Genomic DNA, 72,089 nt, shown 5'->3' on the forward strand with positions numbered 1-72,089 from the left:
TGATGGCAGAGTAAATAAGCAGGAGTCTTGTTTGTAACCACAGTGCATTCTTTTTGTTAATGAAGTGCTAACGCTATATTTAGAGTTTACATTTCTTTTCCATTTATTGCAATACTCAATATTAGTATATAACATCAACATTTGTGTATCCTATGGAATAGTTACACATACAGTATAACAAAAATTCATCTTTAAGATTTGATTGAGAAACATGAATTCAGCCTGGACTGGAGTAGTTTAAAGACTATTGCATTATGTTAATTAATGAAGGATAATGAACTATTACTGTTTATGTAAACTTTACACATTTAAGCTTTACAGTGCCTTTAGTACTTTAGTACAGCTCCTGAACATTTTCTTGCTGAATTAACTTTCATTTTCTTAAACTCATCATCAGTTGAGGTTGCAAATCATCACTTTCTCTGGTGTGTTGAACCACGCAAGTGCTCAGGGGTCAGGGAATACCCCATATCCCACTTACACAGCATTCTTTGTCATCCGCTCAGCTTTTTACCCACTGTTTCCCTCAGCCTTTTCCTCTTACTCATCTCTTTATGAAAAATGGAGAACTCCAAAGAATCACATAACCTTCCCCATGTTTAAACTCTGGCTACGGTTATGATAATATATTGATATATGTATGATAGATAGCTTCTACTGGTTCATTAAATAGGATGACCAGCCAGATGCCTATTTATGCGATTTGAAAATAGAGAAGCAATATATCTGCAAGTAAAGTAGGCACGAGGTAACGTCCAGGATTAATAGGTTATGATGTTATCCTGTTTATCATTACATAATTTTTTAGTCGAGAAAAGTTTCTTTAAATCCACATAAATTAGGAAAGTTAACTCGGAAGATCCTGTGTAAAATGTTAACACTGCATAAAAGTTAAGTGAGTTTCTGATCAATGTTCATATGATTTTTCAGTTGTCTGTGCAATACATACACCAGCAGAGTCTTGCTTATGAGTTTCATGTAGACGTATTTGGTCATGTTTCTAATAAAGTATACTCCTCAACGGCTCTGATACAGTGATTTCACGTTTTTGTGGACAGATACATCAGTTTTACTTTCAAGATCTCTTATATCCTCCTTGCTTCACAGCAAGATGCTCCCACGTTTAAAGTTTCCACTAGGTTCTCCTTAACCACATCTGGTGTCTTTCACCCACTCTTCAGCTATTGTTGATCAGTTATTAGTCATAATGACCACAAACAAAACATTTCAATATCAGACTGTTTGTTTGAACACCCTGACAACAGAGTAAAACAATGCTGCATTTTAACAGAAGGGTCAAATGGGATAGGTCAAGTTAGAACAGCCCACTCAACAAATTACTGCTGGATCATAGTTGGTTAATGTGGGTTTGCATATTATATTTAATAGAAGGGGTTCTCTTGTATAATTTTTTAATGGCACATTAAGACTATTGCTCCTATTCTTGGATGTTGAAGGAATATATATATACAGCCAAACCAAAATGTATTCAGACACCTTCAACATTTTCTCACATTATCACAGTTTATTCGCTATAGAAAATGGTAACAAAATATAACAAGAACTCAGAGATAGACTGTGTCAGAACAAATTCCTCTTCACTGAAACAAGTCTAACATTGCTGTTATTCGTTTAATGTGTTTCTCGTTGAAATAGCTTAAAATGATTTGTTTTTTCATTTAAAGTAAACGTTTTAGATTATATTTATGGTTGAATCCATTTTTTTTACATGGATACAATATAAATTGGCAGCGGGACATTAAACTGAATTTTTTAATTTGATCAGAGTATTTGATCAAAGCATGATTTGAACTGACTTCAGCCACAGCCTTAGATGAAATCAACTGAAGATAAAAGAAGACATGAAATCTCTGAAGATCTCAGCGGAGGAGGATAAACAAATCTACAAACAGTATTACCAGCTTCACGCATTACTAACCAGACTGACAATATTTCTGTCATTTCTGTTTTAATTAAAATAATAGTTTAATTTGAAGTCACCATGATGGAGATGAGTGTTTGCTTTAGTTGGGCTCTTGACCCTTAAATCGTTAACATTAGTTTTTTCTCTGCTGCTTTTACTGTGTGTTTATAAAACACTTTTGTTATGGCAAGAGAAAATGTGTTCATATGTTGTATGTTATTTGTAGTGACCAGAATCACTGATTCCATTCAGAGTTTAATGCTCTGGTTATAGAGGTAATGTGTTATTAATTTTATAGTATTTATAATTATAGCCATGTGATTCTACAGTACGACATCCAGGACAGTTAGGGTAATCAAATAACATGCAGATTAAAATATAAAAATAGTGCAAAAAAGCTTTCAATTGAAGCTTTACACAGACATCAAGAATCAGTGTATGAATCTCAACAATGGTGACAATAAAATTAAAAAAAAAATTTTTTCCAACCTAAAATAATAAGTTTGATCATCCTTTACAAAGTGGTTGCGTCGATTTAAAATGTTCAGGTTAAACTAATTTAAATGATTTACTTTGAGTCAATATCAAATATTTTGTGTGATTGATTACTTCCATTTTTTTAAGTTGATCCAAGGTTTTTATTTTTTCAGTGTTGATAATGTCAGATAACTTTGATAGAAAGGTATGTAATGGATTACAATCAACCAATCAGCTGTCAGTTGTTAAATTTAAGTACACAATTAGATAATACTAATTTAGTGGTTGTTGCAGTTTAAAAATAAATTATTTTTATCAACGTTTCAGCAACAAGCCTTTGTCAAAGTGTACCAAGGTGAATTCAGGTTGATTGGACACTTTTTACCATTGAGAACTGGGAATACTCTCAATTTTGTTTTCTCATGCAGGGCCGGAAGTTGGTGTTTTTGAATATTGCATAAAAGCACTTCATCTTCCAAAATGTGGCTTTGGGTTGTTCCTTTCACAAAAATGCCTGTGGTTACAGTGAAACTTAGCAAACTCATTCCTTTGGGAAATGGAGTTGGCTCAGTTGACAACATGACATCACTATTAGGACGGAATTAAAAGTAAAATGTTACTGTACACTTCAGTATTCTGTACTAATAAAATAGGCTTTTCCACACTACTTAGCAGAATTTTTATATAGGCCATTATGTTTATAGGAATGATGTGTAAATTCATAAGTCACCATATGTGTAAGTGTATAAATGAGTAAAAGAGGAGATATTACAATACATTTTACAATACAATACCATATATTTTACTATTTAGTGCTTGCATGCAAGTCATGAAAACACGGACATGTAAACACATCTGTGAGCTTAATTAAAACATGACATAATGTTTTCCAATGTTATGGCCTGTGAAGTTGTGTTTTGACACTTCATTGTCTGGTGCTTTCAAGGTTTCGCTCCCTTTGCAGTTAGTTGCTAAGGAGACAGATGTTGTATTCCAGTAAAACAGTTGGTAAGTACTTTAACATTACTCACAAGAAGGAGGCTACCTGGCTTGTGTTTTTCCTGTTTTATAGACATGCTTCTCTGCAGGCCTTGTTTTCGCATTCAGTCTGTGCCATATTCCATGTTTGGCCTTGATGATAAAGCTAATACCAGGGAGAATTAAATGTGACTTGAAACATAGCTCCAAGTTATTTGCATGTCTCATGTGCTTCTGTCCCTAGACACCAAACTATTCCTTATACTCTGAGAATGTAGCCTTCTTTATGAGCATGTGTGAAGGAATGTGTTTTTGGTGGAGCCAAATATGGTCATGTGATGTCTCATCGTTCCCAAAGGTGAGTCAATGGTTTAGTTTAATGTTCTTAATTGCTCCAGATGAAGAACCTATTTTTATACACGTTCTGGTTGCTGAGTGTTGGCGATGAATTAGGTCTAATTTGGTCTAAATATCTCCAGTTTTTGGCATGCTGCTCAATCTATCTATCTATCTATCTATCTATCTATCTATCTATCTATCTATCTATCTATCTATCTATCTATCTATCTATCTATCTATCTATCTATCTATCTATCTATCTATCTATCTATCTATCTATCTATCTATCTATCTATCTATCTATCTATCTATCTATCTATCTATCTATCATCTATTTATCTATCTCTTGTTTTGAATCATTTATTTACTCGGTTATATATTTAGTTTGGCAAAAAAAAAAAAAAACACAATAAAATCTATTAGTATACTGAAATAAATGTGTATTTGAGAGTTCTATTTAACAACGAAACACTATTAAAAACTGTTATGACTGAATGAGGAGCTGTAACTTCTGCCTTAGACTAAACGTATGACTTTGCTGTTTAACGGTCCAGTAAAAATGAAAAGAGACAGACATGGAAAGAGACTGGGTGGAAAAAGTATTTACGTTTGTCTGTGTGAAAAAAGGGGAGAGGGGGACTAAAAAGGCAGACAAGGATGACTTCATAACTTCCGCTAGTGTGTGTGCGCGACTGAAGGGGAGGTCTCAAGTCCTTTTTTTTTTTTTTTGGGTCTCAAGTCCTTTAAATAGCGCCAAGCGCTGCTCACAGACACTCAGTACAACTCTGGGCTTGCACTGCATTGGAGGATCACAATAATAAGCTAATTCTACCAAGAAACTACAAAAGCAAAGCGTCTTTCAGGTAATTGTATGCTCTTGTTCTGCCTCATAGCACAAATGGACAAACAAGCTTAGGCTATAATCGACGAGTAGGCTAATTATGATTTTAACTTTTTTCATTGTTACTAACGAGATTATGCTCACATGTTCTGGTGTGAACATCATGGGTAAAACAGATTTGGATTGTGAAATTTGATTATTAGGCTATCATTTTACACATTCTCGTTATGAGCCTTAGAGCTGTTGTACACAAACGCTCTCATATATTGATCTGTAGGTAAACACATGAGGCATGAAAAAGTGAGTCAAGATAGACAAACAGAAATAGCATGGTATTGCGTTTGAACAGTGGGTGGTGTGTCTTGCACATGAGGGAGAATTTTCACAAGGGAAAGTAAAGAAGCAGCTTGTTCTCTTTTTGGACGAGGTTGAAACAACATTTGTTTGTCTCCATGGTTTTGCCTAGTGAACACACCCATATTGTGACAAGAAACCTACTTAATCAGAAATGAAGAAGGGGGGGATTTTATCTATCATAAAATCTTTACTAAGCATTTACAACCCCCCCCCCCCCCCCCCCCCCCCCAAAAAAAAAAAAACCTGCTGACATCTCTCTCTCCTCTTCCTCACTTATTCAGAATGCAGAGCCTGAGTATACTGCTGATCTTTGCCCTTTGCGGGTCAAGCTTGTGCAACCTTATCCAGGATAAACAGACGGATTTTGGACTGCAGGTTTTCTCCAAAGCTGTCCAGTCTGCTCCGGACAGAAATCTGGCTCTCTCCCCCTATGGCATCTCCTCAGTGCTGGGCATGGCTCAGCTGGGTGCATATGGCAGCACACTTGAACTGCTCACCTCCATAATGGGCTACTCACTGCAAGGTAGATAAATAAGAGCAATAGATGTAATTCAGATGAACTGAAAATATGTTCTGGAACCGCTTAGAAGAAAATATAATTCAAAATGTAATAAATTATTAAATTTAATATTACATTTTAATAAAGTCGATATTTGTATAGAGTAGGCCTACATGTATCATTTATATTTAAAACATATCTTGCATTCCTAATGTAAAGATTTTCTTAACTCTATTCTTTCTTTCTCTTTGATAGTACGAGGAATGCCAAAGCAACAGAGGCTTCTTCAGAGAGATTTGGCCAGTGAGGGTGGAGTGGAAGTGGCCAGCGGGGTCATGGTCGACAGGAAGATCATCTTGGAAAAAGTCTTTCGGCGCGGCCTGACCAAAGCCTTCCAGAGCGTCCCACACCAAATAGACTTTAGCCACCCAGAGATGGCCAGGCAGGTGATCAACTCCTGGACATCTGACCACACTGATGGTAAGTAATTAAAGTTACTGCTTTTTTGAATACATTTCCAGTGATAATTCTCATTTGTACATGTCTTTTGGATTAAAAACATCTGAGTTATTAAGTGCAAATGTAACCTCACTCATCACACATTAAGACGCTTAACTTGACTCTTGTTTTAATTTCTTAGGAATGATTTCTGACTTCCTCCAATCTGGGGTGCTGAGTGAACAGACCCGTTTAGTCCTGTTAAATGCCCTCCACTTCCATGGGATCTGGAAGACACCCTTTGACCCTAAACTTACTACGGAACAGCTCTTCCACAGAGTCAACGGCAGCGCTGTATCTGTTCCCATGATGACAACGACTCAAAAATTATACTGTGGTGAGTGTCGGGATTCCTTTAAAGGAACTGATTGATGGATTGATTGCAGGGAAAAATAAATTTAAAATCTAAGGTTATTTACAACAGTTTTTTTTTTTTCTCTCCATCCAGGTGAGTTTGTGACTGAGGATGGTGTGGACTATGATGTCATTGAGGTGCCTTATGAGGGGGAGTCACTAAGTATGCTTCTGGTGATACCATTTGAGAGAGATGTGCCTCTGATGGCCTTGAACAAAGAGCTAAGCAGCAGCAGGATTCGCCAATGGAGAAAAGAGATGAGAAAGATTAGCAAACGACTGGCTATTCCAAGGTAACCAAGACTTTCTGCAGCTTTTAAAAAAAAAGTGTTTTAACATTTAAAACCGGAGGCCTAATGTATGTGTTATGATGATGATATTTTCAGGTTCTCTATGGATGCAGAAATTGATCTGAAGTCTACACTGACCAAGATGGGTCTTGGAGACATTTTCAGCCAGAGCAAAGCTGATTTTTCTCGCATTACCAGTGAGTATTAGAAATGATCAGATTTAATTTGAGCTTTTTTGTTGTGTAATAAATGTTAATTGATTATCTTTATGATTAATCTAACATAGTTGTCTCGCTCTCTCTGTTCCATCCACTTAGCTGAGGAACCTTTATGTGTATCCAAGGTCCTTCAGAAAGTAAAACTTGAGGTGAATGAAGAAGGAACCAAAGGTTCATCTGCCACAGGTACAGACACTGAATTGCTACCTACCACAACAAAGATTTAATAGCATTAACAATCATTATAGTGATACCAAAATGCATCTTTTACATTATTCTGTGATTCCACAGCGGCTGTCATCTACTCTCGCATGGCTGTAGAGGATATCACACTGGATAGACCGTTCTACTTCTTCATTCAACACACATCCACTGGTCAGTTGTGCTTTCACTTCATTACATTACATTGTGATGGATTTTTATCTAAATAAATGTCAGTGTAATTTTTTACTTTGTTTGTTGGCAGTCCTTCGATATTAATATCTCCTGCTTAACTTCACAGGTGCGTTGTTGTTCAGCGGTCACGTTAACCAGCCTCAGGAATACTAACAGACTGAAGGAACCGTACAAGCAGAAGGACCAAAGAAACCACCAAAAAGTCTGCACACAACATACTACTGAAGACATGAGATTTTAAAATGAAGTTGGGGAAAATGCTAAACATTCTATATCTGCCATTTGAGCATAGCTTGGAGTGCCAAACTTTAATAAGAAATGTATAAACGAGGTTATTCAGTATGTTTCTCTGCTATGGTGGAGGAAAGCTCTAGACTATGAAAAGAGAACATTACTGTTCAAAGCATACGTCTGAAACACCAAGGACATAGTTTAAAGCCTCAGCAAACAGAAGTTCTACATGCACTAACAATTTGAAGATTTAATTAATTTCTATGCTTGTATCATCTGTTTAATGTGCTTTTATATTTTTTTAAAAGTTGTATTTTACTGTATTTATATTAATTTATTGTCGAAGGTCATATTTTCTTGAACTGTTTTTGTTTCCTTTTATAATAAAAGTGGCAATATGCGACCATAAAACACGTTTGCATTCTTTTTTAAATTACTGTGGAGCTGGCGACACCTTGTGTTCAAAGTTTGACAACAACAAAAAGACAGATATTGCAGCATTTTTTCAGGAAAAATGAAATGCATAGGTAAGTTAGGCAATTGGAATAAATAAACTTTCAGATAAATGTATGATTAGCACGAGCTGAACTGTGTTCTTCATTTGCAGTACAAATGTCATTACGATGATTGTGGCAATGAATGGTCAAACTGCAGCAGCAATCTTATGCTAGCCTATATAATGAACAGATTCAAGTTCTTTGACTCACCCTATCTCCGTTACCATGGTAACCTGAATCAGCCCCTGTTTTGTCATGGCAACAGCATCTGAACATCTTTCCCTAATGTCCGAGGCAAAGCTGTTAATCTTCACAAATAGACAAGAAATTTTTTTTTTTGAAACACAAACGTTTAAAACGTTCGCTATTTTCTACTGAATATTTAAGCAGGAATTAATTTCTTATGAAGGCAGCAAATGGACTTTCTGCAAGAGATCTTGTGGAGACATGAATGGGCAGAGCGCATGCGCGCTGGTGGTGATGACGTTATACCTTTCTCATCTCTTGTGACGGGAAGTCCGGCTCAATTCTGCGAATCGGTTCTTTCAAACAGTTCGTTTCAATGAACCGATTCAACAGTTATTTTACGTCATGATTAAACGTGGTCCCTGACATCTCGGCCTGGCATATTAAATACTCTAAAATGTTGTCGACACACATTGCTGTTTATTACGTGAAGTTTCATTACTACGGCCGTTTACAGTAAGTCATCAGTCCAATTCGTGAACGAATCTGTTCAAACGATGCATTGAAAAGATCCGACTCAATATAACAATTGGTTCACGAATCGGACAGCGCAACTCCAGGCAGCTTCAATGGGGCTCTGAAACTACGAGTAGTCAATCAGACATGTATTGATATTATCTTACGGTATTTACCAAAAAGCGGGTTGCTGTTCACTGAAATTACCTGACTGGTCTTATTAAGCCGTCAGAATGGTAAGTTATACTCTTATAGTGCCATTAATCTGCACTTTTCGGGCAGAGCTAGCTAGCTAAAGCTAAGTTAGTACCTGGACACCTCAACCTGTTTAAAGATTCACATCTCACCTGTCGGGCCCTAGGTGGTCTGTTCAGAGTGGACGCTTTGTGTGGTTTACATCTCACAATTAAATCGTGAAATTCTCAAGATGTCATAGATTAAAAAGCGTTTGTTCACTACCCTGTCAGTTTGACAGCTGGATTTGATGTGTTAAGTTGATAATAATAATGAATCAGCTAAATGCTATTGACTGCTTGGTGCTCAAGCGGAGTATTTCCGGAATATCCGAGGTGTCGTTGACTGAACCCGAGCTTTCAAATTAAATCATTTTCTGAAATCAATTGAAATCAGTTTTTTTAAAAGTTGTCTTTTGTTTCTACCCGGAAACTGTTCTCTAACTTGCTGCAGTGTGTGATTAATGTGAGATTCAGATTAACTGTGAGTCAGAATGCCATCCCACAGGACATTTAAATGCGGGGTTTAGCGTCATATAACAGTGTGTTCTCTCAACTTTTCCGATATAGAAGTATTTCACAACGTATTTCCTTTGTTTAATCAGTTAAGCATGAAAGGAAGTGCTGCTCTGAGAGATAATATCCAACACATCATAAAACAGTGTTTTTCAACTGAAGAAAGCACTCGTGCTCATAACAGAGGGAAGCAAAATGTGATGTCTTTACTCTGTACTGTTCCCTGTTTGCCATATTCACTAAACTGGCTTACCTGAACTTGCTTATGCTTGGATCTATAAACAGATCAAACAAACCATACAAGTCTAAAGAGAGCATTTTTCTCCATATAAGACCTTTTGTTTTCCCCTCTTTCTATGTTGCTAGAAAAACAGCAGAAAACGTTCATCGCTGTAAGTAAAGATGTGTAGTTTAGCAGTAGACGGTGATCTGATTGTCTGTTCTGTAGATTTTAATGTTCTTTATTAACAGTAGATTTTCATGAATGTGTGAGTTTAATATCCAATATCTGTGTGTTTAAACTACTAACTAATATTGCATTGATCAAGTAAAAACAATGCATGGTTTTAACAAACTTGTCTATATATGTGGAGGCTAAATTTTCACTTGATTTGTCTGCTAAATATGGACACCTTTTTATAGCATTGAAGCATTTATTGCATTTATAGCACGAAGATAGTCTCTTTCCCTTAGGATGTTATTATTCTCGTCTTTGGCCTCAATAAAAAAAAATGTCCCACATCTCTCCCGTCTTTTTTATGTCTTCTTTTTTTGGATATTAAGCGGCTGTTGTACATCAGAGCCTTTCACTGCCAAGTGCAGTGCACCATTTTTAGACTATTTCAAGGGCTGATGTAGGCTGACAAATTCTGGCACAAAGTATATGTCCTCAATTTAGCAAGCTGGTAAGAAATCCTCCACAATTAAACTAATGTGTGCTTAGAGTAGTATTCCATGTGACAGTCTTGTGGTTTTTAATCATAGTGTGTTGTATACTAGTTCTGTAATCAGAAAATGAGATGGTTATTGATAGCCTTTGGAGTGGATTGAGCTGAATGCACAGTGTTGGATATGTGGGCCATGTCTGTTGGGAGCAGATGCAGTGCTCTTCAGCTCTCCTCTTAAATATTTAACACATCTGAAATGTATAGGCCAGCTTGCTTTCTAATTTTATAATGATGGATGACGCTGAAGCTCTTTTAGGGCAAAAAAAGCAACAATTTTGCGCATTTTTTCTATTACGCCTTCATCCTTTCTGATAAGTCAGATGCTGGTGGTTTTATTGAATCATCATCATCATCATCTTTTGTATGTGGGTAGTTGACAAATTACATGGACATTAACCATTTTTTCAACATCAGGATTTTAGGTTGGAAATTTATTTGAATTAGTATACTTTAGGTCACAATTTTTTTAAATGTCTTTCACCAGTTTAGTGACTTTTGGCCTTTTTATCAAGCCTTCGTTTACAATTGAACTTTTAAAACATGTACAAATATTCCATGCAGTTTCCATCTGAATGTGAAATCTTAAACTGCATGTAAAATAAATGTGAATAAATAGCCTACTTCATTTTAAATGTTCTACTCAGTTTTTTTTGTATTATCCAATTCAGTGTTGTTTTTGCAAACTAAAACAATTTTTTTCAATAATTAAAATTAATTTAAAATTAAATTAAAATATAAATATTAGATGGAAAAACTTAAACAAGATTTAAAAAAAAATCTGAATTAAGTATGTTGGAATGCTAAAATCACTAAACCTAAATCTGAAATACAAATAAATGAATGTCAAATAGACAAAAAGCTAATAAAAATGTCAAAGCCCATAACAAAATTGCTCAAATTTAAACAAAAATATAAAATAATAATAATAAATGTTGATAAAATACCTAGTATAAATGATACTAAAATAACACTGCTCCTATTTTTTATTTAGTGTCTGGTTGAGGAACTAACTATTTTTCTTTATGCGATCCTCTCCTGTCTTTCTCTCTCTCTCTGTTTTTATGTAGATGCGCTTTATGCTTCTGTTCAGCCGGCAGGGGAAGCTACGACTCCAGAAATGGTACACGGCTACGGCTGAGCGTGACAAAAAAAAGATGGTCAGAGAGCTCATGCAGGTGGTGCTGGCCAGAAAGCCCAAAATGTGCAGCTTCCTGGAATGGAGAGATCTGAAGATAGTCTACAAGAGGTAGAAAACCACACATGCATTTGATGACTTTCTGAGACAGAAATGTCTGTTGCAAATGTGTCACTTTTCTCTGCTTTTCACATGCATACAACAGGTTTTCTAAAATAAAAGCCACATTTTAAAAATGTAGGCCTGGTACACAGACTATGCACCTTTTTTCCCTTTGGCCTGTTGTTTTGGTTTTTTTTTTAATAAGTGTCTTGTGAAGCATACATAAAATTGTTGTGAACAATGACTATTGAGGAGTGGAATTGTTTGAAACATCAAAAAACATTTTATATCTAGTTGCCTACACACATGCACTGGCTTGATTCATTAGTACCCTCTTGTGAACTCTCACAAGAGTGCGCTTTTTCATTATGTAATAAAATGACCTTTTTAATACTGTCACTGCACTAGGCAATAGAAAGTTGTAGTGGGGTGGTCATTGTTTTTTGCCACAAGGGGGCACTAAAAGTAAAGTAGACTTGTTCTGTTGTGTATGATGCTTGTTTTTGTTTTTCACTTTAGCACTGCATCTGATGATATGTTCTTGATTTGCCAGCTACTTAATATAATTGAGGTTTGGTTAAAGTGCCCCTATTATGCTATTTTAGAGGTCTCCTACAATAGGTTTACATGCATCCAAGATAAAAAAAAACACTTTAATTTTCCCATTATACACATTGCACACCACCTAATTTCTTAAAGGCCTTGTTTACACCAGGTATTAAGATGCTTTTTGGTCGATCGGATCACAAGTAGACAAGAGTGACACAGTCCCATTTACACCTGGTGTTTTAATCCGTCTCTTTTGTCCACTTTCAACCACCTGATTTCTTTGAGGGAAGGGTGAAAGGAGAAGTGAAGGGAAATCTATGGGCTTTTTCAGATCTTTCAGATCTAATGGACGAAATAAGCTTGCGCAATTCATATCAGCTTTTGTTTGTGCACTGATAGCCACAAGACAACGGCGAGCGCTGAGTGCGTGTTAGAAATTTTTCATCTTCAAATCAAACTTGGGTCTTCAGCCGGTTAAATCGCCTTCTGGCTAGCCCGCTTCCTATAATGTTTACACATTAGGTTAGTAGGCGGTCTTTTATGGCTGTTCGAACATTCAAGGAGAGTCTACACTACAAAGCAATCAGATCAAATGCTTTTTCGACTACCTCTGGTAGTGGTCTAAAGTGGACAAGCTCAAAACATTATACCTGTATTTAGATTTGTTCACTTTTGATTGGATTGACGAAAACACATCTTAATACCAGGTGTAAACAGGGCCAAAGAGTCTGAAGATGTTCATTTGAAGATTCAGTCTTTCTAAATCCCTCATTTCCTAGGGCTACTCTGCTCTGATTGGTCAGACTTGGCTCAGTCATTTGTGATTGGTCTACTGTTATAGCCTGTTTCGGAAACGGAAACTTTGAGGGCGGGTCAAAAGTAGACATTGTTCGCAGGCAGCCAATCAAGACCATAGGCATGCATTATGCAAATATGTTACGTTGTTACGTAGGTATGTAACGGGAAGTTAGTGGAATTGGTCATGACTCATTTCAGCAGTTCAGAATCTTTTCTGACAATGCACTTTGTCATGCACTTTGATCTCAAAAACTTTGCAGACCTTTTAACTTCACAAACAGCTATATTCAGGAATGTGTTTTTTGTGTATTTCTTAATTTTCTGAGTTGAAAAGCGTGACCCATGTGAATTGGTTGGTTGGGGGGTGGGGTGTATGAATGGCGAAAAGACCTTAAACGATTACTAAATAAATTGCGAAACGTTATGTTTTATGATTTATTTCATGCACGAATTGCTTCTGACAGCTCTGCACATGCTCGCGGTGCCATCTGCAGGACACCGTTAGCATGTTAGCCAGGATTCAAAGGGCCAATGGATAGTAAAAATCGGCGTTGAAATGTTGTTACTCACCAGTTCCCTGGAAACTTTTTTTTTTATTGAATTTTGACAATGCATGGTTGTGGTTGTGAGAATGTGAAATGGCATAGCGTGATCATCAAATCACAAATCAGCTTAAAGAAGAGAAAAGGGCTTTACATTAACACCCGCCAACCTGCCAAATTTTAGCAGTGGCGTGTATTGTCGTCCCTCCTACTAGCCACTTTGGTGGGTTTAATTTTATAGGCTATATAATGTATACTGTGGCGAGGTGGACGAGCGAGAGACATAGGAGGAGTGAGTGAGATCGGTGTGCGTGATTGAGAATGAGCGTCACCTGCGAGGCACACCGGTCTCGAGTCCTCTCATGAGGGAGCACGGAGGCATATAAGGACGAGCGACACGAGGGAAGGACGAGAGAAGGAGGTGGGAACCGGCGAACATTCAACAGACTTTAATCAAATAAATGAACACAAAATGAAAGTAAAAGCGGCAGCCCCTCATGGACGACTGCCGCGCACACACATAACAAAACACAACTTAAAATCCAGGCCTGGTCCTCCCTCGTGTCGCTCGTCCTTATATGCCTCCGTGCTCCCTCATGAGAGGACTCGAGACCGGTGTGCCTCGCAGGTGATGCTCATTCTCAATCACGCACAACGATCTCGCTCGCTCCTCCCATTTCTCTCGCTCGTCCACCTCGCCACATATACATTTTTCAATTTTTTTTTCTTTTAAACAGGCATCTGAAGTAATAAACTATGTGCAATGTAGTGTTGTCAAAAATAAAAAAAAATCTATATACTAAATTAGGGCTGAACGATATGGACAAAAGTTTCATATCTCGATTTTCATGCCAGATATCTCGATATCAATACAATACAATATGACTACGTGTTCGGTGAAAACCAGAATCTGAATTAAAATGTGTTTGATTTAAGCCTACATTTCAAAAATTTGTGTCAGGAAAATGTATTGTTTTTAAGCCTTTCGCACGTACGATCACACAGGTGTAATCAGTCTAGGCTGGCCCTGGAGCGCATGATCAAGTTCATCACATGATCAAATGTTGAATTTAGCCAGAGACAGGTGCGCTCAGAGCTGTCATATGTCACAACTTTTCAGTGTTTTCAACCACATACCACACGTTTATTTTAGGTTTCAAACATATAAATTCACATAAGTACTAAAAAACAATACATTTAGAGTTTGTAAAATACACACTGATGTCTATGGAAGAGGTAATAATAATCCTTTCCATTATAATTCGACACGTTTTATTCATATCAGATACACATTGTGTAAGTAACTTCAATGTTTACTCTATTCTATTCCCAGTTCACCAGCCACTTACTTTTAAGTATTTCGGGAGAAGTGGATGAATTCACGTGTTGTAAACATAGAGGTTGTAAATCCAACAGATCCAATTCTCTGAACTGCGTTTGCGGCACAAACTAACACGGCGGCGCCCATCGCGCATACAGCTCAACTAACGCGATCGTTATAAAGGTGTTTAAACAACAATATACTTCCACTTGCATGTATTTGACAATCGAAATATCAGATATTTCATGCCATAGCTAACACATTTGTGAATATTCTGAATAAAAAAGGAAAAAATGACATAAAAGCAGATCATCATTCGTTCAGCGCTGTTGCTGCTGCGGTGTGTCACGTGACAAGCAATGACACGTCACCATGGAAACGCCGCCCCCCCCTCTCACAATATAGTTCCCACGTCCCTGGTAGTGTGTGCGCGCTGGCTTTAGCGGTGCATTCAAGGGCACTCGTAAAACTGATGTTTGTTGTGACTGCCAGAGTTGTATGCAGGGCGAGCGCGGAGAGGGGAAATCTAACGTAATCTTATATCTTATATCTAATATCTTAACGTAAAGTTGGTATATTAGGCCTCTGTCACTTTAAGACCTGACGCACGGATCCATTATACTGTGACACATGTGCCATATTTTTTTTTTCTATGGTATCAATGTCAAAATTGTGGCTAGTAACCACAACAGGTTATAATTAGTTCTAAATATACAGATCAGATTTCAGAATTAACTGTAGCAGAATTAATTTTACAAATCGACTGAACTGTTTCTCCACCGAACCGACAGTACAATGTTCTATCAACTTTTAAGAAAGATTGTTCTCCTGGCCAAGAACAACAACTAGTATTAACAGTACAAAAGCATGTAATAAGATCAAACGTTTAAGTGACTTTGATTTGTGAGCCTCAAAGACAATCAAGCGTGGAAATAAAGAGTTTAATACATGAAACTACGGGTGAATAAATGAGAATAAAAGAGAGAGACGAACAAAGAATGGCAAGATTTACAATGTTAACCACAACCTAATGAGCAGCTTCAGAGAATCAAAATCACCTTCTTAAAAGGGGTCAAAACTTAGAGACGCATTTAAAGATTGATGAAACGGTTACTTGCATTGACTTTGGTGCTGAGCAAGTCTGAATGCGTGTGAAATACGGAGATTCTTGATGAGTTTGTTAGGAGTGAAATTTGAACAGTTAACTTGAATATAATATAATATTTTTACATGATTGACTGCATATACACCATTACAATTTGTGTGGGTGTGTAGGTATGCCAGTCTATATTTCTGCTGTGCGGTGGAGGAGCAGGACAATGAGCTGATTACCCTGGAGGTCATCCATCGCTTTGTGGAGCTGCTGGATAAGTACTTTGGCAGTGTGAGTCATTCCTCGCCACCACCCCTCTTTCATCTGGCCTCTCTATTTCTCTCCTCCTTTCTCGCTATTTCATACCTCACATCACAGCAAGCCAAAACCTGTGAAATTCTCTTTACTTTCTTTTTGCTTTTTTGTCCATCCACTCCTCTGCTTTTTATCCTCCTCTATTTGTCCCATGTCTGTTTTTCTCTGTGCATGCCACACGACGCCCTCTGCATTGATATTATTTGCTGTTGTGCTTATTGCTTTCTGTTTTAATTTGATTAACTGTTTTTGTTGCCTGTCATTTTATTAAGATTAATTCCCTTGTGTGTCTAGTGTTACATTTTTGAGTGTAGCATTTACAGTGTGCCTCTTTGACCATTTTAATATTCACAGAATTGTCCTATTGCAGTTATTTGATTTAGTTGTTCTTGCCATTTAATAAAATGCTTTGATGTTAGGTTTGTCAACTAATTTGTAATGACAAATTGTTTTATTGATTGATTAGTTGAGTATTTGCAATCAATTAACAAAAAAGTTGTTAGTGTATTTTATTCAACTTTTAATTATTTTCATGTACACCATTGTTCAAAAGTTTGGGGTCTAAGTTTTTTTTGTGCTGAAAGAAATCAATACTTCTAGTCACCAAGGGTGCATTAAATTGATAAGTGTAGGTAAAGATGTTTATAATGAACTCTATTTAAAATAAATGCTGATAAATAGAATCCTGAGTAATATGATTTCCACAAAAATATTAAGCAGCAGAACCGTTTTCAACATTGATAATTATGTTGGAATTATGTTTCTTGAGCACCAAGCAGCAATATTAAAATGATTTTTGAAATATAATAACACAGAAAACAGCTGTTTAAATTTCAGTAATATTTCACAATATTACTGTTTTTACTGTGTTTTTAATCAAATAAATGCAGCCTTGGTGAGGCCATTTCTTTTAAAAACAAAAAATCTAACCGACTGCATACTTTTTAAATGGTTGTGTATACAAGTGAATATTTCTAATTTGGCATTTACATGACAAAGAATGCATATAGCAGCTGCCTTATTCTGATTTCTAGAAACTGGAATTTTGCTTAAATTGGATTATTTCAATTAGGTTAACACATTTATGTGACACATTCACAACTGGATCAGATTCGTGTGCACGTAAACAAGATGGTTTCTAATGTCTCCTCTGTTTTGTGTGTGTATTGTACAAAATGCAGGTTTGTGAGCTTGACATCATTTTTAACTTTGAAAAAGCTTACTTTATCCTGGACGAGTTTCTTATGGGGGGAGAAATTCAGGACACATCCAAGAAGAGCGTGCTCAAGGCCATCGAACAGGCCGACCTTCTACAAGAGGTGTGTGCATGCATGTTATTTTTGATTTCTTGAATGTTGTTTGCATGGAAAAGTCTAATAATGTTACTTTAATTCTGTTGTTGTGGCTCCTTTATTTATATACTCACAACTCCTCTGAGTATTGCACATTATAAGCTGCCAAGTTAAATAATCATTGCATTGTGTAATGTACACCGTGAGGACGCCTCAATGGAAACCCTCGTCTCCTTTTCTCCGGACAGGAGGATGAGTCACCCAGGAGCGTCCTAGAGGAGATGGGGCTGGCCTAGTAATAGTTTCCAATGCAGTCAAGACAGATGGTAAATTCCGGTACTACTGCGACGTGAAGTGAAGGGAAGTTTGCAAGTGGGTCCAAGGGGAGGGAGGGAGGAGAAAAGGGGAATAAAAGCGGGTAGGAGGGGTTAATTTTGGTACTACTGAGATCAGCATGTGATTGTATTTAAATTCCAACCTTTTTTTGTCTTTTACATTTTAAAATGGCTGCCTAGCTGGCAACTCCTCTTTCTTAAGAGACACTATAGAAAGAGAGTTGCATTTGAATTTAGCAATCAGAAACCTATTTAGAAACCATTTTAACAGGTCATGCAATCTCAGCTTTTAGTTTTATTTCAGAGAATGATTTATTGTTACATTGATCAAGTGACCTGCTTTGGAAAAGCTACCTGTAGTAGATAACCTCAAATTGAATCTTCCTAAATGCCATTGCTATACATCTACTGTAGCTGCTCAGGAAACAATGACATTGACCATCCAGCCATGTTTATTTGTGTGAGATGCAAATATTTATACTTGTACCACTTTAAATTAAGTGCTATGGACCATAAGTAAATCTTCTAATGGTTTTTTTTCTAATGGATCGATTTTATGGATATATTCACTAAATGGGAGGAATATTAAATAGACCTTTTTAAATGGCTGCAATACTGAATGGACTATATTGTGTGGTCTATTCATTCTGTCCCTTGAGCCACAGTAGTAAAATGTCTGAATGTGCATCTTACTTCGAGAACAGGGCACCGAATCTCAACCACAAAATGGCGCTGAAGCTCTTTCCTGTTTATCTTGGTCTACATCCTGCTTTCCAAAGACGTGTTTCTGACTGTAAGCATGGTGTTGGAGTTGTGATAAGTGAGGGAGTATTTGTAGCTTGTTTCAGATAACAAAAGAGGGCTTTGATATTAAGTGTGATGTATTTACATAGCTTTTTAAACGTGGTGTGAAATAAGGGACTATTTTGAGATTAACTGTTTCTTTTTATTTTTAAACAATTGAATAATTCCGCATGAGGGCATGTTTTTCCCTGTGTAAAATCTGTCAGGTAACCAAAACAGAATTATGTGTGAATGTAATTTTATAAATAATAAAACACAATTTTAGCCTAAACTTCCAAGTACAATTACTTTTTCTTTCTCTTCTGTCTTCATGTTTTCCCCACAGTTCTATTTCAGCATAATCAACCTGCTTATTTTAGTGAATGAAACCTTACCAAATGACAGGAGTTTATAGAGAAAACCTGCAGACCTTTTTTCATGTTTGTTTGCTTGATATTTCTACATCGGTCATGGCTTGATCTCTGATGGTATAATGTTTGGATCCTCAAACAAAAAAGACGGATGCTTTGTCAGGAATGTATTATTATTTGTGTGTGTGTGTGTGTGTGTGTGTGTGTGTGTGTGTGTGTGTGGAGCAAAGATAAAGAGTGCTAGAGAGAGAAGGAGAGAGAGATTGAGTATGTAAGTGGATGAGTCACCAGCCGGTCGTTTGTGACAGTGGTGCAGTGAAGCCGACTGCACCACCATTGTGGCAAGAAACAGACAATGGAGTGATGGAAAAGTAGAAAAAGAGATTACAGGCGAAGACACAACATGTCCATATAATGAACACAGACAGGCTTTTAGAGGAAAGAGATGTTAATGGAAGATGGAAGTCACAACACCACAGATAGGAAAGACGCACACAAAACATGTTTTCATTTTGTGTGAGCTAATCATTTGCATTGGTAATCTAGATTAGTTGTGCTTTTTCAACGTCACTTTTAGCTTCATCCCTCATTCTCAAAATGTTTTATTAATATCTGTTTGTGTTTCCTTCCCTTTGTTGAGGATTTATGAAAACAGAAATCTTTTGCCTGTTGTGTTTTTTACCGTCATCGGTGTGCAGGTGTCAAACGATTTGACCCACAGCGTGATTGCAGCCCTCCCTCCTTTTTCTAAATATAAACTCAGCTGTTGTTCAGAGTGTCTTCCTTTATCTCCTCTGAGTGGAGATGGACAGCAGACAGTTTCTAGGGACCTTGTCATGTGCCCTTCAGCTTTTCACCCACCTGTCAATTGCATTTCTGCAGCACTTAGTGACTAATTGTGTACCCTGTGGTTTTTCATGCAAATGCAATATGTCTTCCTCTTTTTAATGGATGTCGGATTATAATGCTTTGTTTACAAGTCCACTAATGTGTTTTTCTTAATATGTGTGCAGCGCTTGTTGTGAATTCTGCCTAAAATGTATTCCTATTATACCCCTTTAAATATGCAGCAAATAATGGTTATTGTCTGAATTTAAGTAAAGCACTTTTTCAGTAAAAATAAACATACAGTTAATTAAAAGTGTGCCTAAAACAATGTATATTCAATGCATAGTTATATTTAAAGCACTATATTATGTGCAAGCTTCTTTACTGTAAAAAAAAGTACCTACTAGGGGTAACTGCTTGTTGCTCTTAAAGGGGCAGTTCACCATTTACTCGCCCTCATGTTGTTTCAAACCTGTATGATTGTCTTTCTTCTGTGGAGCATAATAGCTGTTTTGGTTACCGTTGACTTCCATTGGGCTGACAAAAAACCCAGACTCATTTCTCAAAGCATCTTTTGCCACAGAAGAAAGTAAGTCATACAAGTTTAAAAGTCAGTAAATTATGTGTTAATGCCTATAAATTAATATTCTGGTTCCGAAACAAGTCGCTCCTCAATTAATTCTTTTGAAGAAAAGGAAGGATAAATCAAAATAAATTTGTGGTAATTCACATTATATTTGGCTGTAGAAATTAACAAAATAATGAAAATTCTAGAAACTTGCTACCAACAAAACATATAGCCTTATTCACAATCATGTCATTTTATGAGTAATCTTTATAATTGCAAAGTTAATCAAACATGTCTTTGAGATTACCTGAAACACTGTTTAGCTTCTGTTTAGCACATTTTATGACAGTAAGTATAATATGCTGGTCTCACACTGATAGTTTGATGGATGACTGCTCTCATTTCTCCCCTGTATGAGTCTTTTTCCATTGATCTGGCACCAGCACATCTCCAGTGGAAACTGAGTTTCTCACTCTCTCTCTCTCTCTCTCTTTCTCTCCTTCCGCCCATCATAATTGCTTGGCCTCTCTGCCTACCTCATGATGAATTTTTAATGTCATGTTGTTACTTCCTTCCCATTATCCTTACGGACAGTAACTCCTTTATCTACTAAATAGAGTGAGTCTCACCTTCTCTTTATGTTTATAAAGGCTACTCCTGTGAGACCTCTCGGGAGATGGTGCCCTATAGAATATATGAGCAGTCTGTTCAGTAATACAGTGTATAAGAATTCAGACTTCCCTTTAAGCGATGTAAGGTGGGGACATTTCTTCTGTTAATTTTTGTATTCTTCCGGAGGATTCCCAGAATAAAGCTGATCTTGGGACTGTGTTTACAGGCAAACCCACCCTAGAGCTTCCCACCTCCATAATGAAATGTGAAAACCGCTCCAGGCCAACACGCTGATGGACTTGGCAGAGATTGTTTTTGGTGGAGGCGGAACATATGGGCTTTCTGTGGGTTTTCCCATTATGCTGATCTTTCTTTTTTCTGCATCGGGGGTGTTGGGTTTTGAGTCATAGAGAATGTCGGACAGATTCGATATTTGATCAGGAGAACAAAGTGCATTTTCATTCCTCTGTTTTTTTTGGGCAAGCCTTCCGGGCTGGTGCGCAGGTGTCACGCAGGAAGGGAGAGATTTTCTCTTTGATAAGTGCACATGCTTTCTTTCTGGAATTTGTCAGTGTGCAAAATTGCCTGTTGGTGCCCAATTGGATTTAACACATTGGTAGATGTTTCTCTTTTTATTTAATTGAATCGGGTGGTATTAAAGAGTCTGTTAGACTGAATTTGACAATTACTCTTCCCAGTGGCTGTGCCTGAGTAAGTGAATATGACAAAGGATTGTCGGTGTGTGTTGGAGGCTGAGGGTTCTGCAGTAGAGCGAGTATGACTCACCTCTCAACCATGTGACTCATGAATCATTGCTCCTCCGTGGGCTGCGCTCTCTTTATCAACCTCTCCGTCGCCCCATTCTCTCTATTTCTCTTTCTCTGTGCCACCCCCTCACTTTCTTCATTAACATTATTATTGACTACCTCTCGCCACTTGTTTGGTGTCTGTTTATTCCAAGCCATTCTGTTGTTGATTTACAATTTCACTAGTCATTTCATTAGTATGTCATTTTCTTTGTCTTCCCTCCCTGTTTGATTCTGTTTCCCTAATTTTCTGTGTTTTTCTTTTTTCTTTATTGATTTATTCATGGGAAATTGTAGCTGTCACTCCTTGTTTGTCTCGTTCAGTTGTTGTTAATAACATTCTGAATTGAAAATTGCTGTCATATGATTATGTACTAAGAACTTTTTTTCACTTTGCATATTCACAAACCGTGTTTGACTGACGTCATTGTGCCCTTGAAGTTAACTTTTTCAGGGCTCTCTAAGAGATGGATGATTAATATGATTATATGAATAAATGGTAACACTTCACAATAAGGTTTCATAAGTTATTAATGTATTAACTAACATGAGCTAACCATGAGCAATACATTTGTTACTGTATTTGTTCATCTTTGTTAACGTTATTAAAAATACTGCTGTTCATGGTTTGTTCATGTTAGTTCACTGTGCATTAACTAATGTTAACAAGATTTTAATAAAGTATTAGTAAATGTTGAAATTGACAGTAACAAAGATAAATTAATGCTTCATAAGTGCAGTTCATTATTAGTTCATGTTTAATAATGTAGTTAACTAATGTTAACTAATGAACCTTATAATAAATGAATGGGAATACAAGTTATATTAATAGGGGTGGTAGTAGCCTAATGGTTAAGTATACAGTTAAGTTGGAGCTACCAACAAAAAAAAAGTTCTGCTCAGCCATTGTTACTGAAATTCATTCTGTTCACAGTCATTTTGAATTAAAAAAGCATGTAAATACACTACCAAAATCATATTCTTAACCCATGTTTTTGTGTAATTTACCAGTTAAAATATTTAAAGATTTTTGAAAATAGATAAATTTACTTTAGTGACACTCCATATCTCCAGATATGACTTATTAGCCTGGTTTCACAGTTTTAGGTTTTAAGCAGCTTTTATAGACTTTTAAGTAGCTTTTATAAACATGCCTTAGAACAAACGCTACTGGTGTGCATCTTGAGACAAAACATTGACGCTGATGTATTTTAAGATATATCAGTGCAAGGTGCTTTCAGTTAAAACAGCTCAAACATGCATTTTAGTCTGCGATTAGGCTTAGGCCTTTTCTGTGAAGCCGGGGTATTGTCAGAGAATATGTAAGTACGTTTCACTTACTGTACAGGCAGATTTTTTCCCACAAGTTTAAAAAGCAAGTTTGTATTTATTATGTATTACCTTATGCAGTGTCGCTTCTCAGGTAAATTGGCCTTATTTAGTTTTGTCAAAAATGCAATCAAGTCATTTTTTGCAGTGTGGTAACCAATCAAACATGTACAAAAGTAATTTGTTTGGGGTTCATCTTTTTAAATCGGGTGAGTTATATTCTTTCAAGAAGATATATGTCCTGTCATTTACTCATCCTTATGTTGTTCTAAACCTGACTGACTTTCTTTCCTTCCTCTGTGGAATACATAAGAAGATATTTTGAAAAATGTATCTGTATTTTGTCCATACAATGCGAGTCAGTGTTGTTTTGGATGCCTTCGACTTTCATTGTTTGGACAAAAGCAGAAGCATATCTTCTTTTGCGCTCCACAGTAGAAGTGAATGATGACAGATTTTTCTGCAAACTATCACTATAAGTGTATTTACATGAATGAAATCAACCTGACTCCTAAACAGGTCTCATGCGGTGTGAAAGCGGGGCATCTCTCCCTATAACAACCTTCCTTGCTGAAAGTCTTTGATTGCATGCGGCAGTCCTAGTGGGACTACTAATGTGCTCAGTCTCTCATTATTCAAGACCCCTGCCCTGCCCCGCTTGCTTTCTTGTTACATACACTTTTCCCTTCATAATCCTTTTCAACAGTAAATCTGTCCTCTGGCCTTATTTTAATGTCCTTTTGTCTCTTAATAATGTGTGCTTGCACATGCGTGTCTGTATTAGCTCACGAACGACATATCAAAGCCAAGAGAAAATTCGACCTGGCATACAAGTGGCATTGATTGGCTCTGGGGCTCACACAGTTTGTTGGGCTAATTGCTGATCAAATGAGCTCATTAGAGACATCATCTTTGAAAGATGTTCACACTGGGACACTGAATGTTCATGTTCAACTTCCTTTTGGTAAGGTACTCTGATCTCAATATTGTTTATGTGCATGCTTTATTGTTATGTGCTATAAGATGGAAAAAGATAATCCAAAACTTTAGCAATTCATGCCAAGGTAAATTTGAGTGTGCTGTATGTAGGAGGCAATGGTGTGTAAACAAATGTATGAGATGTGTGCAAATCTCACAACCATGTTCTTTACAAGAAGGAATTAAAAAAACCAATCTTAATAAAAAATAGTCAAGTTTATTTATTTCTCTCTGTGTAGCAAAACTAGTCATCAACATGCGCTTATTTACATCCAGCAAACGCATGTTTATTATGTTACGTACAAGATACATCTAGAAAGGACATAAACATTTTTCCTCACACAAGACTCAATTGCATTTTTACTTGGATACACTAGTCATTCCTCTTTTTTTTTGTACTTTTTTCAATGCTCTTAATGTCTTCAAAGAAGCAACACATTTTAGATGCAAGTTTACAGTAACGTGCAGAAACTTTACTCCACTGGTTCAGCTATCCTCTACCATTTTTTTCCTCTAGCTTCCATCTGTCAGTCTTTCAAATCATTTAAAGAAAATTAGAACGGTGTATGTCTCCCCCTTACGTTTGAATATTCGTTCTTTTTTTAGATTGACAAGCACCAGTTTGGTACATTTCTATTTTATCTCATTTGGACAGTTTCAGCCAGTTGAATCTTTCCGACTTCTTTTTAGGAAAATATGGTTTACAATCAATTTTCTCTTAATTAACATTAACATTGATGTTTAGTAGTTTTAGATTGATTCATTCCCGTGTGAACTGTAATCATTTAAATGAACAGATTGTCTATGCTATTTTGATTGAGCTCTCATTGGCCCAGTTTTTGGTAAGATGTAACAGGCCTTGGGGCAAGGTTACCCTTGAATAATCCATTAACATTTGACACATTTAAAACCACAAACATTAAATCATTTTTTTTATTGTCTTATATTTGTTTTATTTGTAAAACAAAGTCAAAAGGCTGATCACTGCTTCCCAGCTCCACTGAATAAAGTTTATGAGCTTGAGAACAAAACCTTTCAGCCAGTCTGTGACCAAAACTGCTGCTCATTTGAAAAGGGGAAGAGAGTGTCTTAAGGCAATTAAAAGTTGTATTCAAAACAACTTCTATGAAATAATACATTTGTTTCTTAGAAATCGTTGGAATGTATGAATGTCTTTTGCACCAACTTTCTATCTTTTTTTGCGTAAAAAAACAATGGTAAAAACACATTGAAGGAAAAAATTCAAAATGCAGACAGCGATAAGAAACTAATTCTATGTACAAGACTTAGTGTGTCCTCCTTTGCTTCACAAGGGAAAGCACAAATGGTAAATGCTCAAGCAGAATACTCTGAGGTACAAGTAAGACTTAATACATTTGGTGTGTTGAATTAACAAAATGTATATTTCCACCATTATGGCACTGTGATGGTTCATCATTTCTGTCTGAATGAATCTGTTTGCGCGTTCTTTAAAGGTGCAATTAGAATATTTTTTGCTATCCCTCTACATTACGATCAATGATACTGACCACTGGGATTTAAAATGTCCAAAATATACAAGACAAAATAAGATATGTAAATAAAACTGAATAATGGGGTATCTTCCATAATAATGGCAAGCCTTTCAAGATTCTATCTTGAATGTCTTTGTAAGGGATGAAAACATGGTGTTCATGCTACTTTATAAAGGCCTTTTTAGGGAATGCAAAACTTGGACGTGGTTGTTTGAGATGTTCCTCTCGCCGCTCCAGTAGCTTTTCTGGTCAGTCTCTCCAGGGGGGAGGAGGTGGTTAGATGGACATGAAGATCCTAATTGTGTTCTGTTTTAAGGGTAAACCTTGTATCTGAAGCAAATAAGTGAGTGCGAAGGAATTGATTTCAGCAAAAGAAACCAGAACATGATAGGTTGGCAATAAACAGTCTTTAAGTTGTTCCCTTTCACTTTCTTCTCCTCCGCCTCCTCATCGCTCTCTTTTGTCCCCCCCCAGTCTGCTCACTGAAACATCCGGGGATGTTTCATGAAGACCCTCTCGATGAAGTTCTCCAGCTCCTCTTCGCTGTCCTGTGGCGGCTGCCTGAGTGGACTGTAGTAATCATCCTCCCTGGTGACTACAGGAGCTCGGGCTGGGTAATAAAAGGACGGCCAACGACGTGGAGGTGACCGGGGTTTAGGCATGGGTACGGCTTTGAAAGTCCGAGAATGAGGGAAGTATTGGTTCCGCTGGAAGGCTGTTTGGGCTCTTTGGCGAGACTGCGCCCAGGGACGGGACTTCCGTCTGGGGGAGTAATCAAAGTCATAGTCCAGTGAGTTTCCCAGGACATCATTGAGGGAGAAAGAGGGCTTGGAATAGTAGCGGGATTTTGGTTTTGGAGGAGGGATGTAGATGGGGTAATACCCTCTGTAGGGTTTTTGATAGAACTTGTAGGAAGGGTAGGTACGAAAGGGCCACTGCTGCCTCGTCCAAATGTCTTGCTTGCTGGGCTTGACTGTGGCCCTGTCTTTGAACCAGGCTTTTAATTGGTTGGTGTTCGGCTGAGGAGGCTTTGAGGGAGGAGGTTTACGTAACAGCGTAGAAGGTGCAACGGGGGCTGGGCGCGGCACGAGAGGACGTTGCCATGGGAGATTTTCAGGAGCATCTTTTTTCTTCTTTTTCTCCACATCGTTAATAATGTCCACCACATCATCAGCAGGGAGATGCAGCTTGCTTGAGATCTCAATCAACTTATCAATGGTCTGTGGGTCAATGTCATCATCATCACTAGTGTCCTCCTCATCAGAGCGCTTATCTTCCGCACCATTGTTGTCCTGGTACTTTTTCTTGTCCTGTTTCACGATGTATTTCAGGAGCATGTCAGATGCAATGTCTGCAAGCTTTTCCTCCTCCACCTTGGCTCTTTGTGCTTCTGCTGCCTGTCTGCGTACCTCCTCTTGGTCTGCTTTGGCCCGCGTTTCCTCTTCTTCAGGGCTCAGCTGTTCTTCATCCTCCTGATCTTCCTCATCATCATCTTCTTCTGGGTCAGCAAGGTTATTGGTAAAGTCATCCATGAAGTTGCCTCCTCTTTGTAGAGGCTGAATTTGGTTCTTCTCTTGTTCGAGTTGCCACTTTAGCTTTTTCTTGGACAGGGCTAGGTCGTTGCCTTTAGCTTTAGACTTAATCTCATTATTCATGAGGCCATTGCGGTCCAGGTAATCAAAATACTCCCCACGGCTCTCCCTCTGGCCTGTGGAGGTGTCACGCTCTCTCTTGGTGGCTGTACTGTAGCTCTGCAATTCCTCTAACACGGTCTCCAGATTCTTCACTTCCTCTGGACTCAGCTGCTCTTCCTCCTCCCCCAGTTCCCCTCTCTCTGGCTCCTGCCTCTCCTCCTCCTTGAGCACCTCTTCTTTAGTGTCCCCCCCATGTGGAGCCACCTGCTCTTGTAATGGTACTGTCTGACTAGTGGTGTGGCTTGTCACTTTCTCTGTTAGCCGTTCCTCCTCCTCGACCCTTTTTTTCTCTTCCTCCTCCTCTCTTTCTTTCTCATCTTTTCCTTGTGCTGCAGCAGCTGCCATGACCAGCTCCAGCTCTTTGTGACCATCTCTGTCTCTGTCTGCACCCTGGAGATCCTTCTGCTTTTCCACTTCCATTCCCTCTTCTTCTCGTTCACTCATCTTTTCCTTCTGAGGTTGGTTGAGGGCCTCAAGAAGGACCGCTGCTAGGGTTCTAGGATCCACGTCTTTGAAAAGCTCATCTTCTTCATTTTCATCATGTAGCGAACCCTTTTCCTCTGATGGTTGAGTATATTGACTCCGTTGCTGAGCAGAGGAAGAAGATGCAGCATAGTTTTCACTTACTGTGTTGCTGGCTGCTGTCACTGGACTGAAGGTTGCAGGCTTGACTGTGAGACTAAATAACATGAACAGGAAAATGACGGGGACATTTAAAGTTTGTTGGCACCAGCTCATGACCGCACATGTGTTGAACCTGAAAGACAGAAAAAGGATCAAATATGTTACAATAGAGCCCAAGTGACAAATAAAAAATGTTTTTATATACATGCTTTATAGTTATATAGTGTTTTTGATCTACTTTTGTCATAATAATGCTAGAATCAATTAACTTGAGTAAAAACAGCATGTGCATCACACATCAATGCACAGCATTCTAGCTCAGGATGAAGATTTTTCTCAGGTAAGATGGTGGACACATTCGCTTCTTTGCAGACTGCCTGAATGCAACACTCACTGTGTATTAAATTGGATGAATGACTTGTAATTGATACCTGAGAGCATTTCACGAATTGCTCAATGGAAGAACTAATGTCAATATACACTTTTTCTTGTCAAATCCAGTGAGGATGTTTCTATTCTGAAGAGATCTGTCTAACAAACCATATTTATGCAATGTTTTGCGCAAAAAATGGTTTTAATCATTAGAGGGAGGATCTTTTGTTAAGCCATAATTGATGTGTTAGTGCCTGCTGCTTAGCTGATTTTGCAAAGGCGTTCTAATTGGCTCTGCGGCTTGAGCTGGTGCGATTCGTGAGGACTCTGAAGCGCTTTGTGCATGTGATTGCTCGCACACGCGGCGCGGTGCTAATAAGGTATAGGAGGAAAAGCGCCTTAGCAGGGAGCCCTTCGGATGCGTGGGAGGTTAATGAGTAAGCAATATAAAGATGATCGGAAAATCTCAGTATGGCCATGAAAAGCAAGTTTGAGCTCCAAAAAAAACAAAAAAACAAATACGAGTATTTCTCACTCATATGGATAATACACTCCATAAAATTTGGATTTTTAAAGCTTTGGGAGCGCAGCAACTGAATAAAACGGCATGCTTAGCTCACTTTCATTTTGTAATGAAAACTGGCACTGAGATCAAGTGATTCTGAAGCTTAGGCTTGATCATCACGACACAGAGGTGTATGGTAAAATCTGGTTGTGTAGTTAGAACTCCACATTTCGTTGCACAAGAAAACACTGCAGCAGTCGCAAATATGTGCCCACTGGCTGACGACGCATGGGTTTACACATCTAAAGTTTTACAGCTGCATGGCATGCACAATTTTCTCATTTTTATTAAAAACAACAGTCTGTTGCTATTCTCAAATAAAAAAAAAATAATTAAAAAAATCAACTTTTTTTGGTCTTATTAGAATCGTGTCTCCGCGATGCAACAACAGCAACAGTAAAACCCTCGTCCATTGCCTCCAATGACAGAGCACTCTGGGGATCGGGGTCTCATCAACAAAGAATGCAAGTAATCCGACTCTAAGACGCCTTGTCCTCAAGTAGGCCTATAATCTTCTGCTTTGGGACAATTAGATTTAAGATTTAAACATCTACTATCACACATTGAACCCAGTCAACAACATTTGAAAGACCGAAAATCGATGATGAATGCTCTGCTGTTATATTGTCAACATTTCTCTGCTCCATGTGAGCTAATACTTATAAGTATGTAAAACACGATACAAATTGTATGCCAATGGGCAAAAGTCAAGGCAAAGATAAGCAAAACAACATGATTTATGTCAGTGTCTCTCGTGCGCTTTTGTGATTGGACTCGACATAGTTATTTTGGGTATCTAATGCTATGGTGATGAGAAAGATGATGAAAGCATGAGCAAGGGCGTGGTAAAAATAATTATGAGAGCTGTGCGATTGATCTTACTGGTTACCTTCATCATTAACTGTAAAAGTCATCATTGCAATATTCAATATCACTAACGTGTTTTTTAATAAGTTTCATAAATTTTTTCACAAATAATTGTACTTTTACTTTCTACATTGCTGCATTTTTTCATCAGCTCCCCTTTTTATATAAAGACTTATATTAGAATACATTTTTATTACACATGCCTAACATTTATTTATACCAGCAATTATTATTATTATTTTTAAACATATAAACTAGCAAAATCTTTACGCCTCAGTCTGTGTTATTAATTTATGTTTCTTCTTTCCACATCATAATATAGCCTATACTTATTTCCCCACGCCTGCTGCATTACTGTTCCCTGTTACTATAAAAAGAAAGCTGGGACTTACCGGGAATCCTTTCAGGGGCAGCGCAGTCCGACGCACTTATTGTCTCCTCTTCAAACTTTGTATTTAAGTTAAGTTAGTCTCGTGAATTACGAATATGAATCCGCTTCAACAATACATGCTTTGTTTGAATGTTGCTGTTTTGTTTTGCACAGGTATATCGTTTGTGTAAGCCGTATGGTTGGCTATTCTTGCACGGCGCTATTGGGGTATTTTCAGTACCACGGTCAGCTCTCCGTGTTTTTATTTCGGCCCCACTGCGCCCACGTGACTGTACGTCACTCTAGCTCATTGACGTCACTCGCTCCATTGATAAGAATTTTGGTGCTGATCGAACCCCGAGTCTTCGCTACGCTGCAGTGCCCAGATGAATGGAAGGAAACGGGATGAATGAAATAGTACTTTTTTTTCCGCCGAATAGAGAGGGCAGACAACACGGGGAGCGCGAGACCGGTCCCTTCCAGATGCAGCTGCAAACTGACAGCGCAACACAAAGGAACCAACAATCCTCACCACGATGTACATTTTTCCTCATTAACAAAACGTATAAATGCAATTACACCATAAAATTCACAGAGGAACCAGCTGGCGCTTGAATCGTCAGTGAATGCATATTATACATGTTTTGTCTGATCTGGATTTTTTTTTTTTTTTCATTAGCGAGTAATGTGCCTCTTCCGCATCCAGGTCGTGATGTTACAGGATGTTTTTGAAATGCATCATTATCATTAAAAGCTTTTGCAACCGTTTTTTTTCTACCAGATAAAATTGACAACATTTACTATGTTGGTATCAATTGTGGACCATCTAAAAATGAAAACGTCATGCATTCAACGTGCAAACTACAGTGATTATCTTAAAATATTCTAGCGAAGTAGGCCTAAACACAATTTCATATCGCATGAGTAGCCTGCAGAGGACAGTTGGATAATGCTTCATCTAATCTAAAGTTATGTCGTTTCATATATTAAGCACATTTCTTTCATAAATGTCAGAGTGATCTTAGTTATAGCATTTGAATAAAAAAGCAATTCTTTGAAACCTTGTCTATGTCACACTGTAGCCTATATTGAAGGAACTTACATAGCCTACGCTTACATTTTGAAAGGATAATAGCTACACCCAAATATGAACGTTGTCATTATTATTCACCCTTAAGTAGGCCAAACTATTTTTTGGAGATGTTAGGGACTGACACCCTCGGTCACTATTATTTGTTTTCCGTACAAGTTGGTGACATGAGACTGTAGGCCTAAGTGCCTCACATCCCCCAACATCTCCTTTTGAGAACAAAAACAAAGGTCGTGTTTGGCACGAGGGTGAAACAATTATGAAGCAATTGTTGAATCTTTTAAGCAACGCTGGACATTGTAGGATACATAAAAAAGTGAATGTAGAAATCCGCCGCTCCGTGAATAGACCGGTTCCAAAACTTTGTCCAAAACTCTTTTCTTGCAACCTGCAAGCGTTCTCAAGCGTTCCTATTTTCTTTAGACCAAGGGAGTGAGCTCATTCACACACATAAACCCCCCCCCCAGATAATCCTTTCTGGCACTGCCTTAGTTAGGCTACCATTGCCCTCTTCATTACGACAGGTTCTTTTGGCTCACTGTAATAGTGCTATTTCTAAGGGCCATTAGTTAAATAATTTTAAACGTGCTTAAACCTCCTTTCTCACGTGTGTAATTAAAAGGAATATATCAATCTGATTTTGCAGAGTAACAGTCTTGAAAGTCGTTTGAAAGTGTGAATTGGCATGTTTTGGTTAGCCTATACGTTCTCGTTGTAGCCTACCTGGCACAATGCTGCCTTCTGCACGTGCTATCGGAAATTTCCTAATTCCCACTTTAGAAGTCGTGATTACGAGCTTGTTGCATTCAAGTGCTTTGTTGTCGGAGTGAACAGGAATCATGGTGGACACCAGGTTATTCTTGCCTATTTATTGGGAAAATCTTATTAAAACCATCATCATTTGTAGTCTCCATGCACCGACAACCATAAACATTCCACATAGTCCGCTTTCTGCTGATTCTGTAATTTCAGTCAAATGCAGGCTATTTTCGCTGTGTACCAAACATACAATACACTTCATATGATTACTCACATGTAAATATGTAGGCTACTACGTTAATGTCAAGACAAGACGACCAAGCTGTTTTGGTCCTGCACTGGACACAGCAGTCCAGTTCTCCCCGCCATCATGTTTAAAGCTTAATGACACGCCCATCTCGGGAATTGGGGTATCAAAATTATTTCCGAACTTCCCAGTGGTAAACACGACATCAGAGGGCGTTCATGTGCAATTTTTACCTAGGAAACTCGTATTTACGATAATTCCGATAGCACGTGAAGGCAGCATGAGTGACGAGACGATAATGGATATTTTCTATTATGAAAGTTAAGATAATCCTCCCATATAATTCTTTTAAAAATCTATAGTGTTTAACATGAACGAATTGGATTAGCTCATGGTGAGAATGAGTTGACAGTGGCTGTCGGAGAGTAGGCTATTGTGTTTTTGCAACCAACTGTCTGTTTACGTTAACTTCACCCAGAGGACGTCGACTGTCTCACAGGAGAGGACGACTGAAGAGGTACGTTCTGCCTTGGAGAATTAACAGCACTCTGTTGACAAATGACCTATCCCACGAAGATCTCTCGATGCCGAAAGAGAAATTCTCCCACCTCCATCATTTCCGCCCTGTGCTGCGTACGTCGCAGAAAGGGAAATGCCGCGTTGGCGTTCTTTGCAAAGGCGGCGGCGGTGCAAACTGATCGTTTGTTCTCCCGGGTCTGACTGGGAGTTAATGAGGCGGCATCCACCGTATCTTGGTCTTCCCCCAGATGAATCTCTCTCGCTACAGCGAGCATAATTTCAGCACTCGAAGCCTTCCAAGGGAGCTTTTTAAAAAATGAACCCATTTATAATCGATTCAGACAACTAACCGTGGGAGGGTTGCCCTTAGATTGGATTTGTGACAGAGGCTCCCTGCCCACGCTTACGTAGACAAACAAAGAGAAGCAAGTCTTGCCTAACACAAGAACTATCCAAACAGAGTTCCCCTGTCAGTTAGACAACATGCGAGCAATTTAAAGATCATTTAAAAGATACAATTTTATTCCACCACATATTCTAACATGACATTTCTGGTTGTTCTAATTAAGTGAATAGCGGAATCAAAATCCAGTCACAGTAGGCTAATTAACACCATAAAAGCCATATTAATTGGCCTAGTAGTAGGTTATATCCATTGCTTTGTTAAGTTATTCTCCAGTTTTAGGAAGTGTGCTTTTCCAGTCCTAAACAAATTATGCTGAGAGCTAGAAAAGTAGGCTACATTTCTGTTGTTCAAATTTGCATGAATTTTGTGACAAAATTGCAGCTCATTTCAATAAAGTAAATTGAGGCAAGCATTAATAATGTGAAATCACCTGTTAGTTAGTCAAGATATTTCCTTTCATGTTATTCATGTAGCTATGCCTAATAAATATGATCATGATGATACTCTTCTACTCATAATAATCTAAAGCCAATTGCTGAGGTAGTGCTGGCATGTCATCAATGAAGCTAATGTCACCTTATAAGGTCTTTGTATGTTTAAAAAAAAAAAAAATCATCATTATGCCAAAGAAACCCTTTCTAAATGAAAGATTCAGTGTTTGGCAGTGCTTTAACTGCTTTAGAGCTGGGCAACAGGCCACAACCTATGGGAGGGAGTGAGATACATCTTCTGTAGATTTACAGCAGCTGAGCTTCTAGCCTTTTCTTTATGCTATATGTTCTCATCATGCAAATAAACGTTGTTGTGGTGTTCATCATACTTGAGCTGCACTTGATTTATTTTCATTTGGATTCCTCATGAAAACTTCTTTTCATAAATCTTTCTGTTTTTTCTTTTGAAAAGTATCATGATATGATATCATAGAAAAAACGAATCACGTGTGAATAGGAACATGTTATTTGTAACCTTTAAAAAAAGCAAACAAATTGTCAACTAAATGAAATAATTTGACTAACTGATATTTACAACGCACTTCAGTGCTCTGTGCATCTGGACACATATAGCTCTTTATATTTCCTTTATGGCTACTTGACTTTGAAATAGCAAGCTATTTACTACCTCCCTACAGATTCAATTTAGAGTGAAAAATCACAGTCTGATGTGATTTATAAGCATCCATGGTTTTGATGAATGGCCTACATGACATTAATGTTGAAAGATGAAAAAACATGGCTTACAGAATCTCTTTTGACATGTCTAGGGTCCCGGTGCACCATTTTAATATTCTTTTACCACTGATGATTTGACAGTTAGAAGCAGATAGGGACTGAACCAGACAAAGGCAGCTATCAAGAAGGGTAAGAACATGCTGAATGATTCATTTTTCCTCCTATTGAGCCTTCAGACCAAGTGTCCTTTTTAGTGTCATTGATATTGATACATATTGCTCTACAGCAGAGCTTTGCCATATAGTGAGGCAATGAAACTGTGATCCCTATACACAAACAATATTTGAAGTAATGACAGTTAAAGTATATAAGCATGGCAACAGAGGTAACTTGTATTTATCTCACTTTTTGGTAACATTTTATTTTGTTGGTCCCTTTTGAACATTCTGTTAACTATAATTTTGCAACTACGTGTCAACTACCAGCCATTAGAGTAGAGTGTCTGCTTAAAATCTGCTAACTCTTTGTGATGATCCCACAACAGACTTTGCAAGTATGTCAACTTATTCTAACCCAAACCCTACCAATCTAATAGGCTAACACTGAGAGTTAGATGTAGGTGCAAACTTATAGTCAACCGAATGTGTTAAAAAGATCATCAAAATAAAGTGAAACCCACTTTTTAAAAAAAGAAAAAAAGAAAGAAGTTTCTCTTTATGTGCTGTCACTTTCTCTCATGCCTGCTGTTTTGATATGTAGAAATGTTTTGAAGCTCAGCAATCACGCACTTATCTTAATGAAACACTCTCTATTTTAGCTTACATCTTTGCTTTCTAAATCTCAGATGCCACTTTCATCACCTTTGCATTTTGTTACATCAAATGTGGAAATGATTTCAACATTTAAAGCCTTTTTCGCATTAGCTGTACTACGCAAAGATAAACTATATCGACTTTTATTCTGGGCTTTATCCCCATAAGATTAGCTGGCTTTATCTGAGTCTGAGGTCCACGTTTTTAGCATTAATTGAAAAAACGATGTATTGTGAATGTAAATAGAGGGGTAAAAAACAGAGGGACCTGATATCGAAAGTGTTCATGGGAGGAAGAGGAGAATGATGAAAGGGGAGAATTAAGGGGGCTCTGTGGGGTGTGACGGAAGCACAGAGAGAAAGATGGGGAGATAGAGGAGGAGTAGAGGAGATGAATGAAATGTGAAGTGTAATTCGGTGAGAAAGATAAATAATGCAGGCAGGGACAAATTTATATAGACGCTTCCACTCACTCCTCATGCTCATGCACACATATACCAATTCAGAGAGGTTTTTACACCCAGTGAAGGAATCTGCAATATGCTATACACTTAAAGCAAAGCATGAAATTACAACTCACCGTCTATTTTCTAAATGCATTTTATACAAATTCATCCGTGGATATGTGTCTTTTTTAAAGAGTTTTTTCCCCTCATAATGTTTGATCAAAATGTCATAACTGGACCTTCCGGTTAAAACAATGTCCCTGGAGGAAGAATTTTTATTTTCTCGTTTATCACTGTGGAGCTGCTTTGAAATAATGTATTGAGCACTATATAAATTTAAAAAAGAGAAAAGATCTGTTGCTACTTCTGTTTTATTGTGACTTTTAAAATAAAGGTTCTTTATTGACATGGTTCCATGAAGAACCTTTACCATCCATGGAACCTTTCCATTTCACAAAATGTTCTTTATATAGTGGAAAGGCTTCTTCAGATTATATATATATATATATATATATATATATATATATATATATATATATATATATATATATATATATATATTATTTTTTCTTTTTTTTCTTTTTTTTTAAATGGTTCTTTTAAGAGCTGTTCACAGAAGGGTTCATTCCAAAAATGGTTCTTATAGGCATTGTTGCAAAAACCTCTTTTTGAACCTTTATTTTTAAGAATGTACATTTGGCAAATTGAATAAAATAGTCATTCAGTCATTTGACATATACAATGCATATAGAATGAATAGAGATCACAATTATCCTTTTTGTTTTTGTTTTTAAAGAAAAATAAATAATGCAGATTTATTTACCATTTTCATTTCAGATGCCCTATAATGTTAATACATTAGTCAGATGACTCCACCCCCTCGCTCTTCCTCTTCCTCTTCCTCTTCCTCTCTCTCTTTCTGTGGTTTTGTTGTAGTGCTATAGAGCTGATGTTATTGGACCTGACGATTTACCGTCTTGTTTGGAACCGGACTCTCTCCCACACACTTTTCACCCCCCACTGCACACGTGTGGGCGAGGAGAGAAGAGAAAGAGAGAGAGAGAGAGAGAGAGAGAGAGAGAGAGAGAGAGAGAGAGAGAGTGAGTGAGAGAGAGAGGCCACTGCAATGACTGTCTACACAGTTTTTCAATGTCATCTCATGAGCCCTTTCACACACATGAACTCGCTCACACCTTAAGACTCTGTTAGGACAGTCCGCACATCTGTCATATTAATATTGCTTCATGGAATTTTTATTCATTAACGCTGAAATGATTAATGAGCATCGTAGAGAATCTGCAGGAGCAAATGTGTGCAGCCATGTGCTTGATCTCGCCGTTACCTTTAGCCTCCAGATGGTGTGTCATCTGTTGATAACACACCCATGGACATACTTCTCACCTTGCGTATTCAACCATCAATAGGATGTCAGTGATTCTTGCTGAGCTGCGAGGACAGGTCACATTTATGTGATGCTGGAAAATACGCTTGCCTTGCTCCCGAATAGTCAATATGAAAGACCTAGAGTTGGCAGGGGATCTGCAGTACATAACAGGGCTTGTCAGTACAATGGGACTCCCTCTGGCTGTTTCATTGAGGCTGGAGAGATGTTTCACAAGCCAATGATTGCATTTTTTCAGGTGTTTTACCTGTAGTTTTAGTGTTAAAGAAAATGTCCGTAAATGTAACAAATAATTGCTGCATCTAAAATTGCATGCATTTGGTTTGAAATTTACACACACTCTATATGATATGAATGTGTAGTATGAATGAAATTCGCACATACTTTAGCCATGTTGTCACTGTCATGTGACCAGCAACAGTTGCGTCACTGTCATTCACAAATTCTCTCTTGGGCCTCAAGGTATAGTAAAGTGTTCATTGGATTGAAACTCTCAGGAAGTAGTAGGTCACCCGGGTGCTTTTGAACTACTTTTATTTGGACATACTACTCAGCTCACTGTTTTTCTCCAACTATATATTATGGATGTAGGCATATTTGGATGAAAACAAGTCCATTTCTGTTTATCTCTTTACTTGTTTATATTTCTTACAGTGTATGTTATTATCCGTATATTGCAATTATTACGAGTACAAGCTGTGAATAACAAATTCATTGTGTCTGCTCAACTGAATAAAGGACCTTGACTAACCACATAACATATCTTATAGCTGTACATTACTGTCATATAGACATTACTTTGACACACTCACCTCTGGCTAATAACAGAATACTTCCTAATTGTAACATTGAAACAGGCATTTTTTGTATAGCTTCTTTTAAACAATATGTCTTGTGAAAAAGCACAATACAAACAAACTTGAACTGAATGTGTGTGTATGTAAGAGGAAGCAAGCAGAGTGAGCAGAACTAAAAGGCACAAACAGCGAAAAAAAGCAGGATGATGAATATATGAGAGTATTTAACGATACACCGAATGCTAAAGTGAGTGAAAGGACAACAGAGAAAAAGGACAAGGGGAAAAATTGAGAGCAAACGGAATGAATGAGAAGGAGAGAGAAGCAGAGAAAGATAGAGGAAGGAGGGGTGCGGCTCCCCGAGGGCTGTATGACTCACTCTCCTGCTGCTGGCTCGTGCGTCACTGGCGCGGTGCTGGAGGTGGAGATAGTGGAGAGGTCTGTGCATTTAATTATGGCCTGCCGATTTATACGCACTGTAGTGATACACACACATACACACATGCATAATCAATGAACAGATGTGGAGATTGACAGAAAAAGGTCAAACATGCTCTTTTTTTTGCACACGCAAACAGACATCGGCCATATTGAGAAAAGGACCGCCAATGAACAAACAAGCACGTGTATACACAAACACTCCTTATTTGCATTTGACTTTATGAAAGGCTGCTTGTTCACAAACAGCCCTATAATTATTTCTTCATATTAGCCTGTTAGGTAACCATAATCAGTGTTAATACAGACAGCTAAAGCCTTAAAGAGCAATGCATGAATAAAACAATGAAACGGGCTGATAGATCTGTCTTTATGCAATATGTAGGCCTACTCATTAAAACATAAGCAAAATCGCACATTTCACAGATATATCCTGAAAGGATTGTTAGAGAGGTCCACGGTAGATTCAAAGACAGTGCCTTTTGTTGATTTGAACTGCTTGCTAGTAGGCGGTGCTCAGATGGAAGGTGGTGGTGGTGGGGAAAGGAGGGTTAGGCATGATTTTATCGGCACATCATCTCCTGATCAGGTCACTAGCGTGGAAAAATGTAGCCCCAAACCAAATCATTACTGATAAGGTGAGAATGTCCTCAGTGGTGCCAATGTATCAGAACCTGTCAAGAGAGGCAAATAAATGATATCTGCTATCATGCTTTATCGTGGATGCTTTTATTCCACATGAGGCCTTTGGAAACAATGGTGCTAGTCAAAATTTTATTTCAAAATATACACTAAAATACCATATGTATATATTTATAGTTTAGTTTGTTTAGAGGGTTTTTTTCCCCTAAATAGTAAGAATAATTTCCCATAAGGACATAGGCCTGTTAAAGTAATCGAAAGCAGTTTTTATAATGATCTCTGCCATTCTTTTTTTTAAATAATAATTAATGATAAGAAATGTGTCTTGAGCACCAAATCAGCATATTAGAATGATTTCTCAAGGATCATGTGACAGACTGAAGACTGGAAGAGTAATGGCTGCTAAAGATTCAGTCCTGAAAATTTGGCATCACAGAGATAAACAACATTTTTCATATTAAATTAGAAAACATTACCATTTTAAATTGTAATATTGTTTCTCAATATTACAGTTTTTTCTGTATTTTTAACAATTCACTTCAGCCTGGGTGAGCATAAGAGACTTTTTTTTAAAACATCTCTTTCAGACTCCAAACTTAATAAATAATATCTAATATATATATACATATATGTAAATTATGTTGCTCCTTTTGAGCTTGAGTGTGTGTATGCTTTTTTTTTTTTTGCTATGCTTTTAGAAGTGTTTATATATTGAATGGTTTGTTTGGAGGGCATTTTGCTGTCTCTGTATGCTGCTGTGGCTCATGCCCATGCCCATTCTGACTGTGTGTGCGAGAGAGACGCACATCGCATTGGCCGCTATATCTGTTATATGAGTAAACTGCTATTGGACCAGATGAAGGAACAGCTTGTTGCTGTGACAGTGACGCTCCCTGTTTGTTTTTCTCTGAGTGGATCCCGCAATCGCCACCATGCTAACGCAACAAGTACTTACATGATTAATAATGACAGCATGATGAAGAAGTGCATCATCATAATCTCAATTACTGTCACATAGCACCTTACAAGAGCCTGTTGCTTCCAACATGTAGAGAATTTAATCAGTGCAACTGGAGAGGAAGCCAGGATTGATGATGCACATTTGGTTGTCAGGCTTTAAAAAAGAGATAGTTCTTATCAAGGGCCACACGGTGGATGGTAAATGACTGAACCCTAAACCCAACTAAAGGTTCTCACATTAGCAGACGGATCAAAATGTCTTTGTGTTTAAAACACAAAACAAACCGCAGGATGGTAAATTGCCAGAGGTTTTTGGTGACATGACTGAGCTAGTCTTATTTGTACGGTGGTGCACTTCATCTGATACCCAGCCCTTCTAGATCAGTCCTTTCTCCGCAGACTTTTTCTCATGGTGATGCATTTGGGGCAAAGCCGTGACAAATAAACTGGACAAACTGTAGATGACTGGAAAGATGTGGAGCTTTAGCAGATGGTTTGATAATGATTTGCTCATCTGATGAACCTTTTGCTGAAGCCTGCGATCAGCCATCTTTAATGCAATCTGCATTGGTGAATTTGATTTGCGATGAAATAGATTTTGTGTGTGTGTGTCAGTGTTTCAGCCACACAGAGACTGGTTAGTGATAGATGTTTCTCTATTGACTACTTTATTGGATGAGAACAAAACTTTAACTGAATAATGACACCATTGTCTTCTATAGAGCTGATTATAGCTGAATAGAACTTGTTTTATAATTGATGAACTGTAACGTTATTGAACACTAAACTGACTTGAGCTGAGTAATGACACTAATGTCTTTTTAGAGCTGCTTTACAACAGAATTAGAATAAATAAAAGCGACATAAATAAAGGTGACTTGAATGGATCACTTTTACTGAGGGTCATAAAGCCTTCGCTCACATCCTTCTCTCTTGAGGAGCAACATTAAATCTTTAACTGACAAAGTATCGCTCTTCTTCCTGTTGATCTTTTTTCCATCTGTCCTTCCTCTTTCACTTTTTCACCTGCTTTTTTTCCTCAATCGTCTCCGTCGCCCCTCTTCATTTTGTTCTCCTCTCATTTCTCAAGCTGTCTCTCTTTTTGTTCTCTGTATTCGTCTGTCTCTGTCTTGCTCTTTTTCATCACTCTCTCTTCCCAGTAATGAGGTTTAATGCCTGCAGTCTTGTTTGCTCACTACTAGACCATGGACAGATGTGGAGACTTAGAGTAGAAAAGTGAAACAGAAAAGGATCAATTAGAGTAAAGGCATATGTGTGAATAAAGGAAAATCAAATTTGATGATAACTACTAAACGAACAAACAAACAAATACGTCAATTAAACAAAAATCTAAATAAATATATTATTTCAAATAAAAAAATATGGTAACACTTTATTTTAAGGTGACATAGTTACACGTTACTATATACTTACTATAGTAATGGCAGTAAATTATGCATAATTACAAGGAACTAACGCTGAAACCAAATCCTAACCATAACTCTAGTAAGAACATATATATGTTAATTAATATTACTCAAATTTGACAAAGTACAGTGTAACTACGTCACCTTCACGCTTAAATCAATGCATGAATGTTTCGCCAATCATTATTACATATTTGGGTCTTTAGCGACCCTGATCTATTTCTAACACAGATAGAACTGTCGCGATAATATAAAACTTACCTTTTGGAGCTTGGAAGGGTTCAGTTTGAGCAGATGTTTTATACCAGCATCACTGTCCTCGTCAGAGCTAATTTCCCAGTAGCCTACATTCAGCATCTGGCTCATATTTGCGATCTCAAACATATTCTCAAAATATCATTTTCAACATATTCAAAAACAATATTTTCATAACTCACAGCTTCTTAACCAGATCCACCAAACTGACACTAATATTTGATTAGGTTCAGTACTTGCTCTGCAGCGACCCTAAACAATGTTTTATAATATGTAAAAAAAGAAAAATAATAATTCTTGTTTTATTGTTTATAATGAATTAATTGAGGAATACTAAGAAGTTTGATGTCTAACTTAAAATAAATAATTAAATAAAAATGAGCAGGAGGGTAGTGAATGACATTCTGGGTCACTAAAGACCCAAGGTATGCGTTTAAAATAAAGTGTAACCAAAATATTTCTAGATAAATATAAAAATAAAAAAAAACCTTCTTTCCTGCTATCACGGTTGAGCTGCATACAAAGGCACGAAGACGAAGAACAGTTCAAATAGCATTTAATAATATTCACAGGTTGAATCCACATTCAGACAGCAAGAAAACACAACCATACTTGAACGAGACCAGACAGAATGGGAGAGAATTGAAAACACATGACATAGGCCCCGTCCACACGGAGACGCACTTAGCTATATGTAAAAAAAGTTTTAGGAGCCTGAAACCGGTATTTTTTTTAAACCGGGTCCCAGAGTGGATAAATCTGAAACCGACACCCTTGCGTTGTCCCGCACGGTAAAGACTAGAAGGGATACAACTACGGGCACTGGGAATGCGCACATCAATATTGCATCATTTAATTACTGTATTTGCATTATTGTAAGGGTAGGTTTAGGGTTGGGCTGGTAAGTAGCAAATTGATTTATTATTTTATCGTGAGATTTTGCCTCACTTCCTACCATTGCTGTACCTTTTCTAGCCACAACTCTTTTTCTCCATTTTTAGTGTATTTCTGTGGCAGAATTACAGCGCCACATACTGGCCTGGCATGTATAATACATTGTTTTGAGTCGGTTTCAGTGGTTCCGTGTGTACGCAGACATTTATTGAGACGAGGGGAGAAAAAGATTGGATATGGAAAGCTCTGGCTTTGTTTGGATGTGGTCTTAAATACACAAAACGAGGTGATAAACAATACACAGCTGAGCGTGTGGATGAATGTGATCAGTAACTATGGTGACAGACTAGTGGTGGGAAATGGTGCAAAACAGAAGTCCAAACAGAGTGATATTGTGACACGCGTGTCCACTGAATTCGAATGCACACTCCAGAATCTCGGGTGGACGTAGTAGGTCATCCGGGTACTTTTCACCTACTGTTTTTGAAATACTATAATTTCATACTACTCTTTTGCCATACTGTTTTTCGCATACTGTATGGAAGTATGCATATTCTGACGCAGCAATAGTCTTTTTCACATAGTCGGTGGGTGGCTGATGCACTGTTTTATAGACTGTGCAGCAGCACTAGAGAGAGAGTGTGAATGAGCATTATGTGTCAGCTCTATGTGTGGGCCCTGTTTCTAGTCGGGATTAACAGACTTCAGGGAAAGTAGTATGTCACATGTGAGGCATACACATTGTTTTTCTGTTGTGTTTAACTTAAGGCAAACCCAAGAATAATCCAGCATCTCAATTATGTTACTCCAAATGACAGCAAATTTAATTGTACTATATTAAACTAATTTAAGAGTTGTACAGATAAGAGATAAGAGAACTGCATATGTCTATTACTTCATACTGTGGTGACACAGTATGTTTATTTTGAGTTTTAAAGCTGTGAGCAGGTTTGGAAAACACACACACACACACACACACACACACACACACACACACACACACACACACACACACACACACACACACACACACACACACACACACACACACACACACACACACACACACACACACACACACACACACACACACACACACACTCACACTTTATATAATATTGGTAGCCTACTTACAGCACATTCCCTAAAATATTGGTGGTTAACTGTGTAGATATGACATGTCAGAATGTCTGATAGACTGATTTTCTGATAGAAAAGGTAATTTTCAAGAAACAAAATAACTTTTTGTGTTGTTTTTGTTGCTGACATTTGCGTGGCACTGTGGCCAAGCCCTGTGGCAGATCTGCATGGTGGAAAATTGACAGTTTAATACATAATTTATGATGTAACTGATATATGAACATATTTATAGAATGTGTGCATTAACATATAGAGGTCCAAATATTTTCAAATACATTTTTTTAAATTCAAATTTAATAATTCCTAATTTTTTTTGGAGGTTGCACATCACTATATCTCAAACAACTCTTCGGATGAATCAGTCTCTCTAAATCCCTCCTTTCTGAGAGCCTACTCTGCTTTGATTGGCCAGACGGCCCAGTCTGTTACGATCGGTCTATCGCTTACAGTGCATTACCATAAGTGAATTTCATCTCTGGCCATAGGCTTCCTCAGCGATTGTACAGTACACACTGTAAAGACAGTAACGATGACATAGATTTTACCATATCAATCCGAGATTGAAATGTTTCAAAATACACAAATGCATGCGACAATCCACAAATGTACAGGAAGCGATTCACAAATGAATGCCATACAGGGTTGTGTTTGTGACCTAAAAACATATTTGTGAATGTTTTTTATTTGCAAAACTCATTTAATTTTTTTGTGGATTTAATACATTTTTGTGAAACTTGTAACATACAGTGGGGAGAACAAGTATTTGATACACTGCCAATTTTGGTTTGCCCACTTACAAAGCATGTAGAGGTCTGTAATTTTTTATCATAGGTACTCTTCAACTTTGAGTGACGGAATCTAAAGCAAAAATCCAGAGAAATCACTTTGTATGATTTTTCAGTAATAAATTTGCATTTTATTGCATGACATAAGTATTTGATACATCAGAAAAGCAGAACTTAATATTTGGTAAAGAAACCTTTGTTTGCAATTACAGAGATCATACGTTTCCTGTAGTTCTTGACCAGGTTTGCACACACTGCAGCTGGGATTTTGGCCCACTCCTCCATACAGACCTTCTCCAGATCCTTCAGGTTTTGGGGCTGTCGCTGGGCAATACGGACTTTCAGCTCCCTCCAAAGATTTTCTATTGGGTTCAGGTCTGGAGACTGGCTAGGCCACTCCAGGACCTTGAGATGCTTCTGACGGAGCCACTCCTTAGTTGCCCTGGCTGTGTGTTTTGGGTCGTTGTCATGCTGGAAGACCCAGCCATGACCAATCTTCAATGCTCTTACTGAGGGAAGGAGGTTGTTGGCCAAGATCTCGCGATACATGGCCCCATCCAGTGGCGCAGGCAGAATTTTATTTTTGGTCGGACCTGGGCAAAAGTGAGCGGGCACTTTCACACTTGTCACTGTCAACATAAACCAAAACTGTAGCTACTACCTGTCCACATACAAAACATTAGCAGCGGTTACAACAAACGTTAGATACTTTATTTCCACTTTTCGAATAGTTTCTTAATTTTTATTTGAAAATAAATGCCTTTCCGATCTGAAATGTGACGGGAAAATGAAGTACAGCGTGTTCGGCAAAAGCCGGATTTGGACCCCAGGTCGAATTGTGTCAAAACTTTGTGCCACGCACCTTACCCCTACACTATCATGACTGACAGACACTGATGGCGTCTTCCTGGCTTTACAGAATTAACCTGCGCTTGGAATTGAAAAGTCTTACTGTTACTTGCGGCCTGATGGATGGGTTCTCTCCCGCGTTAATGCGAGTTTTAAAAAGTCATCGCTGCTGTTTATCTATCACACAACTGCAAATTATAGGCTAAGTGAATAGGTAAACACACTTCATGAACCCACAGGCTCGAGCCGCGCAACTTACATGAGCCTGACACCTAATTGCCTAACACAGCTGTCAATCAAACTCATCAAGCATTATGCAAAAACCATAGACTGTAAAAAACGAACAAATTTTATTTATTTTAGTGTGCGACTATGAGTCAGATAAAATAATAACTCAACGGGGAATTTGAATTAAAATGAAAGAGACTCGAATTACACTATAATTTATAAATAATTCATAATTAATGTTTACACCTTAACTTATTCATCCACCGATATGTAAGAACTTAGAGGGGACTCTGTTTAGCTCAAATGAATGAATTAATGAATTCATAGGGAATTTTGAGAGCCTATTTTACAGCCGAGCAAATGACTCTTCCAGCGTTCATTTGAACGGGCCGTAAATATCAACTCTGCAGCGGATATTAATATCCGAACAAAAGTGAAACACTATTTAACAGCAAGGTAACTTAGATCGGCAGTTCAAGACATTAAATTCGTAAGCACATAACACAAGAACAGTTATGTTTGAATACAAACGGAACTTTATTGATTACTCTAACACATCAAACTAATATCTAACATAAACACACGCACTCGCACATTCACACACGTTGCAGAAAGGAAGAAGGTGAGGCAAAGAATACGTTTTAAGAGAGAGAAAATATGAAATCCCAAGCAATATATGCATTTATGACACATGACCTGAAGAAACCATTGATCAGTAATTTAACCTCCTATCGTTTCTTAGGCAGGGTTATTACATTTGATCTAATGCACTAGTTCAGCTCGGAATCTAGAGGTATTACTTGCGTTTGGGTGTCGTCTCAGACAGGGGATTCTCTTTCCCCACTGGGGAGGGGTTTTCCCGGGTCTTTGATTTGCTGAAGGTCTGGTCGTGTGATCGACGTCCTGGGAAGCCAATCACGTGGCGTGTTGGCGGCTGGATGGAAGTCTTGTGGGCGTTGTTTGAAGTTGAAGCGCGCTGTTGGAAACTCGTTGAGTAACTTTGCGGCGAAACTTAACAGAACCCGAGACTTAACGGAAAGAAAATAAACTTTAAGTAAAAGAAAGGAAAGTGAGAGAAGAGAAGAGCAGATGGCCTGAATGAAATCGTTGTTTAACCCATTTTCTCTGATCTTGGTCTGCCACGATCATCCGATCGTCTCCTGGGAGCTCTCCGTTCAGAACTCAACTCTGGTCAAACTGCTAGGACTCGACTCATCTCTGAACTGTGAACTGGCTGCGAACAGGCCACGAACTGCTGGCTCTGAACTAGCGTGAAACAGACAGTGAACAGCCTATCTTCGTTCGTGTTCTGAGATTAAACTCAAATATTTGCCCATCCCCTGGATGGGTTCTGGCCAATTAGGGTTCAGGGGTGACTGTGTCTCCACCCCTCCCATAAAATTGGGTTATCTATAGTAATTTAGTTTCCTGCTCTTAAGCAGAGAGTAAATTTAGACCTAATTTCTTACTATAAGGACATGATCAATTCTATATAGATTTCATTCAGCTCATCTGTTGGATTATACCCATACGAACACAAAGGTATCAAACACGGTGCCTTTTCACCCACTCATTCAATAGTTACATAATTGCATGAATTGGGAGTGACATACATGCATAATAGTCACGTGTATCAGTTGTAACACACTAACAAGCTATGTCAAAGGCTATTTGAATGAAAGTCCAATGATCAGTGATTTGATGCACTCCATATGTAACAGTTTCTGTGAATTTGCTTGGAGTTTTAGCTGTGTCACGTGGAGTTCATTTACCGGTCATTGAAAAGACAGAGATCTGGTTTGTTTCTTTGTCTTGTGATCACAACGAGTCCTTTGTCCTCTTTGTCTAAGTTTTGGTCACAAGTCCATAGGAAATCGAGTAATTATTATCTACAACTAGTAGCTCCGGGCAGAATGGAGCCTCCGTGATAGATGGTCGATTTCCTGGGGTCTGGAGCTGAATTTGGGCTTTGTAAAAGGGATGTTCATTTGATCGAATCATTTAGAAGATTCATTCATCTATATGTCTGCGCCCACAATCACTACATTAGTATTTGAGATGTTATAATAATTTTGTAATTAAGTTAAAATAATTTAAACAACTGTTATTCAATAAATATTATATTTGTATAATAAACTGGGGGGGCCTAGTCATCATAGTGGGCGGACCTGTGCCCGTCAGACCCGCCCGCTGGCTATGCCCCTGGCCCCATTCATCCTCCCCTCAATACGGTGCAGTCGTCCTGTCCCCTTTGCAGAAAAGCATCCCCAAAGAATGATGTTTCCACCTCCATACTTCACGGTTGGGATGGTGTTCTTGGGGTTGTACTCATCCTTCTTCTTCCTCCAAACACGGAGTTTAGACCAAAAAGCTTTTCTTTTGGACATGAGCTGGCTTGAGCAGGGGACCTTGCGTGCGCTGCAGGATTTTAATCCATCACGGTGTAATGTGTTACTAATGGTTTTCTTTGAGACTGTGGTCCCAGCTCTCTTCAGGTCATTGACCAGGTCCTGCCGTGTAGTTTTGGGTTGATTCCTCACCTTCCTAATGATCATTGATGCCCCTCGAGGTCAGGGGCGTAAATTTCATCTAACAGTTGGGGGGGACAATAAACATGAAATTTCTCAAGAGCAAATTTTGAAGGGGACACAAATAATACAGCCAAAATCGTTTCTTATAAGGATATGTGTACCACAAAAAACAAAAAACATTTCCTACTTAGGCTACTTGGCGTTTTGGTTCACTGAAAAATTATGTAATGTCCATTTTTCTTTTCTCTTTCATTTTATCTGACCAACAACACAAAGTGATAGTTGTTTAAATACGATTAAGGTTCACCACGCAGTTATCTTGCGTCCTCCACAAAGTATTTTATACTATGATATTCAGATCTTTAGATATTCAACTGCAGCAAGCCCTCTGGTCTGCCACTTCATATTGAGCAAAACCTTTAGGTTTAGAATGAGCGCCAATTCGGGGGCGGGTTGCTTGTATTTTGGGTTCATTAGCCAATTATTCGTAATGAAAAACACAACTACAAAACAGTACAATGACACACTCCCTTAAATAGGCGCTTTTACATTTCGCTTTGAAACCAAATCTTCCGCGATCATCTTGTCTGTCAGCTGTTTGCCCGTTCGGCGCGTGCTGTATTGAGCAGACACGTTCAGTTTGTAATAGTTGTGTCAAATGATTTTATTACTATAACAATTAAAACGACGGTGGCCCGGGGCAGTGCCGCAGTGGGCAAGTGATGTTAACAGTGTTTTGCCTAATCTGTATTAAAGAGAAAATAATCACTTCATCTGATGTTTAAAGTGAATAAAACAGCTTACTGGAGTTTCACAACTGCTGTCTGAAGAGCTTTGTTATCTCCCCAAACTTGTGTGGTACTTTATCTACGGTCTATGGGTAACGTTAGTTGAGGTGTGCGGTGGATCAAACCACTGTGGGGCAAGGGGGGAGGGGGGACTCAAAATGTTTCTAAACTTAAAACGCATTTTTTTTGTCCCGTTTGCGTTTGTATTGTTTTACTACTTACACATTTATTTTAAGTATATATCATTATATTATTTACAATACTCAGCATGGTTTTCAGGGGGGGACAGCCCTCAGATTGGGGGGGTCCTGTCCCCCCCGTCCCCCCCGCGATTTACGCCCCTGCTCGAGGTGAGCTCTTGCATGGTGCCTCAGACCGAGGGAGAATGACATCATCTTGAACTTTTTCCATTTTCTAATAATTGCACCAACAGTTGTTGCCTTCTCACCAAGCTGCTTGCCTATTGTCCTGTAGCCCATCCCAGCCTTGTGCAGGTCTACAATTTTATCCCTGATGTCCTTACACAGCTCTCTGTTCTTGGCCATTGTGGAGAGGTTGGATTCTGTTTGATTGAGTGTGTGGACAGGTGTCTTTTATACAGGTAACGAGTTCTAACAGGTGCAGTCAATACAAGTAATGAGTGGAGAACAGGAGGGCTTCTTAAAGAAAAACTAACAGGTCTGTGAGAGCCGGAATTCTTACTGGTTGGTAGGTGATCAAATACTTATGTCATGCAATAAAATGCAAATTAATTATTTAAAAATCATACAATGTGATTTTCTGGATTTTTGTTGAAGTTGAAGTGTACATATGATAAAAATTACAGACCTCTACATGCTTTGTAAGTAGGAAAACCTTTTAAAAAAAGCGTGTCTGTGGCGGCCTCACAAGTTCGATGTTTCGCCATAAAACAGGACGTTTTTGTAACTCGGGCATACAATGTCCGATCTGCCCCAAACTTCACATGTTTAATTAGAGTCCTGACCTGAACACATCTACATGTCAATATTCAGTGACAGTCATAGTGCCACCTGTGGGCGACAGGAAATGCCTTGTTTTACATTGTGATTAACTCCTCATTGAGATTTAACAAGAACAACATAACATTTGGTCAGTCTAATCTTAAGGCCTAGTGATGTTAAATTGTGAAGATCTTGAGTTTTCACTAAAGGGTATATCTGTGGCGGCCTGACAAAGTCTGATGTTTCGCCATGACACAGGAAGTTGTTGTAACTCAGGCACACAATGTCCGATCTGCCCCAAACTTCACATGTTTGATAAGAGTCCTGGCCTGAAGACATCTACATATGAGTTTCAGAATTAGGCATGGCAAAATGGCTCGATAGCGCCACCTACAACATTTCAACAAGGTGCCCCTCCCGCTATCTTTTACATACAGATATCAAATTTTTTAGAGACATGTAACAGCACAATACCTACAAAAAAGAGTCCTAGTACAAAATCTGAAAACCAACAGTAAGTCAGATATTTTGAATTTTCTTTGCAAAATTGGTGCAAATTTTGCCTCTCCAGACGTTGTACTTTAACAAACTCCTCCTAGAGATTTAATCAGATCAACATAATATTTGCACAGTCTAATCTAAAGGCCTTTGCGATGTTAAATTGCGAAGATCTTACGTTTTCCCTGAAGGGAGTGTCTGTGGCGGCCTGACAAATTTTTATGTTTTGCCATGAAACAGGAAGTTGTAACTCGGACATACAATTTCTGATCTGCCCCAAACTTCACATGTTTTATTAGAGTCCTTCAGTTAAAGTCATAGCGCCACCTGCGGGCAACAGGAAAGGCCATGTTTTACACTGTAATTAACTCCTCATTGAGATTTAACCAGATCAACTCATCATGTTCGGTCAGTCTAACCTTAAGGCCTTAGCGATGTTAAATTGTGAAGATCTTGAGTTTTTGCTGAAGTTTCCGTGGCGGCCTTTCAAAATCTGATGTTTCGCCATGACACAGGAAGCTGTTGTAAATCATATGAAATATGACCATACAATTATAAAACATATATGGACCTTTTATATGATATATATAATCTTACATGTTACATCTTAAAGCCATATATATATATTTGAAAGCAATTTTTTGATCTATGATAGGGCTTGGATAAAACAAAATCACAAATCAACAATAGCAAGAATTATACAGTAATCGAATACATACGATGTAAATCAGACAATGTCCAATCTGCCCCAAACTTCTGCCCCAAATTCCTGGCCTGAAGACATCTATATGCCAAAATGAGTTAGTCATAGCGCCACCTGCTGGCAACAGGAAATGGCATGCTTTATACTATAATTCACTCCCAGAAACACATTTAAATACGCCACGAAATCCCAAACATGCTAGAAAAACATTAAATCATACATTGGATGTGAAGGATGTGTCCGTGGCGGCCTTTCATAACCTGATGTTTCGCCATGACACAGGAAGCTGTTGTAACTCATACAATATCTGATCTGCCCCAAACTTCACATGTTTGGTAATAGTCCTGACCTGAAGACTCTACATGCCAATATTCAGTTATACTCAAAGCGTCACCTTCTGGCAGCAGGAAATGTGGCCAACTGAAGTGACTTTGCCATATTTCTCCTATATTTACCCGCTTAAATGCATATCGCCCACTATTCGCTGTTTTCCTGATGCCACCGGGTGGTAGTGGTCCCGGGTGCGAGGGCCTTTTCATCACTGCTTGCAGCTTTAATTTAATAATATATTTCATAAGTGCTTCAAATAATTTTGACAACAGAAGCAGCTGGTTGCCAATTTAGGCACTTTTTTTAATAATTGGATTTTGATCCCTCCTTGATTTGACTTTCTTTCTCTGTCCTATTTTTGTCCTTTTTCCCACCCCTACACCACACACATTCTTGACTGTTCCTTTGTGAGGGAGAATTACGCTAAATTAATGTTTCTCTAATAGCTGTTTCTTTACCCAGCATGCTCTGGGCCTAATGGCACTCATCATACTCCATTCCTAGGCTTATTTCCTGTGATTAAGAACTGCCATGGCATCATGTTTGTATAATTCTGTCCCAATGTTTATCAATTAAAGTCTGTCCTCTGTCTTTAAGCAGTAGACTAATTAGTCAACCACTAAACTGAAATGGAAGTGAAGCTACGCTGATGGCTGTATTGTTGGGAAAATTATGTTTTTGTACGTTGTGTTCATGCAACATTGTATAATTACTGGAGGCTTTTGCTGCTCGGACAATCCGGATCTGAGTTAACAGGTTGACGAAGACATATGGACACTCATTGGGAGGGTGAGTCATGATGAGGGGGTTATTAGAGTAAATTAATAGCTGCTCTTAAATGCTGTCTTTGGCATCTGGAAACAAACCTAAAGTGGAAGAAAGTTTGCCTATCTGTGACGTGGTTTGTTTTTTCTTCTCATTAAAGAGAGACGCTAATTTGCAAGTAAAAAGAACAATTTAATAACAGAGGAAATCTGATAAATCATCAAATATTTTGTTATTTCATTTGGTTTGATGCTTTTTAATGGCAAACTCCAAAAAAACCTAGCCATTCAAAGAATAGTTTCAGTAAAAAAGTCTCCTGTGCTCCTGTAACATAACAAATCTAATATTTAATATTATAAATAATGCATCATAATACAGTACAATAATACAGTAACAGTTTTACCAGTAGCATCATTTTATATGAGAATATTTAATTTATTTTGAACAGAAATTTGCCCTTAGGTCCTTAACTCAACCTGCTCGTAATCACATCATTCTCTATAGGGGACTTCTGATTGGTTCCTGCTGTATCAGTAGCCAATGAGCTTGCTGCTCAACCTTCAAATACGTGGTCAACATTTGCTGCAGCAGTTGCAGTGCGGTTTCAGAAACCTACCACCTTCCCCAGCTCCACCTGTATAGATCTGCTACGGGTAATTAATGTACGCGATATTGTACAGCAGCAGCATGTCTTAATTGCTCACGGCAGCGTGTCATGTGCGCAGTACTGTCGCAAGGGCTGTGCCAAGTGTGCGACTGCACAGGGCCTCGCACAAAGTAAAGTGACAGCTGACTTGATGTAAAAGCCAATAGTTAAAGTTCATGTTTTTGTCCTTTAAAATACTATAATAGTTAAAAGACATAGCAAAACAAATGTGTATTGTGCTGCTTATTATTCTGCTTGTTAAAAATTTATTATGCAGTAACTTACAATAGTTCTTTGTGCGTGTGACAGTGATTCATGTGCATGTCAGTCAGCGCGGCATCGCACGTCAGGTTCGTAGAGAGCTTTATTCAGTCCATTCGAGTTCGGATTTTGGCCGCCTCTGAAATGGGTCAAACCATATACTACCTAAGAAGTTCAAGTAAATACGCTAGAAATCCGTGCTCATTCAAGGATGTGCATTTATTGCATGGATGGAGAAAGCACGGACGCCTGCATTTCATCTGATGGTACTAACAAAAGGTTTTTATTTAACACTATAAAGTTAAATAAGCATAGCCTAACTATTACGCACCTTTCGAAGCATCAGTGAGAGCAATGGAACCGCAGAACGAGTAAAGCCTACTCTATCTCTAGACCTTTTAAATGTTTTTAAATCTGAAAACTGCAAAAAGCAATGAAATTTTCAGACATCCATTTAATGCATGTTCACAGAGGAAATACTAAAAAACAGTGTTGGTTCTCTCAATATTGTCTGTTTATTTTACTGACTGAGAAATCTCTTCAGATGATTCAATGAGAGAGCTGTCCAAACTAATTCAAGTGGATTCAGGCTGTTTTGCAAACGCGTTTGACCCATTCATAATTTAGAACATAATTTAAGCGTCAAAATGTGCACTGCACAGTTCAGTTACACAGTTTAACTTCTTGAACCTAATGCTGTTAAGATTAATATACGATCCCCCCCCCCGTAAATATCCACATAAACAACAAATTGTTCGTCACTATAGCAACAGTAGACCCCTGTTAATATACCCCCCAGGCCTCACACATCACGTTCGCACAGGGACTGGCACCCCCCTTGCGACGGGCCTGCATGTGCGTGTTGACAGTTAGCAAGTCCCCTTGCTCTGCAGCAGCAATAACCAACCCTAGCAGCATAGCAGATATATTCTGCCAAGATCAAACATATCAACATTGTCATTCATACCCATTGTCATACCCATTGTCATACCAATCACTCCAAGAGTTGCCATGATGGCAGAACTGTAATTAGTACTAAATCTGTTAATTGATGGGATTACTGGTCTACCTTATGACGGTTACTGGAGAATTTAAAGCCATAATGTCAAACAAAACTATCATTATGACGGTAAAGTTTAGCAAAAATTGTAAACAATAGGTGTTCCCTTTCAAAAGCTACACTCAATGCTGCATAAGCTTATGCAAATAGGAAATGTATTTGACATAACCAGCTGTGAAACTCAACTTGAGATCTGTTGTCAGGACTTAGTTTTCAACTGATAGTGTGCAGACTTTCTCTTTTTCATCTCTGTGAAGCAAGTGAAAAGAGTTCAAGCCAAAATAAATAATATCAGTTAAGAGAATGAGTCAGCAGAAGCGGTGTGTGCCTCCATGCTCTCGCCCGATAGTGGACGTGGACACACACGAATACTGCTTTGTGTGTTTGGGGGAAGAGCACGCGATGGCTGCATTGGAGTCAGGCGAGTGCCAGCATTGTGAGCTGTTCCCAGTGAAAATGCTGCACGCTCGGCTTGGCTTCTTTCAGTCCGCACCCACATTACAATCGTGGGGCTCTATGATGGATTTGGCTGACGAGCAGGAGACGGGTCTGTCCCTTTCGACTGCTCGTTTACCAGATCCACATCGTTCCTCGCACGATGGTAAATCCGTCGAGGAATTATTGGAAGTGGTTACTCGCGCAGTGGCCAGGTTGCAGATTGACTGGCCCCGTGAACAAGAGATCCCCAAACGCAGTAAGCTTGAGGATCGGTTTCTGTCCGGTGGCAGGGGGGAGAGAACGCAACATCAGTCTCTCCCCTTCTTTGAGGACCTCCATGACGAACTAGTGACATGACAAAGTCATGGAGTAAACCATATACTTTGCGTGTGTTTGTGCCCTCGAAGTCGACTTTTTCGTCTTTCATGGGTGCTAAGGCACGCGGGTATACAGAGATGGCGCCGGTTGAAGAGATGCTTGCGAGCTATCTCTCGCCTGGTTCGGCACCTTCGCTGAAGAAACCGATCCTCCCACACGAAGCTGTGTAGAACAATATCATCCCTCGTGGGGAAAGCTTATCAAGCTGCAGGTCAGGTTGGTGCAACGCTGCACACCATGGCAGTGTTACAGGCGTACCAGGCTGACCTATTGAAGGATTTGAGTGCGGGGGGGGGTACGAACGACACCGGGCCACAGATCTGTCTCTCCGTGCCACCAAGCAAACGGCCCATGCTATCGGCCTTTCTATGTCCGCGTTGGTGAGTACGGAGAGGCATCTGTGGTTGAATCTATCAGGAATTAAAGACAAAGAGAGGGTGTTCCTGTTAGATTCTCCGATCTCCCCCACGGGCTTATTTGGTGGCGTAGTTGACTCTGTTGTCACTAAATTTAGAGAAAGCATGAACGCTTCATGAGGAAGCATTCACGCAGTTCCTTCCTCGCGGCACTCAATGTCAGCCACCCAACCTCTCCCGGGTCCTTCAAGAGAGGTTAAAAAGCAAAGTGTGGCGAGTCGCGCTCCCCCTCGTAAAGATTGGGGACCAGCTCGCCGCCCTAAGCAGCTTCCCAGGGCGGACCTCAGGACTATTATCAACCAAAAGAAGAAGTCCTGATGGTCTTGCGCCCAGTCTGGCGTGGGTAGCCCCCCGGAGTCAGCGGAGTCAGCGCAAGTACTGTTACAAGAGCTGCAAACTCTTCTGAGCAAAGGGGCCATAGAATATGTTCCTCTTCCAGAGAGAGAGTCAGGCTATTACAGCAGATATTTCCTTGTTTCCAAGAAGGATGGGGGGTTGCGTCCAATCTTAGATCTTCGAGGCTTAAACCGTTCAGTCAAAGCACTCAAGTTCAAGATGTTAACCATAAAGATGGTCGTGTCGCAAATCCAACATCGCGATTGGCTCGTCACGATCGATCTGAAGGACGCGTATTTTCACATAGAAATGCCACAACACAGGAAGTTCCTGAGGTTCGCTTTCGGGGGCAGCCTACCAATTTTGGGTTCTTCCATTCGGCCTAGCCTTATCACCCCGCACATACACAAAATGCATGGATGCAGCACTGGCTCCATTGCGACTCCAGAGCATTCGCATTTTGAATTATATCGACGATTGGCTGATACTAGCTCAATCGCGAGAGATGGCGCTTCAGCACAGAGACATGGTGCTAGCTCATCTAGTTTCTATCGGGCTGAGACTCAGCGGCAAGAAAATCGTTCTTTCTCCTGTCCAGAGAATGACTTATTTAGGGGTGGTTTGGGATTCGATCACGATGCGGGCACATCTGTCTCCCGCTTGTGTCGAGACCATTCTACATACCCTGAGGAAAGTCAGGCTAGGTCAAAATCTCACTATTCATCGGTGTTAAAGATTGTTAGTTTTCATGGCTTCGGCATCCACAGTGATGCGCCACGGGCTTCGTACACTGACTATGTGGCTCAGACCCCGGTTCCTTACCTTGGGTCCCACTCTAGGCGTACCTTGTCGTCGCAAACTGCTAACGACGGACGCTTCCCTGACGGGCTGGGGTGCAGTCTTAAGTGGTCGTCCAGCTCAAGGGGAATGGGAGGGTCATCAGCGCAATTGGCACATCAATTGCCTTGAGCTGATGGCTGTATTTCTGGCCCTGAAATACTTTCTCCCCCATTTGAGGGGCTGTCATGCCCTAGTGCGGGTGGACAACACAGCAGCAGTCTCATATATAAATCACCAGGGAGGTCTGCGCTCACGCGATCTAAACAGGATAGCGAGACAGATTTTTCTCCGGGCCCAGGACAAGCTCCTGTCACTCAGAGCAGTGTACATTCCGGGGCAGTTGAATGTGGGAGCAGATTTACTGTCCAGACAAAAATTACATGCGGGGGAATGGAAACTCCACCCAGAAGTAGTCAGGCAGATCTGGACCAGATTTTACAGAGCGGAAGTGGACCTCTTCGCCTCTTATTAGACAGCGCAATGTCCTCTTTACTTTTCTCTCGGTCATCCAGCCCCACTGGGTCTGGATGCGATGGCTCATACATGGCCCAGAATGCGCCTGTATGCCTTCCCTCCAGTCGCTCTGCTCCCAGAAGTTCTAGCCAGGGTTCGCCAGCAAGGGTCTTGCCTCTTATTGATAGCGCTGCGTTGGCCGAACAGAGTGTGGTTCTCGGAGATAGTGTCTCTCCTCAATGGCTCGCTGTGGGCGATTTCGGGTGAGGACGGACCTTCTGTCTCAGGCAGAGGGCACAATATTCCATCCCAGGCCCAACCTGTGGAACCTTCATGTTTGGCCCCTGAAGGGCACCAACTGAGGGACACGGGGCTTTCGCCTGCAGTTATTGAGACCATTCTAAGTGCTAGGGCTTCCTCCACTCGGAAAGTTTATGCCAATAGATGGGGCGTCTTTGAAAGGTGGTGTGCGACATAATGTAGATTCAGTCAACTGCCAGGTTGCTTCAGTTCTGGATTTTCTGCAGGAAAAGTTGTCATCAGGCACCTGCCCCTCCACTCTCAGGGTTTATGTGGCCGCTCTTTCGGCTTGCCACGCCTTGGTGGACGGGGTGCCGCTTGGCAGACATCCTCTGCTCGCTCGCTTCATTCGTGGGGCTAGGCGGTTGAGGCCACCTGTAAGAACCAATATCCCTTCATGGGACTTAGCTTTAGTCCTCAAGGGTCTGGTTGAGACCCCCCTTTGAACCTCTAGAATTAGCGTCTGACAAACTTCTGACTCTAAAGATGTTTTATGCGCGGTCAAGCTTCGCCTATAGGGTTAAGTGCTCACTCCACCAGGGGAGTCGCCTCTTCTACTGCGTTAGCAAGGGGTGCTCCCTTACAAAGTGTTTGTGATGCGGCAGGTTGGTCCTCTCCGCACACATTCATAAGATTTTATAGCTTGGATGCTCATGCCACTCCGGGCTCTCATGTCCTTGAGGCGACATCACAAGCTAATGTCTGAGGCGTCTTGTGTTCTTGTGTACACCTACACAACCGTAAAGGGGTCCAGACACCATCAAGCACGGCGGCGTGGGTATTCTCGTTTTCATTTGCATAAGCTTATGCAGCATTGAGTGTAGCTTTTGAAAGGGAACACTTGGGGTTACTTGACTGTAACCCTGTTCACTGATAAAGCAGAACGAGATGCTGCATTGCTAGGCCGCGCTGATGATGCTTCAGGACGGGTCTTCAAAAAAAGAGATCTGTTGGCTCCAGCTGAAGCTCATATATAGCCTTGTGTAGCAGGTGCGCCTATGATGTCACCGGCTGAGGCTACCTCCGTGTCAATTTCATTGACGTGTTTTCATACTATTTTCACAACTGGTTATGTCAAAGACATTTCCCATTTGCATAAGCTTATGCAGCATCTCTTTCCGCTTTATCAGGGAACAGGGTTACAGTCAAGTAACCCCAAGTGTTTCATTTTTAGTGCATCTCTGAACTTGCAGAGAGAGCTGAACGTGCTGCAACTGAAGAAAACACCAGCAAATAAAGAAAACAACACGTGTTTGCAGTGCGTTTCTGTATTTGGTTGTGTTGTGAATGTTTGCAGGGCGTTTTTGTATTTGGTTGTGTTGTGAACTTTTGCAGCGCGTTTCTGTATTTGGTTGTGTTGAGAAATTTTGCAGGGTGTTTCTGTATTTGGTTGTGTTGTGAACGTTTGCAGGGCGTTTCTGTATTTGGTTGTGTTGTGAACTTTTGCAGGGCGTTTCTGTATTTGGTTGTGTTGAGAAATTTTGCAGGGTGTTTCTGTATTTGGTTGTGTTGTGAACGTTTGCAGGGCGTTTCTGTATTTGGTTGTGTTGTGAACGTTTGCAGGGCGTTTCTGTATTTGGTTGTGTTGTGAACGTTTGCAGGGCGTTTCTGTATTTGGTTGTGTTGTGAACTTTTGCAGGGCGTTTCTGTATTTGGTTGTGTTGTGAACGTTTATAAGGCGTTTCTGTATTTGGTTGTGTTGTGAACGTTTGCAGGGCGTTTCTGTATTTGGTTGTGTTGTGAACTTTTGCAGGGCGTTTTTGTATTTGGTTGTGTTGTGAACTTTTGCAGCGCGTTTCTGTATTTGGTTGTGTTGTGAACGTTTAAAGTGCGTTTCTGTAATTGGTTGTGTTGTGAACTTTTGCAGCGCGTTTCTTTATTTGGTTGTGTTGTGAATGTTTGCAGGGCATTTCTGTATTTGGTTGTGTTGTGAACTTTTGCAGCGCATTTCTGTATTTGGTTGTGTTGTGAGCGTTTGCAGGGGGTTTTTGGATTTGGTTGTTTGTGAACTTTTGCAGCGCATTTCTGTATTTGGTTGTGTTGTGAGCGTTTGCAGGGGGTTTTTGGATTTGGTTGTGTTGTAAACTTTTGCAGCGCATTTCTGTATTTGGTTGTGTTGTGAGCGTTTGCAGGGCGTTTTTGGATTTGGTTGTGTTGTGAACGTTTGCAGCACGTGTTGTAAAACTGATGAAAATGTTTTCTTAATTTGCTGCTGTTTTTTTCTATTTGCATGCGTTTTCTTCAGTTGCAGAGCGTTGAGCTCTCTCAGCCACCGTACTGAACAGCTCTGTGGCACAAAATTGTTTTAAATGACCTCTGTCACCCTTCATTTCAAAGTATTTTAAATGTCTTTGCTGTAGTACAATCATTACAAGGCCAAAGAAACTAAACATATCTGAATGTGTAATTTGTAAAAATGTGAGAGAAGTACCTCGTTTTCAGGTAATCGCTTCTTTAGTCTTTAGCCCATGACTACTTTGCAGACCTGCACGCACTGATAGTGGCCCAGAGACTGGTAAAATTAGGATAATCTACAGCGGAAGCTCAGTGAAGTCCAAATTTAACACAGAGTGGCTTATCATCATCATCATCATCATGATAATTATCTGCTCCAGCAGCATCCAGCTCTCTGTCTTTCTCTTCCATATCTGAGATGCGTCATATGGCTAGGTCACATCCATACAAGTGCCAGGAAGTGAAAGAAAGCAAATTAGGAAAGAAAATGAGAGCAAGAAATGACATAAAGCATTGAGTCATTCTAGCAGTCAAATCCAGTAATTCAAATCATCGGAGAGCTAAATCTTGCCCTTTGTACTTCCTTTAGATTTAAAAACTGTATTGCTTGCACAGACCTTAAAAAGTTTGACAAAACTTCTAAGTACCAACTAGCTACTGTTACTCGAATCTTCGCCAGAAAAGGCACATAGTAGAACTGTGTCCATGCACCCCACCCCTGCTTTTCCCAGTCTGACTTAGTTGTATTTCAAACACAAGGCAGCCCAGTGCTGCCTGCTTTTGGTGAAACATGGAACTGCAGTATTTTCTACTGTATTTGAGGCATCAATTCCAGTCTTATTTTTACGGATTCATTGTCTGCATTGCTGGAAACATAACCCTCATTCATGTACAAAGACACAGACACTGAGAGGAGAATTAAAGATTCTCATGAATGAAGTGAATGAATAAAATTCCCCCAAGGTCAAATATGACCCACAAAATGCAATAGGGCCTGTTTACACATTTCATGCATTTTTACTGATCAGATCCATTTACACTTGTTCACATAAATGTGTCTCCGAAAAAAAAGTTCACGTCACCGAAAACAACAGACATGATCTGCATTTTATTAATCAGCTAATTTCAAAACGGTAAGATCATTTAGTTTCTTTACTTTTAATGAAGATGATTATGTTTAGCGTCTGTGACTTAGGCTACTTTCGGTTTTATTTGCGGTAGTTTGTGCGTTGACTTGATGAAGAGATACTCAGCTGCTCATATGCGGCAATGCCTGCTGCAGTAGCGCTGACAGACATATCTGGCTATTACATGTCATATAGCCTATTTTTCTATCATTGTTGGGAGTAGTACAATTTACATATGTGGTTTCAACAACCAGATGCATTTAGACTTGATCAGTTTTGACTGGAATGCAGCCAGACCACCCCCTGAAGTGGTTTGAGTCAAGGGCTAAGGTTTGATTTTGAAATTGGCGGGGAAATCCCCTTGTCTGGCTATCACCAGGGGCCCGTTTCAAGGAGGTTCAACCAACTCTGAGTTAACACTCGAACTCTGAGTTGACTTACCCTGAGATGGGAAAAGTTTTGGGTTTAAAAACAACTGAATTGAGTCAGACTGACTATATGGCCCTGTCCCAAATGGCACACTTCATGTGCACTTTCGGTCTTGTGGACTTACAATGGCCGCTGCATGCGCGTGTCCTTTAAGTCCACGAGACTACAGGGTGTCCCATTTGTCATTTTAGGTCTCAGAAGGGTGCTCGCGAGCGCCCCCTTTGAGGTCGATATGCGCCCTCGATGCGCACTTCTGCCGAGTCCGCACTGGTGCGGGTTACGCAGCGGACTTCTTCCCGGCAGTCAAGGCGGCATTACGTCGTGAAAGTGCGGACTCAGGCCCTGTCCCAAATGCCACACTTAATGTGCACTTTTGGTCTTGTGGAATTACAATGGCCGTTGTGTGTGCGTGTCCGTTAAGTCCACAAGACCTTAGGGTGTCCCATTCGTCATTTAAGCTTAAAGAAGGGTGCTCGTGAGCGCCCCCTTTGCAGCTGCTATGCACCCTCTATGCGCACTTCAGCTGAGCCCGCAAGTTTGTGAGCTAGGCAGAGGACTTCTACCCGGCAGTCAAAGCGGCATTACGTCGTGAAGTGCGGACTGAGGGTTTAGGGTGCCATTTGGGACAGGCCCTCAGAGGAAGACCCCGAGGGTTAGGGTGCCATTTGGGACAGGGCCTCTGTTAAGCGCGTGCACAACAACTACGAAAAGCCATGATCAATGGAGCTACGAAATTATGATTCACCATGGCGGCACCTGACAAAAGACGTCTGCATACTTCCAGGTCAATATGTAAGTTTAGTTCTAAGTTTAGTTACGTTTTTAATTAGTTTAATTAAGTTTAATTTTCATGGTATACTACAGGCAAAAATAGAATGTAGCAGCAGCTAAAAATTAAGTATACAAAATTAAATCAGTTAAAGCTTTAAGCATAAAAGGTTCATGGCTGTAGATTTCATGACTTTATAAACATTTGACATATTAAAAAAATATAATTCAGTGTCTATTTCAATGTGCAGCAGCTTTCCCCACATAGTCTAAACCCCCTAAACCCTCATTCACTATTCCCTACGTTAGTCCACTAATATAGTTCACTTGAAGGAGTGAATCAAAATGAGTGTGTGAAGTCGGACAGCCGCTGAGTGTACATCGGCTGTACACTCGTTATTGCGGTGCAATGTGGGATTGAATGAGTGCACTCAATGTCCACTATGGTTTCGGACACCAATACAAATGGCTGTCCCTTCAAATAATGCCCTATTTGAAGATATATATAGGGGGCAATTTCCGATACAGCCCAATTTTCTTTTCACAAAATTAAATGTTCTCTGATCCCACCTGTTACATTTATTAATTAGGGTAGTGCAATTAACATTTGACTTCTACTCAGGCCAGCCAACAGCAAGAAGGCAGAGGCTCGCAAAACACCAGCATCACTGACAGATAAAGAGGAGATGGAGAAATGATTTTAAGTGCATTTTTCTTATTTTGCAAAGTATCTGCCAGTGGGGTAAGAAAAATAATCTTGTTTCCGTTTGCATTAGGATTATTTTTCTTACCCCACTGGCAGATATTTTTACTTGTTTTAAGTAAAATGCGCTTACTTTAGATTTTAGAATTAGATTTAATTTATAATTTTTAGATATTTGTAACAAAAATACTCAGTAGGAAAAGCATTTGTGCAGTATTTAAACACCACTGACGCTTTAAAAATGAGGAGGAAACCGAAAGAAACTGAGAAAACCAAAGAAAACCTGCTCCTGACCAGGTTAGGTTCACAGAGTAAGTTACCATGGTAACTGACTCTGAGTATAAGTTACCTCTCTTTCAGAAACTGGCTAGGCTTACCCTGCTTTCTCGAGTTTGACATACCCCCCATTCTGAAACAGAAAACCCAGAGTTTCCCTCATTTCAGGGTTAACATACTCAGAGTTTTCACTTAACCTCCTTTCTGAAACGGGCCCCAGACCAAGCTCAATCTTTTAAGATTGAACATTAGTCTGGGGAGTCTGCTCTGTATTTTCTACTGCACAAGAGGCGTGATCAACATAAATGCCCTTCACCAAAAACACTCAATTTTCAAATTCAAAATCGTCTGATATCATTGTTTTACCTTTTTTTTGCTAAAGGGCATTTGTATTAGTCTTCACACGAGCACTTTGTAAACACGGGGGCGGTACTTCTGCCTACGTCTAGCGTGACCGTTCCTACGTGATTACGTCATTATTAACGCCTTTGCGAGCTTCGCAAGATAAACAATTTAGGTTAAAAAGTATATTATTATTATTATTATTTAAATTGTTTCGCTAGATAAGACCCTATTCCTCATCTGGGATCCCGCAGAGCCTTTGAAGCCCATCGAAGCGCTTTGAAACTGCATTGATTTGGACCTTCAGCATTTTGGTTGCAAATGAAAACCATTATATTATGAAAAATACTGGAATGTTTTCTTCCAAAAACTTTATTTCTTTTCGACTGAAGAAAGAAAGACATAAACATGTTGGATGAGATGGGGGTGAGTAAATTATCAGGAAATTTAAATTTTGGGGTGAACTAATCCTTTAACGCAGGGGTGTCCAACCCTGCTCCTGGAGAGCTACTGTCCTGCAGATTTCAGTTCCAACCCTGTTCCAACACACCTGTCTGTAATTATCTAGCACCCTTAACTCCATGATTAGCTGGTTCAGGTGTGTTTGATTCAGGTTGGCGCTAAAATCTGCAGGGTGGTAGCTCTCCAGGACCAGGGTTGGACACCCCTGCACGCATCTGGGTTTTGGATGGAGGTTCTTTGCCGCTTTGCACAACCAAATGTAGCTATGGCCTCTCACAAGTTAGAAAGGAAAAAACAAAGCCAATCGGATTAGCGATGTGGGTTCGGGAGGCGATACTCAGATTTATTAACCGTTTGTGTACCAGGAATTGCGCATTTTTCACAGAACGTTCTTTTAAGAGATTTCTTTTATCTAAATGAGATGTTTCATGGTTAAATAAAATAAGTAATACATAACCACAAGACACAATTGGACAACAGTGGTTATATATAAATATATTGTAATTTTTGATCTAAATTATTGATAGGGACAAATCAGTGTCACTGGATATTGGTAGACGTCCCTAGCGTCCCTACTAAATTTGAGCAATTGGATTTAAATCCGTTTCGAATGCTTTTCGGAGAGCATTACATATGGCAAACCGTTTTGCCTTTTATTCATTCACAGGATTTGAATTCTTGACATCAACAATTCAATTTTCACTGGTTAAAATGCTAATTCTTGATATCAACAATTGAATTTCAAACTAGTAAAAACTCTAATTCTTGATATCAGTAATTATTTTTTCATTAGTGAAATGTCATATGCTGCCATTCAAATTCAATTGTTGATATCAAGAATTTAATTCCTGATATCAATATAATTTCAGATATCTAAAATGGATTTCTTACTAGTAACAATCACATTCATGATATCAGTTTATGTCACTAGTGGCAATTTAATTGTTGATATCAAAAATGAAAAATTTTACTTGTAGCAATTAAATTCCTGATATCAACAACTGAATTTGAACGGCAGCCTATGATGACATTTTACTAGTGAAAATACAATTACTGAAATCAGGAATTAGCATTTTAACTTGTGGAAATTTAATTGTCGATATCAAGAATTAGCATTTTAACTAGATGAATAAAATTCAATTGTTGATGTCAAAACGGCTTGCCATAATTACACCTGGTCTTTCACGATCGGATAGCTATCCGATCAGAGAAAACGCATGACTAACAGAATTGTTGTGATCCACTACATAACATACAGATTATTATCTTGCCATCATTATTAGACATTAACCTGCCACTGACCATCTGCAGTTCAAATTTATTTGTGGTTTGTAGGCCTACTTGTGCTGGTGAAGGAGAGAAAGAGAAAGAGAAAGAGAGAGAGAGGATTCCTTTGGGGGCCTTGCAGATCCTCCAGAGAGATAGTCATAAAGCAATCAATGATCTTATATTTAACTCAAGGTCAATAACTGAGTCGAATTAATTGAAAGTATGCAAAATTATTTTAATTTGGTATTATAACACAAAAAAACTATATATATATATGCGCGGGTTGTGAGCGCGTTGTTGATGTTAGAGCTCCGTCGAATTGATTCATAATCCTTGATTTTCTCCTTATCACTCGCTTACAAACGATTATTTTCTATTATTTACAGCGTGTGAATATATCTCCGATACGATTCTCTATAAAAAACAATCGGATTGCTTTGATATCACTACTTATATCCGAACTTCCGCTACTAACCGTAGCCCGCTAGCATTGCACGCGTGGTAGCTTATTTACACCGGTAGCCCGCTAGCATTGCACGCGTGGTAGCTTATTTACACCGGTAGCCCGCTAGCATTGCACGCGTGGTAGCTTATTTACACCGGTAGCCCGCTAGCATTGCACGCGTGGTAACTTATTTACACCGGTCACCACTGAAACCGACAATTCGTCATCGCAGCACATCTGCTACAATGACGAATAACTCGGATGTGTGTCTAATGTTACCTTTGAGTGCAGGCGAGGACACGTTCGAGCTGCATTCGGTGCAGTTGGAGCTGGAGTCGTTGGAGAAGCAGATTAGCGATCTACTAGAGAGACGAGCCGTGCTGAGAGAGCGACGATCAGCGCTTGAAACATCACGCGCCGATGCGGTTAGTAACCTCTTGACTCCGACCTCGTCTACTCCGTGTGTTTCTCTGCACAGGACCAAAGCACCCAAGACGCGATCATCATTCCCTGGTTTCGTTCACTCCGGCGCCGACACGACCCTGGGTGCTTCCACAGCGGAAGACGCGAGCCAGGACCAGAGCGAGGACCTCTCCGCCCCTTCCGGTCTTCGAGATCTCCACCCGGAACCGCTTCTCCCCTCTTCGCGAGACGGAACGCGACGCTGTGGTCATCGGTACTTCCATCGTCCGGCATGTCCACGCTACCTCAGGTAAAGGCAAGGTAATCACTCACTGCTTTCCTGGTGCTCGTGTTCTCGATGTCGCTGCGCAGGTTCCCGAGATCCTGAACGGTGACGAGCGCATCGGAGCTGTCGTGCTGCACGCGGGAACGAACGACACCAGGCTGCGGCAGACGGAGGTTCTGAAGAAGGACTACAGGAGCCTGATCGAGACGGTGCGCAGAACATCGCCTGAAGCAACGATCATCGTGTCTGGACCTCTTCCCACGTACCGACTAGGACATGAAAAGTTCAGTAGATTATTTGCTCTAAATGAATGGTTAATGTCATGGTGTAATGAACAGAAGCTGCTCTTTGTAAATAATTGGAATCTGTTTTGGGAGCGACCTAGGCTCTTCCGTCCTGATGGCCTTCACCCCAGCAGAATCGGAGCGGCTCTTCTGTCGGACAACATCTCCAGAGCGCTGCACACCACCATATGACTAGTAAGTCAAAGTCCAAATCACAGTATTTGCTGTCCTAACTTAACTGACATAAGTACCAATGTAGAACATTATATAGAAACTGTGTCTGAACATAACTGCGTAGAACATTATATAGAAACTGTGTCTATTCCTCGTTTAGTGAGGTCAAACATTAAATCTACTGTAAGATCTAGGAAAAATCTAATTGTGATTAAACCAGAAAATCTCAATATTAGTGAACAAAAACAATGCTGTCCAAACTTAATTGACATAAGTACCAATGTAGAACATTATATAGAAACTGTGTCTGAACATAACTGTGTAGAACATTATATAGAAACTGTGTCTGAACATAACTGTGTAGAACATTATATAGAAACTGTGTCTGAACATAACTGTGTAGAACATTATATAGAAACTGTGTCTATTCCTCGTTTAGTGAGGTCAAACATTAAATCTACTGTAGGATCTAGGAAAAATCTAATTGTGATTAAACCAGAAAATCTCAATATTAGTGAACAAAAACAATTTCTAAAACTAGGTCTTCTAAACATTAGATCGCTCACACCTAAGGCGGTTATTGTAAATGAAATGGTCACAGATAATAGTTTCGATTTACTTTGCCTTACTGAAACCTGGCTTAAGCCAAATGATTATTTCGGTCTAAATGAGTCTACTCCGCCAGGATACTGTTATAAGCATGAGCCCCGTCTGATTGGTCGTGGCGGCGGTGTTGCAACAATCTATAGAGATATTCTTAATGTTACTCATAAAACAGGTCACAGGTTTAATTCGTTTGAAGTACTAGTGCTAAATGTTACGCTCTTAAATGTAAGAAAGAAATCCGTATTATCTCTAGCCTTGGCTACTGTGTATAGACCTCCAGGGCCCTATGCTGATTTCTTAAAAGAGTTTGCAGACTTTCTCTCAGATCTATTGGTCAACGTCGATAAAGCATTAATTGTTGGAGATTTTAACATACACGTAGATAACACAAATGATGCATTAGGGGCTGCATTTACAGATCTATTAAACTCCTTTGGGGTTAAGCAAAACGTCACTGGTCCCACTCATCGTCTTAATCACACACTAGATTTAATTATATCACATGGAACCAACCCAACCGATATAGATATTATACCGCAAAGTGATGATGTCACTGACCATTACATGGTAACTTGCATACTGCGTACTGCTGAAATCTGTCATGTTGCGCCACGTTATCGACCAGGCAGAACAATCCTTCCAACCACTATAGATAGATTCTCAAATAGCTTACCTGATCTGTCTCAGCTGCTCAGTGAACCCAAACAAACAGATGAACTAGAGGAAATGGCTAGCAGTATGAGCACGATTTTATCTAGCACATTAGAAATTGTTGCACCAATTAGATTAAAAAAGGTTAGAGAGAAAACTAAAGCACCATGGTACAACAGTGCTACACATGTTATCAAGAGAGAAACTCGTAACTTAGAGCGTAAATGGAAACAAACAAATTTAGAGGTCTTTAGAATCGCGTGGAAAGATAGTATGTCACGTTATAAAAAGGCCCTAAAAGCAGCCAGGGCTGAGCATCTCCGCAAAATAATAGAAAATAATCAAAATAACCCAAGGTTTTTATTTAACACTGTGGCTAGACTAACAAATAAACAAACATCGCCTGAGCAAAATATTCCGTTACAGTTTAGTAGTAATGATTTTATGAATTTCTTCACTGAGAAAATAGAAAGCATCAGAAACAAAATTGTAAATGTACAATCTTTAATGATGTCTTATGATTCAACCGCAACTATCGCCCGTCAAGAACTACTACACCGCTTTACAACTATAGGACAGGAAGAGCTAAATAAACTTATCATTGCATCTAAACCAACAACATGTTTATTAGATCCAATACCCACTAAACTACTGAAAGAGTTGTTACCTGTAGTGGAAGAGCCTCTTCTCAATATTATTAACTCATCTTTATCTTTAGGTCATGTTCCAAGAATATTCAAGTTGGCAGTCATAAAACCTCTCATTAAGAAGCCACAATTAGATCATAATAACCTGGCAAATTACAGACCAATTTCAAATCTTCCATTTATGTCTAAAATACTAGAAAAAGTTGTGTCCGCTCAATTGTGCGCTTTCTTGCAAGAAAATGATATCTATGAAAAATTTCAATCAGGATTCAGGCCGCATCATAGCACAGAAACTGCACTCGTTAAAATCACAAATGATTTACTTCTAGCTTCTGACCAAGGCTGTATCTCAATACTAGTTCTACTCGACCTTAGTGCTGCGTTTGATACCATAGATCATGAACTACTCTTAGATCGACTTCAAAATTATACTGGTGTTCAGGGACAGGCATTAAACTGGTTTAGATCGTACTTATCAGACCGCTACCATTTTGTCTGTCTAAATGGGGAAAAATCAAAGATGACGTCAGTAGACTATGGGGTGCCGCAAGGATCCGTGTTAGGCCCTCTGCTATTCTCTATATATATGCTGCCACTTGGTAATATTATAAGAAAACATTTCCACTGTTATGCTGATGACACTCAATTATATATTTCATCACGACCGGATGAAAACGCTAAATTATCTACAATGACAGCGTGTGTTGAAGATATTAAAAACTGGATGACGTGTAATTTTCTGCTATTAAATTCAGATAAAACGGAGGTGTTACTTATTGGTCCAAAAAACTGCCCACAAAACCTCTCGCAATACAATTTTACCTTGGAAGGATGTCCTGTCACTTTATCCACTACAGTAAAAGACCTGGGTGTTATATTAGACCGTAACCTGACATTCGAAAATCATATTTCATATGTTACAAGAACGGCATTTTTCCATCTTCGAAACATTGCTAAGCTACGTAACATGCTATCTATTTCTGATGCAGAAAAGTTAGTTCATGCATTCATGACCTCGAGATTAGATTACTGTAATGCTTTATTAGCTGGTTGTCCTGCATCCTCAATAAACAAACTACAGTTAGTCCAAAACGCGGCTGCTAGAGTTCTTACTAGGTCAAGAAAATATGATCATATAACACCAATTTTATCATCTCTACACTGGTTACCTGTGAAGTTCCGTATCAATTACAAACTATTGCTACTAACCTATAAAGCCCTAAATGGTTTAGCTCCAGTGTATCTAACGGATCTTCTATCGCCCTACAATCCATCGCGCTCTTTAAGATCACTAAACTCGAGGCTTCTGGTCATTCCTAGGATATCTAAGTCCACTAAAGGAGGGAGGGCATTTTCACATTTAGCTCCTAAACTCTGGAATAGTCTTCCTGAAATTGTTCGAGGTTCAGACTCGCTGTCCCAGTTTAAAACTAGATTAAAGACGCATCTCTTTAGCCAAGCATTCACATTATAATTATCTTTTTATACTACAGTTAAATCGGATCAAAAGCATTAATATAATATTCTGAACAGCAGCTACGCTAATCATTTCCCATCTGCTTTTCTGTTGTTATCTCGGGACACTAGTCCCGAGGTAAATAGTTCATCAGCTCCAGTTTGTATCCAGCCTCTCATGGAGACTTCGGATGCCCCGACAACTGTGATGAGACGACTCCACGCCTGTGAAGAGACGACTCAACGCCAGCGTTGTTATGGCCTAAATTAATACACGATTGATTAACTTTTTCGAATATTATTCTTTAACATTGTCTTTCTAACATTTTTACTGTACATCTATGAAATGCACTTTCTGTAAAGCTGCTTTGAAACAATGTGTATTGTGAAAAGCGCTATACAAATAAATTTGAATTGAATTGAATTGAATATATATGGGCATATATTTTCCCATTTTCATTTCCCTTAGTCTTTTTTTTAGGAGAGGTTTTAGTATTTTATGTTGTATTTTATTCAGTATTTTTTGCTGTGTGCTGCACAATACAGAGGAAGTCTTTCATTTTGTATCACATATTATTATATATTGGGTCCACAGGATAATGCATGTTTTCCTCAGCATGTTGAATGCTTTGTGTACGGAATTTCATTCATAAAAGCTTTACGAAAGAGGCCTACTTTTGAGCCTGTCTGCTCTGTGCCTGATAGTAAAAGACACACAATGGACTGTTTCTCAGAAGCAGATTATGTCAAATCCAAGATTAAATTTCACTGTCAGTTATAGCAGTCCCCTCTTAGTCCTGGCCGTGGTTTAATCTGTTTCTGGAAAACTGCCCAAAATGCATTTCTCAACTTCAAATTAGAAGTCGTCACACACTTCTGGTTATTGCTAATACTTTTGAGACAAAAAAACTAAAAAAACTTTCACAATCTCAGAAAATTAGAATATTACATGAAATCAATTAAAAAAAAAGGATTTTACAGAAAAGTTGGCCCTCTGAAAAGTATAATCATGCATACTCAGTACTTGGTTTGGGCCCCTTTTGCATGAATTACTGCCTCAATGCGGCGTGGCATGGATGCTATCAGCCTGTGGCACTGCTGAGGTGTAATGGAAGACCAGGATGCTTCAATAGCGGCCTTCAGCTCTTCTGCATTGTTCGGTCTCATGTCTCTCATCTTTCTCTTGGCAATGCCCCATAGATTCTCTATGGGGTTCAGGTCAGGCGAGTTTTCTGGCCAATCAAGCATAGTAATCCCATGGTCATTGAACCAGGTCTTGGTACTTTTTGGCAGTGTGTGCAGGTGCCAAGTTCTGCTGGAAAATGAAGTTAGCATCTCCATAAAGCTTGTCTTCTAAAGGAAGCATGAAGTGCTTTAAAATGTCCTGGGAGATGGGTGTGTTGACTCTGGACTTAATAAAGCACAGTGGACCAACACCAGCCGATGACATGGCTCCCCAAACCAACACAGACTATGGAAACTTCACACTGGACTTCAAGCATCTTGGATTGTGTGCCTCTCCATTCGACTCTGGGACCTTGGTTTTCAAATGAGATGCAACATTTGCTCTCATCAGAAGAGAGGACTGGACCACTTAGCAACAGACCAGTTATTTATTTATTTAGCCCGGGAAAGACTCTTCTGACGACATTTGAAGCCCATGTCTAGGATCCGTCTGTGTGTGGTGGCTCTTAATGCAGTAACTCCAGCCTCAGTCCACTCCTTGTGAAGCTCCCCCACACATTTGAATGGCCTTTTCCTGTCAATCTTCTCCAGGCTGCAGTCATCCCTGCAGCTTGTGCACCTTTTTCTTCCACACTTCCCCCTTCCACTTTCTATTAATGTGCTTTTATACAGCACTTTAAGAACATCCAACTTCTTTTGCAATTACCTTTTGAGGCTTTCCCTCCTTGTGGAGGGTGTCAATGATGATTTTTTGCACAACTGTCAGGTCAGCAGTCTTCCCCATGATTGTGAACTCTGAACCACTGAGAGACCATTTAAAGGCTCAGGAACCCTTTGCAGATGTTTTGGATTAATTAGCTGATTAGAGTGTGACACTTTGAGCCTACATACTGAACCTTTTCACAATATTCAAATTTTCTGAGATTTTGAGGGTTTCATAAACCATAATCTGTAAGCCATAATCATCAAAATTATAACAAATAAAGTCTTGAAATATCTCACTTTGCATGTAATGAGTCTAATATATTAGTTTCACCTTTTAAGTTGAATTACTGAAATAAATTTACTTTTCCACGACATTCTAATGCACCTCTGTGTATGTGTATGTGTATGTAACGGTACACAAAACTGACGGTTCGTTACGTACCTCGGTTTTGAAGTCACGGTTCGGTATGGGTTCGGTACAGCAGTTTTACAAAATTGCTTTTTATTCATTTTTATTCAACAGTGGTTTAATGAAAAAAAATTGTGTCTGTCCTTAAATGAATTCAGTAATAACTAAAAGTTTCTTAAAGATAATTTTGTAAACGATAT

General features: G+C 39.2%; 3 protein-coding genes across 5 annotated transcripts; 2 read left to right on the top strand and 1 right to left on the bottom strand.

The window, feature by feature from the left end:
- Nucleotides 1-4,447: 4,447 nt before the first annotated feature.
- On the top strand, nt 4,448-7,809 carry serpine1 (serpin peptidase inhibitor, clade E (nexin, plasminogen activator inhibitor type 1), member 1). Its single transcript, XM_079810584.1, has 9 exons — nt 4,448-4,581; nt 5,198-5,439; nt 5,671-5,895; nt 6,056-6,250; nt 6,362-6,560; nt 6,654-6,754; nt 6,875-6,961; nt 7,067-7,150; nt 7,278-7,809. Exons 2-9 carry the CDS (start codon nt 5,199-5,201, stop codon nt 7,322-7,324), a joined length of 1,179 nt encoding a protein of 392 aa, XP_079666710.1. The 5' UTR covers nt 4,448-4,581; nt 5,198; the 3' UTR covers nt 7,325-7,809.
- Nucleotides 7,810-8,676: 867 nt separating this feature from the next.
- Nucleotides 8,677-18,865, top strand: ap1s1 (adaptor related protein complex 1 subunit sigma 1). 3 transcript variants are annotated; one of them, XM_079810596.1, is made up of 7 exons: nt 8,677-8,837; nt 9,717-9,742; nt 10,134-10,255; nt 11,365-11,543; nt 16,020-16,128; nt 17,334-17,471; nt 17,693-18,851. In XM_079810596.1, exons 4-7 carry the CDS (start codon nt 11,365-11,367, stop codon nt 17,738-17,740), a joined length of 474 nt encoding a protein of 157 aa, XP_079666722.1. In that variant the 5' UTR covers nt 8,677-8,837; nt 9,717-9,742; nt 10,134-10,255; the 3' UTR covers nt 17,741-18,851. The 3 variants fall into 3 exon arrangements, with proteins under 3 accessions (XP_079666722.1, XP_079666721.1, XP_079666720.1); XM_079810595.1 differs by lacking the exon at nt 10,134-10,255; XM_079810594.1 differs by lacking the exons at nt 9,717-9,742; nt 10,134-10,255 and having other exon boundaries at nt 17,693-18,865.
- A 5,388-nt stretch (nt 18,866-24,253) lies between these two features.
- vgf (VGF nerve growth factor inducible) lies at nt 24,254-30,329 on the bottom strand. The gene is made up of 2 exons (XM_079810570.1): nt 30,083-30,329; nt 24,254-28,019 (listed from the first exon to the last, which is right to left on the bottom strand). Exon 2 carries the CDS (start codon nt 27,998-28,000, stop codon nt 26,048-26,050), a length of 1,953 nt encoding a protein of 650 aa, XP_079666696.1. The 5' UTR covers nt 28,001-28,019; nt 30,083-30,329; the 3' UTR covers nt 24,254-26,047.
- Between the last annotated feature and the right edge of the window lie 41,760 nt (nt 30,330-72,089).

Source organism: Gobio gobio, assembly GCF_949357685.1.
Source record: "Gobio gobio genome assembly, chromosome: 2".
In the NCBI taxonomy this organism is placed as follows: Eukaryota; Metazoa; Chordata; class Actinopteri; order Cypriniformes; family Gobionidae; genus Gobio; species Gobio gobio.

Bases quoted from the DNA above. Each gene is read 5' to 3' on its own strand.
- ap1s1 (XM_079810594.1), top strand. The intron at 11,544-16,019 runs GTAGAAAACCAC...GTGGGTGTGTAG, and splicing joins CTGAAGATAGTCTACAAGAG to GTATGCCAGTCTATATTTCT. The intron at 16,129-17,333 runs GTGAGTCATTCC...TACAAAATGCAG, and splicing joins TGGATAAGTACTTTGGCAGT to GTTTGTGAGCTTGACATCAT.
- vgf (XM_079810570.1), bottom strand. From the start codon at position 28,000: ATGAGCTGGTGCCAACAAACTTTAAATGTCCCCGTCATTTTCCTGTTC.
- serpine1 (XM_079810584.1), top strand. From the start codon at position 5,199: ATGCAGAGCCTGAGTATACTGCTGATCTTTGCCCTTTGCGGGTCAAGC. The intron at 6,755-6,874 runs GTGAGTATTAGA...CCATCCACTTAG, and splicing joins TGATTTTTCTCGCATTACCA to CTGAGGAACCTTTATGTGTA. The intron at 7,151-7,277 runs GTCAGTTGTGCT...TTAACTTCACAG, and splicing joins CATTCAACACACATCCACTG to GTGCGTTGTTGTTCAGCGGT.